The sequence below is a fragment of the Urocampus carinirostris genome, chromosome 6 (assembly GCF_059441175.1).
Source record: "Urocampus carinirostris isolate Australia breed hairy pipefish chromosome 6, RoL_Ucar_1.0, whole genome shotgun sequence".
In the NCBI taxonomy this organism is placed as follows: domain Eukaryota; kingdom Metazoa; phylum Chordata; class Actinopteri; order Syngnathiformes; family Syngnathidae; genus Urocampus; species Urocampus carinirostris.
In genome coordinates, this window is record NC_142354.1 from 40,099,419 (window position 1) to 40,171,507 (window position 72,089).

A 72,089-nucleotide genomic window follows, 5' to 3' on the forward strand; every position below is an offset into this window, starting at 1 on the left:
CATGTTTCTTTATGGCGTAGCTTAGCAAGCTTGCTATTCAGTCATCTTTTTCGGCCAATTGCAGGGTTTGTTTTGGCCCTCTAGCGTATCCGAGGCTCCGAATAACTTCAGCCAATAGCGATCGATTTAACGGATGATTGACACATCTTTTTCGGCCAATTGCAGGGTTTGTTTTGGCCCTCTAGCCAATCCGAGGCTCCGAATACCTTTAGCCAATAGCGATCGATTCAAATGATGATTGACACATTGGTTAGCCAATGAAACGCCAGTATATAAATCCCAGCATACACCGCGGACTACTCCACGTTCGGGGGAAAATCGAGTCGGCGGGCGGCTGTTGCGTAAGTTGCGAGACCTTGCGAATTTAATATTGAGCCATATATAAGGCGCACTGTATTATAAGGCGCATGGTCAGCTTTTGAAAAAAATTAAGACTTTTAGGTGCGCCTTATAGTGCGGAAAATACGGTATTTTTCTGTTTTGCTCTCCACCAGCCCCCTTGGACTGTGCATTGGAGATTACTCTAGGCCAGTCCTGAATATCTTGTGATGTGAGAATACCAATGCAGTTTTTGTCTTCATCCTAAAGGATAGGGGAAAAATGTTTTTGTTCCAAAATTTTGAGTATCATGAGCCCATAAAAATAATTGTAATGTTCATCAATCCATAACATTACAGCTATTACCATGTTGGAAATATTGTCACTCTAACAGTTTGAGTATAGGGAATCGGTAAAACTATCAACAGCATTATAGGTGTGGGGTGCCGGAATAAGGGATTTGACATTCATTTATTTCAATAAATCGTAATTTGTTATGGAAATGACCTAAAGACTCAATTCTTCTTTTGACATACTGAGAAATGTATGGCGGGCCATATTAAATCATTCAACTGGCTGGATCTGGCCTGCTGCCTGTATGTTTGACATCCCTGCTCTTAACACAAACAAATGCAGATAGGATAATAAAAACATACTCACAACCTGAAGGCCACCCATCTCCTCCATTGTTACCTTCTTTACTTCTTCGAGTTTAACGGCGGTTGGCTTACATCACATTGTGGAAGTTACAAATGCCTTTGTGCTCCCTATACACCAGGGGTCGGGAACCTTTTTGACTCAAAGAGCCATAAAAGCAAAATATATTAATTTTATTTTAGGAAAGAGCCACACCCTATACTATGAGAACTTTTTTTACTAAATTGCTAAACCCGCGCCCCAGACAAAAGCTTACTCTTAGGCACATTTATTTTTGATGATTTGATAAGAATTATGAAAAGAGAATAATGCCAGAGCCCGTGTCCCAAAATCAGCAAACATACCACTTTAAACGCCCCTTTCTTGCAATTACTCAAGGTCGGTTAAACTAATTTTGACCCTTTTTTCATACATATTGGTTTCAAAACCAGATGCAAGCAGTTATTTTGTAAAAACGTCACAACATTCTGTGAACAGGGAGCCTGATGTGCTTACCTTTGGCGCAGACGGCGTGGGGCGAGAGATGGGAGGGAGTGCTTGCACTTTTTGCATAGCTCCACCCATCCCTCCCACTCACCCAATCAAATAACTTTAAGTTCTCTTCCGGTGTTTTGGCGTATTTACAGTTTGTTCTGTGGATTTCATTATAAGGTATCTGAACACTGAACACAGATTATGTAGTGACATGATCTGAAATGATCTGCATTTATATAGTGAGCTTTTATATATTTTTTTGTGATACCTTGACTGTAAATTGTAGTGATAAACGTGGCCTATATATTCTGCGAAGTACTGCTTTGGCCTTGCGTGTATCCAATCAGGGTTAATCGCTCATATTTTTGAACGAGATGGAGAAAGTTTGCATGCAATCAAATTTGTCTCTGAACCTCAGGTACTCATAGAAAGAGCCATATATGGCTCGCGAGCCATAGGTTCCCGACCCTGCTATACACGGTAGAAGTAGCATTAGCTAAACAAGTAAAAGCACACAAAAATAATCTGATGTCTTTGATAAAGATGATCACTTTTTTACTCAAATAACAATGTAAACTATTACGTGACGTTACGTAACCTGAAAGGCATAAAAGGCAAATTGGGTTACCTAAAAGGCATGAAACTTGTCAATTAACCATTAATATGACACCACAAGAGGATTTTAGAATGGCATTACAAGTCATGAATTAAGCTAAAATGAAGACTTTTACAAATAATAACTACCGTATTTTCCGCACTATAAGGCGCACCTAAAAGCCTTTATTTTTTTCAAAAGCTGACCATGCGCCTTATAATACAGTGCGCCTTATTTATGGATCAATATTAATTCGCAAAGTCTTGCAACTAGATTTTCCCCCGAACGCCAAGTAGTCCGCGGTGTATGCTGGGATTTATTTACCGGCGTTTCATTGGCTAACCAATGTGTCAATCATCATTTGAATCGATCACTATTGGCTAAAGTTAGTCGGAGGTCAAGAGGCGGATCCTTTTTATCATTTACAGGCTGGCATTGGCTTGAACTGTAAAACAAAGCCTGCAATTGGCCGAAAAAGATGAGTCAATCATCAGTTGAATCGATCACTATTGGCTAAAGTTATTCGGAGGTCAAGAGGCAGATCCTTTTTATCATTTACAGGCTGGCATTGGCTTAAACGGCAAAACAAAGCCTGCAATTGGCCGAAAAAGATGAATGTGTATAGCACGTGGCTGACGGCATACAGAAAGCATTTTTTACTATACTGTATTTGTAAATATTTTATTCTCCTGGATTTACTACACTCACGGATACAAGAGGACCACGGCTGCACATTATTATGAACACAACGACTTCGGTGAGCTACTCCGGCTATATATCTAGTTTCAGACTGAACTCGATGTTTCTGTGAAAAGCGGTGCAGATAATGGATGGAATGGAGTGTCTATTTTTAAATTAAACTCAATTCCAAGTGTTTATTGTCATATGCACAGTAAAGTTGCGAGCGAAAAAGCAAATAGAAACTAAGGAATGGTTGGCATTTCTTGAATCCCAAGACTTTAACCTTCCGAATGATGGAACGATGCATTTAAGAGGCATCGTACAGACACTGCATCCGCACGTGTTCTCGACACGTATTTGCGTCTTTGCAGCTTTGGGAATATTAAGGGGGTAATAAGTTGGACTGAACTATCTGACTGTTTTGTCCACGTTCCCATTGTAGCGCCTTATAATCCGGTGCGTCTTATGTATGTCAAAAATAGGACCAAAAACTATTTTTTCGGGGTGAGCCCTATAACCCGGTGCGCCTTATAGTGCGGAAAATACGGTAGTTGAACAAACGTCACCAACCCAGCCCTCGGCAAACTGATTCTATGCCCCAGCGATTTCCAGGCTCGAAACTGCTCACAAATGTAAAAACCTCTGGCCAGTACAAGATAATGGCACACATGATACTCTACCAGTGGCAATTTGCACAATGTCTGCTAACTGTTTCTCTCCTTTATTCAAATGGGTCCACCACAATAACAACCTAAATGTTCGCATCGTATCCGTCTGTTTTTGTGAGAGTATCTTTATAATATGGGTCACCTTGTCTTCTCCTGATGGCTTCAAAAGTATCAGACACTGGATGAAATTTTCCGGCAAGTGGTGTGAATATATTTCTTTGCCATCAAAGATTGCCGTCCCAGAGGGGTCATGTGGTCTGTGGGGACTCCGTGTTCATTTTATCTCCGAAAAGGGTCCCGGGGGCTCGCATGCTCAAAAATCTATGGGTCCCAACAGAGATCTATGGGTCCCCAAAATTTAGTGTGCTCCATGCCCTTACAAACTGTCATATTTTCCCTATATTAATTAAAAGGGATCACCACAAACCTGTCTTTTTTTCATTTTTTCCTTTTATACTTCCTTTTTTTCTTAACTTCTTTATACAACATAATCATTCGTAATATAATGCATCAAAGCAAGTGAGCCGTTTGAGAGCCGGCTCTCGTTAATGAGTTGAGCCGAAAAAGCCGGTTTTCTAAAAAGAAACGGACTTTCACTACACAACTCGAACTGGAGATCGGCGTGCAGACGAAAACTCGAACCGCGAGACCAAAACAACAATGGCGGATCTTCCTCACGAAAAGTTTTAAGTGCGGTAAATCTTTGTTAAAAAATGATAATGAAGATTTCGTTTCAAAAAAGTTGCGTCCCGGGGACGCACGGTGATTTGACACGATGCGTCCCCAGCAAAAAGAATGCGTCTAGGACGCAGGTACGCGGGCAAACGAGAACACTGGGGACTATGTATTGGCTGGGGAATGATGATTGACAAAGGGCGTGAGCAGGAACACTACTGTATAATCACTGGTCAACATCTGGGGGACACAGACTAAAAAAGAAGAAAAAAGAAAAAATATGAGTACATGTTTTTATGGCACATTATTGTAAAACCCTGCCATTTGAACAGAGACGTGTTGACACTTTCTGTCTTGTTTGACCTAAAATGTATGACTTCCCCCAACAGGCGGTGCGCCCATGAGGTCGTCTATACTGGTCCTGTTGCTTTTCTTCAGTGCCCAGGCCGTGGCCTCCATCGGGATGGACTCTGACGATCGGCGGCGGGTCTCGAGCTCCACTTCTGCCAGGGTTGACCCAAAACTCTTCAGCAGGCGGCGCAGGTTTTCCCCCAGGGTGCTGTTCAGCACCGGGCCCCCTGACGTCGACCCCACAGGGCCCCACGGTGGGCGTAGGAGCCGACGACGGGCAGGCCAGCCCCAGCACCGGGGCGTTTACTCCGTATGCGAGAGCATCAGTGTATGGGTAGGCAACAAGACCAAAGCTACGGACATTTCGGGCAACGAAGTGACGGTGCTGCCGGACGTCAACATCAACAACGTAAACAAAAAGCAGTACTTTTTCGAGACCACCTGTCACAACTCGCACGGGGGAAACTCGGGTTGCTTAGGCATCGACGTCCGCCACTGGAACTCGCAGTGCACCAACTCGCACACTTTTGTGCGAGCCTTGACGTCTTTTAAGAACTTGGTGGCGTGGAGGCTCATACGCATCAATGTGGCCTGTGTGTGCGTGCTCAGTCGCAAGTCGTGGCGGCAGTGACCCCCAAAAAACACTTCTGCACAAAGTAAATTATTAGTATCAAAGTACAGGGATTGCATAAACTGCATAATGCCAAGGCTAGGTCAAGTGCTCAGTTGACTCTATGAAGAAAAACATGATCAACAAAGAAGAAAAAAATATTTGGTGCCACAAAAACTCTGTCAAAGTATGACTCATGTCAAAACAACTGTGTTCGATTGTCCATTAATTTTAGTACAACTCAATTTGCGGTACATTTCAGTGATGTGTGGTAAGGTTCACGTCTGGTAAGGCAGTCAAACTCACAAATAAATTAACCTACATCGCATTCATCATTTGATTGGCAGAGCAATAAAGCAATAGCTAAACTATCGTATGGAAAAAAAGCTTTCATTGAATTACCCTCATCTCATCTCATCTCATTAGCTGCACCGCTTATCCTCAGTAGGGTCGCGGGGGTGCTGGAGCCCAACCCAGCAATCATCAGGCAGTGGGCAGGGGACACCCTGAACTGGTTGCCAGCCAATCGCAGGGCACACAGGGACAGACAACTCGCTCGCTCATTCACACCTAGGGACAATTTGGACCGGCCAATCCACCTAAAATGCATGTCTTTGGAATGTGGGAGGAAACCGGAGTGCCCGGAGGAAACCCACTCACGCACGGGGAGAACATACAAACTCCGCACAGTAAGTCCGGTAGCTGGATTTGAACCCACACAGGAGGTTTCCAAGAACTTAAAACATTACCGCACACGCGCTAACCACTGCGCCGCCGTGCTGCCCATTGAATTACCCTAACGTATAAATTACGTTTACGAGCAGCTCTTCTTGCATAAAAACATCAATAGATATGTAATTTTCCATTACGAAAAAAAAGTCCATTGTATTAGAACCAATCGAATTACTGAATGGCTTTACTTGAGCTTGCCAATACGATCACCTCATCTCTCATTAGCCGTACCGCTTATCCTCAGTAGGGTCGCGGGGGGCTGGAGCCCATCCCAGCAATCATCAGGCAGTGGGCAGGGGACACCCTGAACTGGTTGCCAGCCAATCGCAGGGCACACAGGGACAGACAACTCATTCGCTCATTCACACCTAGGGACAATTTGGACCGGCCAATTCACATACGATCACTTATTGTATTATTTGGTGCTGAGGTGCGCACCAAATGAGAATCCTTGGTCTCAATATCGCCCTCCTCCATGAGGGAGGAGAATTGCAAGCCTCACTTTGCAGATGCCCAGCACAGTTATAAATCAGATACTGATTGGATTCATAATATTCATAATATATTGCGAAAATGACGCAGTTTTAAAATAGAAAATCCTGAAGTTGTGAAGGTAAATGCTAAATAACATTAACACTGAATAAATATAACCATCCATCCATCCATCCATCCATTGTCTTCCGCTTATCCGAGGTCGGTCGCGGGGGCAGCAGCGTTAAAAGGGAAGCCCAGACGCCCTTATCCCCAGCCACCTCCTCCAGCTCATCCGACGGGACCCCGAGGCGTTCCCAAGCCAGCCGAGAGACATAGTCTCTCCAACGTGTCCTGGGCCGCCCCCGGGGCCTCCTGCCGGAGGGACATGCCCAGAACACCTCCCGAGGGAGGCGTCCAGGAGTCATCCTTATTAGATGTCCGAGCCACCTCAACTGGCTCCTCTCAACGCGGAGGAGCAGTGGCTCTACACCGAGTCCCTCCCGGATGACTGAGCTTCTCACCTTATCTCTAAGGGAGAACCCAGCCACCCTGCAGAGGAAACTCATTTCGGCCACTTGTATCCGGGATCGAGTTCTTTCGGTCATGACCCAAAGTTCATGACCATAGGTGAGGGTAGGAACGTAGATCGACCGGTAGATCGAGAGCTTTGCCTTTCGGCTCAGCTCCCTCTTCACCACCACGGACCGGTACAGGGTCCGAATGACGGCAGACGCTGCACCGACCCGTCTGTCGATCTCCCGTTCCATCCTACCCTCACTCGTGAACAAGACCCCAAGATACTTGCACTCCTCCACTTGGGGCAAGACCTCCTCCCCGACCCGGAGGGAGCATACCACCCTTTTCCGACTGAGAACCAATATATTTTCAATTGTATATTTCCATGATGACAACCTGCCTACCCTGACTGCACATCAGTGATACACTTAAAAATCAGTTGTGTGGATTGATCCAAAACTAGTATTATTTTGGACTCTTGGTTGGTTTGCTCAAGAAAATACCAAACCTTTTTTTTTAGTAAGAACTCCTAAAGCTATTTAAAAGTTAGAAAAGGCAAGGTTTGTACAAAATACATACAAAAACATTGTTGTGAATAAACTTTTGACTAAATACTGTCAACCCCCTAAAATATGGTGCTTTTATTCAAAGGTATAGTGTGTTATATGACCACCAGTGCTAAAAAGCACAAGGACGAATACCAACTAGAGAGTGCCAAAGATACCGAACCATTTGTTGCCCAGCCTTTCACAAACCGTTGGGTTTTGGGTTTTGAGTACCCCTAGCAGCACGATGGCGGAAAATAATGTAATCTTTCTCCATGATATGACAAATAAGTGCAAATCCCTCTGCCCAGGAGTAGAGCACTTCTATATGATAGATGATGTTTTTTTTAACCAGTATGAGGCTCTAAAAAAATCACACTGTCCCTTTAAAAAAAACTTAATAATGCAAAAACTAATTATAATTTATTTTAAAAGTTCCTTTAGAAGAGTGTGAACATGTTTATGAAAGAACTCCTCAAAATTGTGCCATTTAAAAAAAAACGCAAAACGTTATTATTGTTTAAATTTGGTTGTCTGGTTCTCATAAATGTCTTCCAGGTGCCACAAAATTGTAAGAACATATCTATCTATCTATCTATCTATCTATCTATCTATCTATCTATCTATCTATCTATCTATCTATCTATCTATCTATCTATCTATCTATCTATCTATCTATCTATCTATCTATCTATCTATCTATCTATCTATCCATCCATCCATCCATCCATCCATCCATCCATCCATCCATCCATCCATCCATCCATCCATCTATCTATCTATCTATCTATCTATCTATCTATCTATCTATCTATCTATCTATCTATCTATCTATCTATCTATCTATCTATCTATCTATCTATCTATCTATCTATCTATCTATCTATCTATCTATCTATCTATCTATCTATCTATCTATCTACCCTGGTCATATCCCTCCAGAGGAGTGACCGACAGCAAGACAAACACATACAAAAACAAAGAAAATAAAAAAGGTAAAAAGTAGCAAAAACACATACAAAATTTTCTGGACCATGGCCAACCCAAATGCCCGAACACCCAAACAAGTTAAGCACCTCGGCACCTAAGTTGGTCATGCTTTCGTCCCTCAAGATGAAACGGGACACAAGAAAGCGGCCATGTCACTCGGGTCAGGGTGACACAACACACTCTTTTGTTCAAAAGCAGGGCCCGACAGCTTTCACCGGTTTACCCCTGCCGCATCATACAGGTGCCCTGCCCATTCCTCAGAACGTGTCTAAACATCCCACTATCCTTTTACAACACCTTTCCACTCATTCCTATCACCAACAAGAGCTCTAGCTTCCACTATATTTAGACCTCTTTCCTGCAGTGCGCTCATAACACCATCTATCCACGTCAATCGCAGCCTTCCTCTTGGTCTCCTTCCATTGACTTCTGCTTTGTAGATCCTCTTCAACATTCGCTCCTCATCCATCCTCTCCATGTGTCCAAACCAACCGAGTACTCTCTTATCCACTGCTACTCCAGTTCTGTCTCTCACGATTTCATTTCTCAGTCTATCCAATCTTGTCACTCCTAACATACTCCTCAAACACTTCATCTCAAAAACATTTCACTCCAAGTCTCTGCACCATACAACACAGTCGGCACAATCAGACTCCCATACCGTCCACTTTTAACATCCATACTCTTACTCTTGTTGCTCATCACTCTCCTCAGCGCACCCAAAACCTTGTTTCCTTTGTGCAATACCTCGCACTCCGTTCCACCAACTGCAGCCACATCGCAACCCAAGTACCTAAAGCTTTCAACTTCTTGCAGCACCTGTCCATGCAACCTTAATTCTAACGCCATAAGAAAATATGAATTTAGAAAAATATATGGACAAAGACTCTCTGGAACTTTAGCTACATTCCTTGGCTAAATACACTTTGCTCTTTCTAAACAAAACTTAACAGAATTTAGTCACTTCATGCACTACAACAATCAAAATTTGAAACGAGCCATAACAGAATAAAAAAATACCAAATCTGGAACTGCAAAAAAAAAACAAGAATAAAAGCCATACATAAAACTTTATTGTATCAAAAAGAAGACATTCGTACATTAGTTAGTCATTTAAAATTCATTTTATACATTACACTGCCCTGACAAACGTTAATAATTTTTGTTTTGCCCTCAACAAGAACCAGATTTCATGCTACCGTATTTTCCGCACTATAAGGCGCACCGGGTTATAGGGCGCACCCCGAAAAAATAGTTTTTGGTCCTATTTTTGACATACATAAGACGCACCGGATTATAGGGCGCTACAATGGGAACGTCGACAAAACAGTCAGATAGTTCAGTCCAACTTATTACCCCCTTAACATTCCGAAAGCTTGCAAAGACGCAAATACGTGTCGAGAACACGTGCGGATGCGGTGTCCGTACGATGTCACTCAAATGCATCTTTCCATCATTCGGAAGGTTAAAGTCTTGGGATTCAAGAAATGCCAACCATTCCTTAGTTTCTATTTTCTTTTTCGCTCGCAACTTTACTGTATATATGACAATGAACACTTGGAATTGAGTTTAATTTAAAAATAGACACTCCATTCCATCCATTATCTGCACCGCTTATCACAGAAACATCGAGTTCAGTCTGAAACAAGATACAGGAATAATATATATAGCCAGAGTAGCTCACCGAAGTTGTTGTGTTCCTAATAATGTGCAGCCGTGGTCCTCTTATATCCGTGAGTTTAGTAAATCCAGGAGAATAAAATATTTACAAATACAAAATAGTAAAAAAATGCTTTCTGTATGCCGTCAGCCACGTGCTATACGCATTCAGCTTTTTCGGCCAATTGCAGGCTTTGTTTTGCCGTTCAAGCCAATGCCAGCCTGTAAATGATAAAAAGGATCCTCCTCTTGACCTCCGAATAACTTTAGCCAACAGTGATCCATTCAAATGATGATTGACACATTGGTTAGCCAATGAAACTCCGGTAAATAAATCCCAGCATACACCGCGGACTACTTGGCGTTCGGGGGAAAATCTAGTCGGCGACTGCAAGTTAGTTGCAAGACTTTGCGAATTAATATTGATCCATAAATAAGGCGCACTGTATTATATAGCGCATGGTCAGCTTTTGAAAAAAATAAAGGCTTATAGGTACGCCTTATAGTGCGGAAAATACGGGTGCCATACAACCCTGAACACCACACCACAATTATACTGAAATGTACTGTTTTTGTTTATTTTTTTTGTTATTTGTTGTTCCTGGTCGAATATCATTTCCTTCTATTTTTTTAATCGAGTAGCCAAAAAATACACACTTTAAAACGAATTACTACTGCTGCGAAAAATATCAAATATTGTTGGAAGCCTGGTTTTAAAAGCTGAATTTGAATTCAATAATTTTATTCAGCAGTCGTGAGGTCAATTTCTATAGTTGCAAGTTTTGACATTCCTGCCCGCTATCCTCCGAAAAAAGTGACGTTGGCGTCTGATATCCAAGTATTTCAAATATGATTAAACCTGCTAGTAACAAGTTCACAGCATAAACCTGTATTAAAAAATGGCACGCAATATTTGAAAAGCTTAGAGTGGAGATTAAAATGCGGCTAAGAGAACATAACTTTCCTCCAAACAGCCTGTTTAAACTTGTCAGAGGCAGCTAAGCAGACAGCGCAGCCCTCAACACCACCAGGGTTGGGTAGGGTTACTTTAACTGGATTACTTTCAATTAATTTTGGATTACTCCGATACCAAATATGCTCATAAAAGACAAAAGAAACTAAATATGAATAAAATGATGACTCACAACACGTGGTAAGCTTTCTCTCCTGGCTTTGATCTCTTTGGCAAAACTAACATAAAATGCGACAGAAACAAAATGAAAATAAATCCAAACAGCTTGCCAACATCATTTTTGCCGTTCCATGTATTCCGTTACTCCCCAAGCCTGCACAAAATTTTGTAATTTTATTCATATTTAGTTTCTTTTGTCTTTTATTAGCATATTTGGTATTGGAGTAATCCAAAAGTAATTGAAAGTAATCCAGTTAAAGTAACCCTACCCAACCCTGAACACCACACCACAACTATACTGAGATGTACTGATTTTGTTTATTTTTTTGTTTGTTTGTTGTTCCCGGTCTGATATGTTGAAAATATTGTTCATTATTTATTAAATATGTTCATTATATCTTGTGCGTTTGAATTCATTTTTATTGTGCGTTGGGAAGACAAAAAATGTTGGCTTCTATTAACTGCAATGTTCACATTTTTCTGTACTTCAGGAGCATTGGGAACAGTTTTCCCTAGAAATCACAGATTTTGGATGTCGTTTATAATAAATCGTCCATTATTGTTATAGATATTACTGTGAGAAGTAGAAGTGGGATTAAGTGGTTTGAGTAACTGTAGTTTAGAACGAATATGACAAATCTCATCTCATCTCATCTCATTAGCTGCACCGCTTATCCTCAGTAGGGTCGCGGGGGTGCTGGAGCCCATTCCAGCAATCATCGGGCAGTGGGCAGGGGACACTCCAAACTGGTTGCCAGCCAATTGCAGGGCACACAGGGACAGACAACTGGCTCGCTCATTCACACCTAGGGACAATTTGGATCGGCCAATCCACCTGAAATGCATGTCTTTGGAATGTGGAAGGGGACTGGAGTGCCCGGAGGAAACCCACGCAAGCACGGGGAGAACATACAAAGTCCGGTAGCTGGATTTGAACCCACACAGGAGGTTCCCAAGACCTTAGAACTGTGCCGCACACGCGCTAACCACTGCGCCGCCGTGCTGCCCCAATATGACAAACCGTCTTTTAGTATTGTTATTGGGAGTCATAGGGTGGTTGTAGTCGTGGTAGCACACCTGTCAACCTCCACGGCTCCATGCCCCTACAAACTGTCGTATTTTACCGTATAAAATACAAAATAATCGGACACCTTTTTTTTTTCAGAATGATGCATGATGGGAAATCCCCAGGCGGCAGACGCATGCGCACAGTAGCATCAAACTGCTCGCTTCTTTTGCAACGAAAAATCCCGAGATAGAGGCTTCCGCGGCGAACTCGTTCGACTTGATTGATTTGCCATTTCGTGATAGTTGGTGTTTACCGGATGGTACCCATAATTGACAAATTTGCACGTCTTAAAATGCATGATAAACTTACTTTGTACGGCAAAAACGTACAGGTTGACAGGTATGTGGTAGTAGTAGTAGGAGTAGTATAAGCAGAAGTAGTCGTAGTCGTAGTAGTCAGTAGCAGTAGGAGTAGTAGTAGTCGAAGTGGCAGCAGTAGTCGTAGCAGTGGTCGTAGCAGGAGTAGGAGTCGTAGTCGTAGTCGCAGCCGTAACCGTGGTTGTAGTCGTAGTCGTAGCAGCAGCAGGAGTACCAGTCGTAGCCGTAGTCGTAGTATAACAACCCTCAATCATGCACGACACAATGAAATGATCTGGATTTTATATAGCGCTTTTCAAGTCAATGAAGACTTCCCAAAGCGCTAACAATGTGCTTCACATTCACCCATTCACACACACTCACACACCAATAGCGGCCGCGCAGCCATGCAAGGCGCCAACCTGCTTATTGGGGGCATTAGGGGTTCAGTGTCTTACCCAATGACACTTCGACATGTAACACGGAGGAGCCGGGATTCGACCTGCGATCTCTTGATCCCAAGACGAGCGCTCTACCTCCTGAGCTAATGCCGCCCACAAGGGTTCACAGTCACTCGGTTTATTGCCTGCATTCGGTAAACAAAACAATACAAAAGTCAGGGCGTCTGTGCACCACTGCAATCATCTTCAGCACGATGTTATTGAGCTGAAAGTACGGCAAGCCTAGAAGACCATAAAGTGCCAAACGAAAAAGACACACGCCCATGGCTTAACAAATGTATGCGGTGCCAGAATTTAAACAGTAATGCAACAAAAACACAGCTCAAAACAATCACATTTCAACTCTGTTACACCAGCAGCAGCACTATCAACGCCTCACATTCGGAGCACACGCCCAAAAAGTCACACTTAATATGAGACGAAAATCAAACCTCCTCCGAATGGTAGGTGGAAGCTCCTGGGGCTGGTATCCCGAAGACCTACGCACACTATACCTCGCGCTAGTCCGTAGCATAGCAGAATATGCCGCCCCAGCCTGGACACCATGGTTGGCACAGTCAGGCTTAGATAAACTGGAAGCTGCCCAATTACATGCCGTCAGGGCAATCACAAGACAACTATACTCGACCCCTGCAGACATCGTCCGATATGAAGCCAAAGTACCCCCAATAAAATACCGTTTCGACCAACTTAGCACGCTCATGGCAGAGAAATGGCAAGCCCTGCCTGACTCAGACCCCAGACGACACCTACTGGAAACTAAAGTACACCAGAGACTACAACGTGGAGATTGGCGATCAAAAGTCATCTCCGAACTGCAACGCCTACAAATCTCACCGATGCTAAACACCACTAGACGAGCCCCGCCTTGGCTACAGTTCCAACCACTAGAGGTCCGTTTCACCAACACCCAGAAATCGGATCCACTGGAACAGCAACTTACGAAAGCCAACCAAGCCTTTAAAGACTTACCCACATCAGACTTAATCATCTACACTGATGGTTCAGCTGTGGAGGGCTATAAAAATGGTGGAGCAGGAATAGTGGTATATACTGCAGAGAATGAACTCATCAGACGATGGCACTCACCGACTGGTAAATGGGCTAGCTCGTTCCAAGCCGAGAGGACGGCCCTGCATGCAGCCATAAAATGGCTGACCGAACTTACAGATCGCCCCTGGACGTCTGCTACCGTCGCCAGTGACTCGCGCTCACTACTACTCGAGGCATTAGGCAACCCGCATTCGACAGATGCAGACATCTACGATCTACAGCATCTAATTGCGACCCTCTCCCAGAGGAAAAGAATACAGCTATTGTGGATCCCAGGACATTGCGGACTGCCTGGCAATGAACAAGCCGATGCAGAGGCCTCCCTAGGCTCCAGCCTCCCACAACCGAACCACCCGCTGGACCAACACACTACGAGGGCTCTCATAACACGTAGCTACATACCTACTGCTCCCAGCCATCCTCGCCTCAGCTCATTCCTGAATGTGCTACAAAACCGAGGAACAGAGGAACAATCCCTGCCCAAAGCTGAACGCACAGACCTCATCCGCTTTCGGAGCGGCCACCATCCGCTGCTCCGACGCTGGCAATTCCTCCTCCGCAAGTCGGCCACCGACATCTGTCGACTTTGTGGGGAGAGTGAGGAATCGGCCGAACACCTATGGGTCGATTGCCCCGCCTTCATCGCGGACCGTCAACGATGGGCAGTTGGATCCGAATTCGCGGAACTCGTAGCACGACCGAAGCGTTCCATGTCGTTCCTAAAGATCATCTTTAGACGACTTGAAGCGATCTAGCAGCAGCAGCAGCACTAGGAGTAGTCGTGGTAGTAGCAGTAGCAGTAGCAGTAGCAATAGCAATAGTAGTCATAGTCGTAGTCGTAGTCGTAGTCGTAGCAGTAGCAGTAGCGGTAGCGGTAGCGGTAGCAGTAGCGGTAGCAGTAGGGGTAGCAGTAGTAGCAGTAATAGTAGTAGTAATAGTAATAGGAGTAGGAGTAGGAGTAAGAGTAAGAGTAAGAGTAAGAGTAAGAGTAAGAGTAAGAGTAAGAGTAAGAGTAAGAGTAAGAGTAAGAGTAAGAGTAAGAGTAAGAGTAAGAGTAAGAGTAAGAGTAAGAGTAAGAGTAGGAGTAGGAGTAGTAGCATACCTGTCAACCTCCACGGCTCCATGGCCTTACAAACTCTCGTATTTTCCCTTACAAAATACAAAAAAATCTTACATCATATTTTTTTTTCAAACCTGTTTATTTATGTAGTTTAACATGTTATATTGTACACGTGTTTTCGTTATATCATTCTGTACATATTCATAGTAATAAAATTTTAAAAAATGAAAAAATAAAGAAAATTAGGAACAATTGTTATCAGCGTAATTAAAATATCCATTGATAACACTTTAAATTAAGATATTTTTTGGAGGAAAACAAATAGTTGGCATTTTTATTTTGTAAACCAAACCACAATATCAGCCGTTGATGCTTGTATTTTAAATTGCAAACGGACTATTTAACAGGGACAGAAAAGTATTAAAGCCTTGTGAAGTGATCGGCAACTGTTGGAAGTATGTTGTGCTCTGCGATGAAATGGCAAAACATCACTTCTGCAGCTGTTGAGGAGTCTTCTGGCGTAGCGCCTAATTTCGAATCCCCTGCAAAATCATCCCCCTCGCGTGAACGCGCATTCTGCTGCGCTTCCGACAATAGCTTTATTGTTTTAATAAGCTTATTATATGGAATACGATCGCTATTGTCGGAAGTGCAGCAGAATGCGCATTCACGCGAGGGGGGAGGATTTTGCAGGGGAATCGAAATTAGGCACTACAGCAAAAAAAAAAGTAATCGGGTAATAATGACAATTTTGTGTCAAAAAAGTTGTGTCCCGGGACGCACTTTGATTTGACACTATGCGTCCCCAGCAAAAATGATGCGTCTAGGACGCAGGGACGCGGGCAAACGAGAACACTGCTAATGTGCGCCATCATCTAGAACTTGCTAGATCGGTCAAGATTTTGGGGGCAGGGAACTTCCAAAAGGATATTATTTTAATTATTTTAAGTATAATTAATGTTACTGATTGGCAGCACAGCGGCGCAGTGGTTAGCGCGTGTGCGGCACAGTTCTGAGGTTGTGGGAACCTCCTGCGTGGGTTCAAATCCAGCTCCCGGCCTTACTGTGCGGAGTTTGTATGTTCTCCCCGTGCTTGCGTGGGTTTCCACCGGGCACTCCAGGACATGCATTTCGGGTGAATTGGCCGGTCCAAATTGTCCCTAGGTGTGACTGAGCGAGTGAGTTGTCTGTCCCTGTGTGCCCTGAGATTGGCCGTTCAGGGTGTCCCCTGCCCACTGCACGATGATTGCTGGGATGGGCTCCAGCACAACCGCGATCCTACTGAGGATAAGCGGTGCAGCCGATGAGATGAGATGAGATGAATGTTACTGATTTCTTTGCATTGCCGATTCCCTTCCAACATCCATTGCAGCCTGGTCAATCTGGAGGGGGGATTACCTCATGAGCAGTCTGTGCAGCCCCTTGAGACCTTTTTTTTTTGTGATCACGGGTTGTATAAATATTTATAACTTGACTTTACTACAGAAGAGCAGCTAGAAAAAGACGTTTCAGTATTGTAAATGATCAAAGTAGTCAAGGTTACATATAAGCAGGCTCTGCAGCCGATGTCTGCTAAAAGGTTAGAAAACACTTGGTCAAACCAACCAAAAACAAGTACACAGAATGATTACACATAGAACAACGATGAAAACGCAATGAATAGGGGATCGTGAATTACAGAATGTCACAAAACTCGGCATTTTGGAAGTGAAGAAGATGGAACGAAAGTAATCTGACATCACAGTAAGGGTTGTGAGTGCTCTTATGGGGATACCACATGTGCTGTCCCTTCTCAAGGTCTCTTCATTTTCCTCATGTTGGGGTTTTTGAGTTTTTCCTTGCCCTCATGCTGGTTCCAGATCAGGGGATGGTGTAATAAAAGTCTGAAATTTTAGTCTGTGCGATAACCTGAGCAGCCCTTTGAGACTCTTTGTGATTAAGGGCTATACAGATAAAAATGACTTGACTTGACTTATGTACTCCTTACAAATCTTTGAAACATCACCGATTTGAACCCTTTGAACTCTTGGAACTTTTTGTGCCATCACCTCAAACACAGGCATGACAATCCCTGGCCAGATTATCGTTTTAGTTGTAATTGAAATGGCTACCTCCTAGCTCTATTTTCAATAATGTGACATCGCCACCTATGCAGTTAAATTGTGTCATTTGCGTGGGTTTCCTCCAGGCACTCCGGTCTCCTCCCACATTCCAAAGACATGTATTTCAGGTGGATCGGCTGGTCCAAATTGTCCCTACGTGTGAATGAGCGAGCGAGTTGTCTGTCCCTGTGTGCCCTGCGATTGGCTGGAAACCAGTTCAGGGTGTCCCCTGCCCAATGCCTGATTATTGCTGGGATGGCCTCCAGCACCCCCGTGACCCTACTGAGGATAAGCGGTGCAGCTAATACAACATACAATCATAAAACTATTGGAAATCGTCTGTTTTGTCTTCCGTGTGTTCGTTTTATTCCTGGTTGAAAGGCCGAGACAATGAGCAGGTCCTTCGAAGGTTTTATTTACAGAATATTCCGGCCACACATAAGATACAAACGATGTCTGTAGCCAACCATAGGTCCACAGACAAAAAGAGCTTAACATGGCCTTACACTAACAAGAGTAAGATGCCTGAGCCGAAACGAAACAGAAAATATAGAATTCCGCACCAAATAAAACCGAAATTACTTGTTCAGTAAGGTTTTTCCCAATCCGGTCGTATCAACTATTGATATAATAGCGCTCAAAGCCACCTTTGGCATCAAAATAAGACAAAACTGAAATGATGAAAATCTTGATATTCTCATTAATGAACGGAAACCAGTAAAAGTTCTGAGTTCTCTTATATACTGTATTCCCTAGACCCCTTTGATACCTCACTGCTTTGAACTCTTAGAACTCTTCGAACATTGAATGAATAAATGAAAGTTACGTATTTATGACTACATAAACGACGCAGGTATAAATGACTGAAATAATAAGGAAGTTATAAATAAACAAGGTTGGGTAGGGTTAATTTAACTTGATTACTTTCAATTACTTTTGGATTACTCCAATACCAAATATGCTAATAAAAGACAAAATAAATTAAATATGAATACAATTATTAAATTTTCTGCAGGCTTGGGGAGTAACGGAATACATGGAACGGCAAAAAAGATATTGGCAAGCTGTTTGGATTTATTTTCATTTTGTTTCTGTCGCATTTGATGTTAGTTTTGCCGGAGATCAAAGAGATCAAAGCCAGGAGAGAAAGCTTACCACGTGTTGTGAGTCATCATTTTATTCATATGTAGTTTATTTTGTCTTTTATTAGCATATTTAGGATTGGAGTCATCCAAAAGTAATTGAAAGTAATCAGGTTAAAGTAACCCTACCCAACCCTGTAAATAAATAAATAAGGAGGTCGCTGGTTCGCGCCTCGGCCGAGTCATACCTAATTGGTAAAATGGCGGCGCCCTCTGTTGGCTGCGGCTGCATCGGCTCGCTACGGGTCAGGTGTATCGACATTTCGTTCTGTGTACATTGTTACAAAGAATGACAATACAAAGGAAATTATTATTATTATTATTATAATACAATCATAACTTAATGCAGTTGCACAATACAATATTAGAAAAACTCACTCACTTTGCTCACACACTCATAAAACACTAAATATTCCATTTGAATCCCCCCTCCCAGCATGCACTTTCTTCATGGTGGAGGAACTATTGATTAAATATATGAAAAATAAATCAACACAGCAAACAAACTTATGTTTAATAATTACATGTATTCATTTGTCTCTTCATCTTCTTCGCTTTTTTTTCCAAGCGAAGAAACAAACATATTTTGCGCAGTTAAAACGAACATAAATACAATTTACAGTACACAGTTTAATAGTACACTTAATTAATATCAACCATGCAAGAAAATGGTTGAAAATTGAAATTGACAACTGAAACGTGTTTTAATATCACTGCATCTTGGTACTTTGTGTATAAAATGTAGGCTTTATTATACTGCCCCCTAGTAGCTGACATTAATAATGCAGCACAATGCTCACAAAAACATTTGCAAAACCTGCTTAATTCAGCAAATCCAGTTACAGTATAACATAATAAAACTGTAAAATTGTGTAACTTGCAATTAGGGTGGGGTAGGTTTACTTTAACTTGATTACTTTCAATTACTTTTGGATTACTCCAATACCAAATATGATAATAAAAGACAAACAATAAAATAAATATGAATAAAATGATGACTCGCAACACGTGGTAAGCTTTCTCTCCTGGCTTTAATCTCTTCGATCTCCGGCAAAACTATCATAAAATGCGACAGAAACAAAATGAAAATAAATCCAAACAGCTTGCCAACATCATTTTTGCCATTCCATGTATTCCGTTACTCCCCAAGCCTGCACAAAATGTAATAATTGTATTCATATTTAGTTTATTTTGTCTTTTATTAGCACATTTGGTATTGGAGTAATCCAAAAGTAATTGAAAGTAATCGAGTGAAAGTAACCCTACCCAACCGTGTTATAGACAGATAGATAGATAGATAGATAGATAGATAGATAGATAGATAGATAGATAGATAGATAGATAGATAGATAGATAGATAGATAGATAGATAGATAGATAGATAGATAGATAGATAGATAGATAGATAGATAGATAGATAGATAGATAGATAGATGGATGGATGGATGGATGGATGGATGGATGGATGGATGGATGGATGGATGGATGGATAGATAGATAGATAGATAGATAGATAGATAGATAGATAGATAGATAGATAGATAGATAGATAGATAGATAGATAGATAGATAGATAGATAGATAGATAGATAGATAGATAGATAGATAGATAGATAGATAGATAGATAGATAGATAGATAGATAGACAGTTAACTGTGTGATGAAAGGGAGATGGGCGGGGGCAGGTTCCATCTCGCGCACGCGCATGTTTTCGAATGTCGTCGTAGCGCGCACGCACGCGCTCCCCTCTTCCAGTCTGGTCCTGGGTGGTCGCAACTGTCGTGCAACACGAAGGAAATTCGGGGCGCGTGCATTCTTTGCAGGCACAGTTTTGTTATTGATTTCTATCAAAACGACGGGCATCAGACGGCAGCCATGAGCAAGGTGCAAGGAGCGATGAAATGCGTAATATATCTCCTTTTCGTCTTCAACTTCATCTTTTGGGTGAGTCCATTTCAACCATTATTGAAAGGATGGCTCTCGGAAATATTTCACTGGAAATCAGCGTGTGATGCATTCTACGAGTGGATGTGCTACATCGTCACGGGAACGCTTTATTTCGCAATTCCCAAAAACAGCAAGCGGTGCACTATGTTGTTGTTTACAGTCAACAATGTACATGATTTTGTTGATGCTGCATAGAAGAAACACAGGCCACCTCCACAGCCATTCTCCATTACACACAATTATGTGCTCATTAGGTATTCTGTTTACCAGGGTTGGGTAGGGTTGCTTTAACTGGATTACTTTCAATTACTTTTGGATGACTCCAATACCAAATATGCTAATAAAAGACAAAATAAACTAAATATGAATAAAATGACTGAATTTTGTGCAGGCTTGGGGAGTAACGGAATACATGGAACGGCAAAAATGATGTTGGCAAGCTCTTTGGATTTATTTTTATTTCGTTTCTGTCGCATTTTATGTTAGTTTTGCCGGAGATCAAAGAGATCAAAGCCAGGAGAGAAAGCTTACCACGTGTTGTGAGTCATCATTTTATTCATATTTAGTTTCTTTTGTCTTTTATTAGCATATTTGGTATTGGAGTCATCCAAAAGTAATTGAAAGTAATCCAGTTAAAGTAACCCTACCCAACCCTGCTGTTTACTTACAAGCCAGATATACATTATGGTCTATAATAATAACATAAAACAACGTTTTAGAATATAAATAGCAATACGAATGATACAAACAATAGCATTTTGAATGCATTTAAAGAAAGAAAGATAATTTATCACAGTGTTTCCCAACCTTTTTGGAGCCAAGGAACACTTTTTTTTTCTAGAAAAAAATCTCGAGGCACATGTGAATCAAAAATGCTTTAAAATAAATTCCCATCAACTCTAACAATCTTCCCAATCCCTGCTGAAGAAAAATTAACCCCAGATCATGATGCTTACACCGCCATGTTTGACAGTAGGGGTGATGTTTTGGAAGAGTGGCTAGGAGAAACCATTTAAGAAAGCCTTGGTCATCACGGAAGTGTATTAGGGGTCGTTCTCAGGCTGGAACATTGCCATGCGACCCAGTTTCTAGATAGAACAAACAATCTGTCGGGGGCCGGACTAGTAGATTAAAGCGATAGAAAAAGAGATAAAGAAATAAGACAAATAGGGAGGGAAAAGAAGAGAGGGCGGGACAAAGAAAGAAAAAGAGAGAGAGGGAGACAGCGTGAGAAACAAAAGATAAAGAGTCGTGAGAGAGGGGGAAAAGCAAGGGAGGGGAAGAAAGAAATTCAAAGAGAAATAGAAAGACAGAAGGAGAGAAAAGAGAAAAGAAAGCGCAAAGGGTATGAAGAGAGAAAGAGAAAAGGGAGAAAAGGAAAAAGGAAGTTAGAGCAAAAGAGGTTAAAAGACACAGAGAGAGATAGAAAAAGACAAAGAGCAACAAAGGAAGAGAAAAAGAGAGACAAAGAGAGTGAAAGAGACAGAGACAGAGTAGGATTAAAGGGACGGAAAAGAAAGAGAGAGAGCGAAACAAATAAAAGTACAGAGTCTTTGTGAGAGGCACCTGGCTTTGGCAACATCAAGTTGACATATTTCAACCTGCAGCTTGTTTTTCTCTTGCGCTTCTCTGAGTGTTGTCTCGCAGGCCGGATTCAATCCCTTAGCGGGCCTGATCTGGCCTGCGGGCTGCCTGTTTGACACCTGTGTTCTAGAGGAAGAGGATCATTCCACGATCCAGTATTTCACAGTACATGCTTGAAGTTGTGTATCCCTCAATGAAATGCAACTCTCCAATTCTAGTTGCACTTATTCAGCCCCAAACCATGACATTCCCAACCCCATGCTTGACCTTACGCCCTATGCGAATAAAGTATCTATCTATCTATCTATCTATCTATCTATCTATCTATCTATCTATCTATCTATCTATCTATCTATCTATCTATCTATCTATCTATCTATCTATCTATCTATCTATCTATCTATCTATCTATCTATCTATCTATCTATCTATCTATCTATCTATCTATCTATCTATCTATCTATCTATCTATCTACCTATCTATCTATCTATACAAACATGGTTGTACTGCTCACCTGGTTGCCGCCACACATGCGTCACACCATCTGAGCCAAACAAATTCATCTTTGTCTCATCAGACCACAGGAAATCTTTCTTTTCATGTGGTCAACGTGATGTTTCTTCAGCAATGTTATATCAAACATTATAATGAAATCTCTGCAGAAATGTGAGGGGTGGACTCACTTTTGTGACATACTGTATTAAACCGAGACTTTATTGACACACGTATAGAGTAAAAGCAGAGAGACTTTTCAACCAATCAGAATGCAAAACATAATGCATGATACAAATCACCAAGACTGTGAAAAGGGAACTGTAGTATAGCGAGCGTTCACTGTACATATGTTTGTGCTAAATAATATTATCTTTGTTTCACTCAAGGCTAACACATCAACCTTCCTTTTAGTCATCATCTTTCCGATCTCCTCTTATTTCCACTCAGTCGCTTTACTTCCACATCCTCTCACATTTAGTGACCCTATAACTAGGGTTTGAAGACCTTTCGGTCTCCCGACCGCATTACTTGCCTTGCTGTCTCTTAGGGAGTAGAGATAGTTCGGAGGGGATCCGCAGTGCCCTCGCTCCCTCCACCTTAGTCGCCTCTTATGACAGGCAGCAAACCACGGTGAGAGAATTCTCAGACCTCCCAGAGGGAGAGGGCCCCTCACCACAAGACCAAAATAAGCATTCTCACCGTCAGGGAATCAAACCCGGGTCTTCCGCCCAACTGGCAGAGATCCTGATCCACTACACTAACAAGTGATAGGTGCTTAACTTGTTTGGGTGTTTGGGCATTTGGGTTGGCCATGGTCCAAATTTTTTGTTTTTTGCTACTTTTTCCTTTTTTCTTTTCTTTGTTTTTGTGTATGTGTTTGTCTTGCTGTTGGTTACCTCTCTCAAGGGATAGGACCGGGGTAGATAAATTGAAATAATTTCATTTAAGTCTTATATAGTGATTAAATTGTACCTTTCATTCACAACATTTTGAGGTCTCCAATTTGTTACTGCTGCATGAGCAATCTTGAAGTTAATGCTGCATTTGACCGCTAGATGGCAGCATGTCACTGAATATAGTTTCATGTAATCGACCAGCACTACCGCTGAGATCCACCGGTAGATTGTGATCAACGCAATGAACACCTCTGCTGTAGATGATGCTTAACTCTACACACAATCTCTCTTATAATTTATTTATGTATTTTTAAGCAAAATATGTCTAGGCAAGGTGTGAGATCATATATTATTCTCATATTGCACATTGAGTGACCTTGGGCTATGAGCTTGCGGCAACAAGATAGGCCAAATATGATATCTAGCTTGTTTTTTTAGGTCATTCGGACTCCTGGAGGAATGCTCGGATAAGAAAACCTGTTAGAGGAAGAAGTATATACGGCAATTCTATGGGTTTGCTTTTTTTTTTGGGGGGGGGGTCTACATTTTTAGACTGAGACTGATACACATATCAATATTTGTGTGTCATTAGAAAATGAAAGAAAATCTTCTCTTTGCAAAACAGACATGGTGAGCAGCTAAGCATTACCAGAAACCAGCAATAAGCGCGAATCTGGCTGGAAATTAACCGAAAGACACAGCAAAAGTGGCGCTAACGCCAGGCTAGCCGGCCAAACAACACACGGGCAGTAAAAAAGCGTCAACCTTGAGCAGACAAAACAAAAAAAGCTCTCAGCAGCCGCACAAAATACCAACAGGAACACACGCGAAACACAATTGCCTACCCCCAAGCAGGAATTAACGGTATGCAATCGATGTTCACTACAATTGCCATATGTTTCTGAGCTGCCTCTTCAGGTTGTGTTAATGGGATTTGCCATTTTCAAAGTGTTGAGTTCCTTCAATGACGTCACAGCTCTACAGCAAACAAGTCAGATCAGAAAACTTTGAGAACACAATGCTCGAGCATGGAATATCTTGCAACATATTTTGCATAATTGCTGGAAAAAAAATCTGTTCTGGAATACCTTGAAAGTGGTGTGTTGTATTGTAGAATCCTATCTGCTTATCCATTTTTCATGACTTCTCAATGGATGAGCAAAAAGTTAATTTCCAATCAAAAGGTGCTTAGAAAGGAATTGCCAAATATCAAAGCAAAAAGTTATTAGATTTAGATGTTTATAAGTCTACTAATAATTCTGAAAATGTTATCCAGTAAACACAAGAATGAGCACTGAATAAAAACAATTTGTATGGTATTTATATTTTTATTTACATGTGGACCACCATGTGATGAGAATTGTTTTAAAATGCAATACAGTGGAACCTCAATTCTCGACCATAATCCGTTCCAGAACTCTGTTCGAAAACCGATTTGTTCGATCACCGAAATCATTTTTCCCATTAAAAATAATGTAAATCGTTTTAATCCGTTCCAACACCCTGAATGTTTACCTTGAATGTTTAACGTTAACATAAAGCTAACCCGGGCTAATCGTACGTCCGCGTTATCGTATTTTTCCGTACGAAAGATTACGCTAACATGAACGTGTAAAAATAAAAAAATCAGGTCGTTTACAAGTCATTTAGCACCCGGGTCTCCACAACAAGTGGTGAGCGGTTCATTGGAAAGGGGGCTCCGTTCCAACACCCTGAATTTTGGGCTCAGTTCCAACACCCTGTATGTTTACCTTGAATCTTAAAGCTAACCCAGGCTAATCGTATGTTCGCGTTATCGTAATCTTCCGTACGAAAGATTACCCTAACATGAACGTGTAAAAATTTAAAAAAAGTATAAACAAAAGAATTATGAATAGGATTTCTTACCTTTGTGGTGGTCAGCAGAAGGCGCAGGTGGAGTAGTTGTACACACTACTTTTTTTTTTACCTGTAGCAACTATGCTGCTTGCAATGACTTTTTTCGGAGGGCTAAAACACTTGGTACACCTATATTAAAAGCGAAAGCAAAACGCGATCACAGTTGGTCACGAAAAGAGCGATCTACACCCGTACGCCGCTCAACATCGCATCCTAGCGTACGCACTCAGGCATTACCGGCGTTCGAACTCCGATTTTTTTGACCGAACAGCGAAGCAAGAATTTCTCGAAATTTTTGGTCGGACTCCGATTTGTTCGAACTGAGAGGCGTTCGAAAACCGAGGTTCCACTGTATATTCCTTAGGGTTGTGTATGACACTGTGATTCCGTTTTCGGGTCGGCGTCTGCAAGATCTAACATGCCAATAAAAGAGAGCATCATTATCTTTCTGAAGGCGTTACGGCTCTTGTATTGGCTCTCAATGGCGCCAGTGATGGACTGGACGCCATTGTAGTCCGAATCAGGCGCTGCCAATCACCCAACGTCGCTGCATTCAACCCGCACTTGTGTCATCAAAGGAGACAGCGGGCCTCTGTCAGGAAAAGGCTCAGGCGGCAGCCAAAAGAGGACGTGCACTCATTTGGCTATTTTGGGGGGAAGGGGGTTACATCACCCCTCTGACAATACCTCTCTACCCTGCACGGCTGTGAGATTGCCACTGTTATGTGGTCCAAGTGCACCGTGGGAAATTTTAAACCAGTGGTGCCTTGATTTACAGTAACATGTAGAGACATATGTTGGTCTGGAGAAAGGTTCCCTGTAATTTTCCTTACGGGTCTGAGCGTTCACATAAAGTCGATGAGCAACGCTTGAAACAACAGTGAGCAACGGCAATCCCAAGTGTGGCAACTAAGTCATTATCAAACATGTCCAAAACTTGACATTTTGCTGAGTTTCCGGCAATGCAAAAATGATTTTCACTTTTGAATGAATTGACTAATGTATTATTGCAAAGGTTGTACGGCCTACAAACGTCATTTTTTACAACAATTTTTTCACAAGATTTCCATTTCTTTTTTTTCCTGGTATCTTTTGTCGCATAATACTAACATTTTTGGAGGCTTTTTTAGTCGGTTGCACGATACAGAACTGTGTTTAATCACATTTTTTTAGTGGAAGTACACCAAGATTGACTTGGTATAATTGGAAATTATTTGAATGCAACACAAACTTTTTCTTCTTTTTCCCTTTTTTTTCTGTCTTTTTTAATTCCTTTAAGAAATTGTGTTTATTCTTTCCTAGCTGTTACTTTTTTCTTTTTGTTCTCTATTTACTTTTTTTCCTTTGTTTCTTTCTTTTTTTCTGGCTTTTTCCTGAATTGTTCCTTCTTTTTTCTCTTTCTTTTGTTTCTTTTTTTTCTCAGCTTTTCATTGCTTTTTCATTTTGGTATTTTTTTCTTTTTTGTTCTATTCCCGCCTTCCTTTAAGTCATTTTGTGCACAATTTTACATAATATTTGGTCTTGTAGGGATGAAAGAAGCAAAAACAACCCGAAGAGCCGTTTAGGACTCGAAAGAGCCAGTTACTTTTAGTGAGCCGAGCCGAAGAAGCCGGTTCTGGAAAAACTCTACTGACTTTACTCAACTTCGTTCTACTTCGACCTTGACTTCAAAATACCGCATTTAGAACACACCGTCGGGGGAACCCGTGTATTTTTACCTTCATGCACTGTAACTTTGACTTGATTCGCTTCTTAATTAGCAATTTTGAGCCCTGATTTTTGTTCGCTGGCTAGATTTTCTTGTGCGCTGAGAATGTGCGGGCAGTGCGCGATTGCTAAAGATTCCTTTACTTTGAGGGCGAATTCTAGATTTGAAATGTGGCAATATACAGCTTGAAACCTCCCTGCTGCTTTTATTGAGCAGTTTGGGATGACTTTTATCATTCTTTATCAACCATTTTCTTGACAGACAAATTAAGAATAAATAAAAATAAATGAACAAATAACTACAGACTGACTGCTGTCACTGACTTGTACCACGGACAGACTGAAAAGATCTTTCCTTCCTCATGCCATGAGGCTCTTTAACTCCACCCGGCGGAGTTGAGGCCCACATTAAACCACACCCCCTACATTGCATATTACCGTACTTTTATTGCAGTGTGTATTTCATGTAGAACTATTTAAATACTCTATACAACACGCTACAGTGGGTATTAGCACGTCACATTGGGTATTTGTATATTGTATTCTTTTTGCTTTATTATTGTGTTGTTCTCAGCGAAGGGATGCTGCTGGAAATGTGAATTTCCCTGCGGGGATGAATAAAGTATCTATCTATCTATCTATCTATCTATCTATCTATCTATCTATCTATCTATCTATCTATCTATCTATCTATCTATCTATCTATCTATCTATCTATCTGTCTGTCTGTCTGTCTGTCTGTCTGTCTGTCTGTCTGTCTGTCTGTCTGTCTGTCTGTCTGTCTATCTATCTATCTATCTATCTATCTATCTACATAATCTAAAAGATGTAGCCTTTCTACAGTCTTCAAGAAAATACTCATAGGACTAGTAATTGGTGACAAGGAGCAAATACTGTATCCTATGAGAACTTCCTACCTAATGTCCTTTCACTACGATTTCATTGCACTATTGAAAGAATAGTGTCTGTTTCACTTACAACTTAGGCCAGTCTTCAAATACTTTGTATATATTTTTGACTATATCCTGTATCCTGGCTAAACCCTATTTATTTGATTATCCTGGAATGACAAATCCTGTTGTAAAAAAACCTAACTAACTAACTAATTTGCTATCAGTGACAATTAGGACAATTCTAATTTTAAACACATTATTTCATGTTAAACACGCATAAGTGAACAAGCTATGAGCCAGTGTTTTGACCGAAAGTCAGTATGCCGTCTACGTCAGGATGCATTTTTAATGCTGTCTGTGACTGTTCCACTCCCTCAGTTATCCGGCTTTCTGGTTCTGGCCCTTGGACTTTGGCTTCGGTTGGATCCAGACACAGTGGAGCTGCTGACAGGCAAAGATGCCCCTGAATCCTTTTTTATCGGTATGTACAAACGCTTCATCCTGTGAATGGAAACAATGCATTTTTTTCCATCCTGCATCATGTTACAAAATAATATGGATTTAAAACAATTGCTTGGTGGTGCCAAACAGATCTTTCATGTCTTACAAAATGTGTTTTGCTGTTTGCCATGATGCAAGAAAATCCTTCATATACCAAGTTGTCACTTTCATGAATTATGAAAACATTGAGCAAGAGTTAACACAGGGCCTGAAAAATCCAACCCGACCCGGCGTGCAGGTATAAAAGCCCCTCGCTCACCCAATTGCAAAATCTCGTTGGGAGTCATGAGGGGACCAAACCCCCCAATTTCAACCCCTAATGCCGAGCGCCAAGCACAGAGGCAATGGGTACCAATGTTGTTAGTCTTAGGTAGGTTGGTAGATAGATAGATAGATAGATAGATAGATAGATAGATAGATAGATAGATAGATAGATAGATAGATAGATAGATAGACAGACAGACAGACAGACAGACAGACAGACAGACAGACAGACAGACAGACAGACAGACAGACAGACAGACAGACAGACAGACAGACAGACAGACAGACAGACAGACAGACAGACAGATAGATAGACGGATAGATAGATAGATAGATGGATAGATAGATAGATAGATAGATAGATAGATAGATAGATAGATAGATAGATAGATAGATAGATAGATAGATAGATAGATAGATAGATAGATAGATAGATAGATAGATAGATAGATAGATAGATAGATAGATAGATAGATAGATAGATAGATAGATACTTTATTCATCCCCGTAGGGAAATTCACACTTCCAGCAGTCTACCCCGTTGGTTATTAACAGATGAACATGATGCCCTAGGGGTGCTTGTAGCGGAGTGGATGACGTCACGCCAGTTCAAAAGTTCGACATCCCTGCAGCAGATGGAAAACTTTTCTTTGTGAAAATCCAGGGATCCACCACCTCGTGTTAGCAAGTCCGCCTCCTCTCCGATTCCCCCCGGCTTTCGTGTCTCTGTGTAGCGGCGTTGAAGCCGGATTGCTCCGGGTAGCTCCGGGTGGCTACACGTTAGCGTCCGGAATGCTAAACGTGAGCCACGTTTCCGCAAAACACAGCAACTGCATCCCTGTGCGCTTCGATGTTTTCCACCAGCACTCGATGATCTTATTTGGTCGTGAGTTCGCATTTACCATGATTACGGATGGTACCGAAGACTTATAACGCCGCTAGTCGCTTCGCTAGCTCCGGCTCTTCTTCCACGATAGGCCCCTTCATCACGCCGGCACGAGAATTCTTCAGGGCAAGGAGTTGAAATTCCTTGAATACACGCATTTTTTGTGCGCTAAAACCCATGTCCATAGGATAGAAGTAATCCATAGTGTAGTTGTCAAAACGGGAAGAAAAAACACCGAAGATAGGAGCAGACAATAAAACAATAGGGAAGCTGCTGGAAAAGGCAGCCGCTCGTGGCCGCAGGTGTGACCCGGCCGAGGCTCGAACGAGCAACCTCCCAGTCGTTGGGCGGGCGCCATACCCCCAAGTCCACCGAGCTGGAAGAGCATATGAGCATACTCATTATATTATGAATTTTAAATTGCACAACGATGGGTGAGGCCCAGCCTCACCTGCCATATCACTCATTTATGTCATGATCACACTTCCTTCCCATAACGCTCATTGATTAGCTAGCATATAATAGCTAATGAAGATAGCTGCTTGACGGATATACAGTATATGGAGAGAAAAAGAGCAAACAACGTAGTGCCTTATAATGCTGGACATTCCCTTCCGCTCCTGTAAAGGTTTTCAAATTGGAATCTACCTTTCTTGTGGAAAGCAGCACAATGGCTGCAAATGCCCTCAAGACTACAGAGGCTGAAATATATAGCTAGCAGAAATAAGCCTTTTTACTTTTCTCTAGCTGCTGTTAGGAATTAAACTATTAAAATGTACCGTTTACCAAATTATTCGAATTAGTTGTCTGACTCCATTAACCAAACATACCCTTCATTAACCCAACGATGCATGCTCTCTTTTCTTTTTCGGAAAAATATGGACAAGAGACCGGTATTTCCACACAGGGGCAGATTTATTTTCTTAAAGTATATAACTAAGTGAATTCCATCGAATTAGCCGAATTATTGTCGAATTAGTCTAATTAGTCTTCGTCCAGCCTCCCTCTCGATTGTCCCTTGCGATCGATCTTCTGAAGTTCTTCGGCCCATGTCTTTTCTCCCAAGCCGGCGTGTCGGCCACCCCCATGGACGGGCCAGGAACGCCCATGTGGGCTCCACCTTGTCACCACCTCGTCTGGACCAGTGCGTCACGAAGGCCCCTCTTGCACAGGGAAGTGCTGATTATTGAAGTTCTGATTAGCAAATCAGAGCCTGGCCTTCTCGGTCAGCGTCCTGTTATCAACAGAACTAAACAAAACATTCGCATTTGGAACGGCGCAACCTGTCATTGACCTTAAGCCTTCTCTGTGAAAAATCTTCATTGCATTCAATAAATATAACTTGTATGAAATTGTATATAATCCCTTATAGTCAATATAAATATAAAATCCTTCACTGCACACTATTCAGAAATCTATTCATAGTTGGTTTGGGTGCTTGAAATCCTTGGAATTGTTTGAATTTTAATGTTGTGTTTTAGAGGGTTAAAAAAGCGCTACAATTTTGGGCGAATTGCTTGTAAATGCTTGAAATTGTTGCCATGTTTTTCCAACAAGTCTGCTTTAAAATGACGCTGACATTGCTCTCTGGTGGCTCAAATTTGCCATTGCATTCCTTAATGTAGCACTGGTGTAATAAAAGACAAAGGAAACTAAATATAAATAAAATTAGTAAATTTTGTGCAGGCTTGGGGAGTAACGGAATACATGGAATGGCAAAAATGATGTTGGCAAGCTGTTTGGATTTATTTTCATTTAGTTTCTGTCGCATTTGATGTTAGTTTTGCCGGAGATCAAAGAGATCAAAGCCAGAAGAGAAAGCTTACCACGTGTTGTGAGTCATCATTTTATTCATATTTAGAGCTGCAAAATACATCATCCACATCAGATTTGTTCTTTAAATGGTAAAGGGAAATTGGGTTTAAAGTCCTTAAAAAGTGCTTGTATTTGTCCACGAAATGGTGTATGAACCCTGTCTTTCATAATATTCTGTCGGCCAGCTTGAATTTTCTACTTTATAATGATGGTAGTCTGCTAGCTTTCTTTCTCCTCAGCTCTTTTTGTTTAACAAAATCAACAGCTTGCTGATCTCCCTTGAGGCTTCATTAAATATGTGTGTAGAGCTCTGATTATCTGGAGGGGGACTCCAACACTCGAAGGGGTGACGACATCTCTGCAGGGATGCTAGAGATGCTAAGCTAAGCTAACGGGTGGCTCACCACAGAGCAGGACTTGCATGCACAATAGCGCTATACATTTTTGTTGTGGTGAAAAGAAGAACTGCAGATGAAATAGTGTCTTATTTGTGTAGTTGTAAAAATATATATATTACTAAATAGCTAGATAGCTAACTAGCTAGATAGATAGATAGCTAGCTAGATAGATAGCTAGCTAGATAGATAGATAGATAGCTAGCTAGATAGATAGATAGATAGCTAGATAGATAGATAGATAGATAGATAGATAGATAGATAGATAGATAGATAGATAGATAGATAGATAGATAGATAGATAGATAGATAGATAGATAGATAGATAGATAGATACTTTATTCATCCCCATAGGGGAATTCACACTTCCAGCAGTATCCTTGTGTTGAAAAATAAAATAATAAAATAAAAGATATAGAATACAAAAATACCCAATATAACGTGTTGAAATAGAGTATTTAAATAGTGCTACGGAAAATACACACTGTAATAAAAATAGGGTGATATTCAAATGTGGGGGTGGCGTTTAATGTGGGCTTTTACTCCCCTGGGTGGAGTTAAAGAGCCTCATGGCATGAGGAAGAAATGATCGGCTCAGTCTGTCCGTGGAACAAGACTGTGACTGCAGTTTGTCGCTGAAGCTGCTCTTCCAGCATTTGACCGGAAGCATGTGGACGCCTGTATGGACCAGCTGGCAGAGACGGGAAGCTGCGTCGTGGCCGTCTCAGACTTTCTGGAATAGTTTACAGGCTGGGGGCGTCGCTGCTGTCATGCACTTTCCGGACAAATTTTCAACATGTTACCTAGTGTTTACTATGTTTGTGTACTGGAATGCTAAATGTAATTCACCCTGGTCATCCTGGGAGGGGGATACCACTTGCGAGGTCCCTTCTCAAGGTTTCTCTTTTTCCTCATGCTGAGGTTTTGAGTTGTTCCTTGCCTGCATGTTGGTTTAAGATCAGGTAATTGTCATTGTAATCCTGTGTAGGTGTCATTGAAATCCTGTGTAGTCCTTTGAGACATTTTTGTGATTAAGGGCTATATAAATACATTTGACTTGACTTGACTTGACTGTCAGAACCAGAACAGATACAGGACCCAATCGCGTGATGTTCTCACACAAGCTTTTTATTTTATGGGAAATGGGGAGTCATGCACGTGAGGAAGCCGGTCTGGCGTGGAAGGACAGGACGCCAGAGACCGACGAGATCAATAACGAATTAGGGTAACGAAAATAAACAGGAGTAACTAGACGGGAACCTAAACTGGAGAAACTAACCAACAGGACAAGAATAGACGGAAAACCAAACTGGAACCTGAAATTAAACGGTACAAAAATAAACAGGAACAATACCAGACTGCAGATATCACAGGAAAACAGGACAGAACCCACGTCTTCGTTGACAGGCTGACACTGAAGCAAGAGAGCGCTGAGCTTTATATACACCGAAAGTCAATCTCTAAACGAGCCGCTGCTGGCACAACACGGGCGGGGCCAATTGGGCACAATGGCAACAGTGACACACATGGGCAAGGCCAATTGGGCACCACGGCAACCGTGACACACACACACGGGTGCGGCCAAGTAGGCGCCATGGCAACTATGACACACACGGGCGCGGCCAAGTAAGCGCCATGGCAACCATGACACACACGGGCAGGGCCAATTGGGCACTACAGCAACCATGACACACACGGGCGTGGCCAAGTGGGCGCCATGGCAACCATGACACACACGGGCAGGGCCAATTGGGCATTACGGCAACCATGACACACACGGGCGCGGCCTATTGGGCACCACGGCAACCATGACACACACGGGCGCGGCCAAGTGGGCGCCATGGCAACCGAGACACACACACGGGCACGGCCTATTGGGCGCCATGGCAACCATGACACAGACAGACAGACAGACAGACAGACAGACAGACAAACAGACAGTATTCTTTTGTTTATTTTCTTTCGCCGAATCGTTCGCTTCAACACACGTGTTTTTCTTGCCTCCGCGATCTTCCGAAGAATTTCTCCGCCGTTTTTTCGTGCCGGAATTCTTGCCGTTGTCAGCACTTTCTGCATTTTTCCAACGACTAGTCCTCTCGAGGTGCTTTTTTATGTCACACGTGTTCTCATTGTTTGTAAGGCACATGTGATGCCTGTATTCAAATTACGTGCTCAGACTTTCTCCCTAAAAGAAAAAGTTAACCTTGAACTGTATCTGAATTTTTCAATGCTTTTTCTTGATTTCAATCTCGTGTATGTGCAGCCGTATACATTCTACTGGGCGCCGGAAGTTTAATGATGGTCATTGGCTTCCTTGGATGTTTTGGGGCCGTGCGGGAATCTCAATGTCTTCTCGCCTCGGTAAGTCAGAGTTGACTCATTTTACATATCTGCTGAAGTTTATAATGAAAATTTACAGTATGAGAAATGCAGTTTCTATGTAAACTACAAAGAAAAACAATCAATGTTCATTTTTCTATTCTAGATGTTTAAACACAAAGGTTAGTTCATAACATTTACAGGAAGAGTGCCATCTAGAGCAGCGGTGGGCAATGTTCCCTGTAATTTTCCTTACGGGTCTGAGCGTTCACACAAAGTCGGTGAGCACCGCTTGAAACAGCAGTGAGCAACGGCAATCCCAAGTGTGGCAACTGAGTCATGATCAAAACTTGACATCAAGTTACATTTTGCTGAGTTTCCGGGCGATGCAAAATTATTTTTCTCTTTTGAATGAATTGACTCATGTACTACTGCAAAGGTATAATAATACTAACATTTTTGGGGGCTTATTTAGTCGTTTGCATGATACATAACTGTATTTAATCACATTTTGTAGTGGAAGTACAATGTTGGCAACAAGATTGACTTGATATAATTGGAAATTTATTTTATTTATACCTGTTTTTTCTGCCTTTTTTAAATTCCCTTTAAGAAAAATATCATTGTGTTTATTTTTTCCTAACTGTTACTTTTTTCTTGCTTTTTTGTTCTCTATTACCCTTTTTCCTATAATTGTTTCTTCCTTTTTTTCTGGCTTTTTATCTGAATTTTTCCTGCTCTTTTTCTCCCCTTTTGTCTCTTCTCAGCTTTTCACTACTTTTTCATTTTGGTATTTTTTTTATTTTTTGTTCTATTTCCCCCCCTCCCTTTGTCATTTTGTGCATTATTTTAACATATTTTTTGGTCATGTAGGGATTAAAGAAGCAAAAACAACCTGAAGAGCCGTTTGGGACCCGAAAGAGCCGTCCCTTTTTAAGTGAGCCGAGCCGAAGAAGCCGGTTCCCTGACAAACTGTACTAACTCTACTCAACTTGGTTCTCCTTCGACTCGACTTCAAAATATCGCAATTAGGACACAAAGTCAGGGGAACCCGTGTATTTTTACCTTCATGCACTGTAACTTTGACTTGAGTTGCTTCTTTTGGGTCCTAAACGGCTCTTCGGGTTGTTTTTCCTTCTTTAATCCCAACAAGACCAAATATTATGCAAAATTAAGCACAAAATGACTTGAAGGAAGGGGGGAATAGAACAAAAAAGAAAAAAACACCAAAATGAAAAAGTAGTGAAAAGCTGAGAAAAAAAGAAAAGAAAGAAATGTAGGAAAAAAGTAAATAGAGAACAAAAAGAAAAAAGTAACAGCTCGGAAAAAATAAACACAACGAGATTTTTTTTTAAAGGAATTTTTAAAAAGAAGAAAAAAAAACACAGAAAAAATAATAAAAAGTTTGTGTTGCATTCAAATAATTTCCAAATATATCAAGTAAACCTTGTTACTAACATTGTACTTCCACTAAAAAATGTGATTAAGTACAGTTCTGTATCTTACAACCGACTCAATAAGCCCCCAAAAATGTTAATATTATGGGACAAAATTTATCAAGAAATAAAAAGAAATGGATATCTTGTGAAAGAATTGTAAGAACAAACGACGTTTGTAGGCCGTACAACCTTTGCAATAGTACATGAGTCAATTCAACTAAAAGAGAAAAATAATTTTGCATTGCCGGAAACTCAGCAAAATGTAACTTGATGTCAAGTTTTGGACATGTTTGATAATTAATTATCTTGCCACACTTGGGATTATGGTTGCTCACTGTTGTTTCAAGCGCTGTTCACAGACTTTGTGTGAATGCTCAGACCCGTGGAAAATTACAGGGAACATTGGTCACTACTTTGCTGTTTGCATTTCGTATAAGTGATGACAGTGTCAAGGAACAACTTTCAATTTAATTTGGGGCTAAAATTTTTTCATTTGTATATCTCATCTCATCTCATTAGCTGCACCGCTTATCCTCAGTAGGGTCGCGGGGGTGCTGGAGCCCATCCCAGCAACATTCGGGCAGTGGGCAGGGGACACCCTGAACTGGTTGCCAGCCAATCGCAGGACACATAGGGACAGACAACTTGCTCGCTCATTTGCTCCTAGGGACAATTTGGACCGGCCAATCCACCTGAAATGCATGTTTTTGGAATATGGGAGGAAACCCACGCAAGCACGGGGAGAACATACAAACTCCGCACAGGAAGTCCGGTAGCTGGATTTGAACCCACACAGGAGGTTCCCAAGACCTTAGAACTGTGCCGCACACGCGCTAACCACTGCGCCGCCGTGCTTCCCTCATTTGTATATATTTTTTCTAAATTATGAAAAAAAATCTGCAACCTTTCTTAAATACCTTATTCAACATTTGGCAGCTCTGGTAAGTTTTTCACAAACCAACGTACAGTTGGTTTATTTTTAGAGTTTGAAGTATAATCAGGGCGTATTTAACTGAAAAGTACCACACATAATAACTGTTGGTTAGCGCGTCCTCGGCACAGTTCTGAGGTCATGGGATCGAATCCTCCAGTGTGGAGTTTGCATGTTCTCCCCGTGCTTGCGTGGGTTTCCTTCAGGCACTCCGGTTTCCTCCCTTAGTCCGAAAACATGCATGACAGGTTGATTGCCGGTCTAAATTGTCCCTAGGTGTGAATGAGCGAGTGAGTTGTCTGTCCCTGTGTGCTCTGCGACTGGCTGGCAACCAGTTCAGGGTGTCCCCTGCCCACTGCCCGATGATTGCTGGGATGGGCTCCAGCACCCCCTGCAACCCTACTGAGGAAAAGCGGTGCAAATAATGGATGGATGCCTGCCTAGTGGTGATACGAAGGAGAAGGACGATTTGAGATGAGTTAGCGGACCAGGGTTTGACCTGAAGCATGTGAACGCCTGCATGGACCAGCTGGCAGAGATGGGAAGCTGCGTCGTGGCCGTCATAGACTTTCTGGACTAGTTTACAGGCTGGGGGCGTCGCTGCTGTCATGCACTTTCCGGACAAATTTTCAACATGTTACCTAGTGTTTACTATGTTTGTGTATAGTAATGGTAATTGTGATTCACCCTGGTCATCCTGGAATGGGGATACCACTTGTGAGGTCCTTTCTCAAGGTTTCTCTTTTTCCTCATGCTGAAGTTTTGAGTTGTTCCTTGCCCGCATGTTGGTTTAAGATCAGGTAATTGTGTCATTGTAATCCTGTGCAATCCTTTGAGACATTTTCGTGATTAAGAGCTATGTAATTACAGTTGACGTGACTTGATTTGACTTGATGTTTTCTCATGTTCCCCACCCAATTTTGTCTCTTTTGCAGTTTTTCGCCTGCCTGTTGATTATTTTTGCTGCAGAGATTTCAGCCGGTGTGTTTGGCTTCATCAACAAGGAACAGGTAACCAAAGATAAAGTGGAAAATATAGGATGTAAATCCAGTTTTGATCACTGAAATATTGTGAAACTGTGAAACACTTGAAATGCGGGAAAACATTCATCTACAGGAAATATGTGGGGTTCATCAACGATATCATAAGATATAGTCTACTATCAGGATTGTGTAGGGTTACTTTAACTGGATTACTTTCAATTACTTTTGGATTACTCCAATACCAAATATGCGAATAAAAGACAAAAGAAACTAAATCTGAATAAAATGATGACTCCCAACACATGGTAAGCTTTCTCTCCTGGCTTTGATCTCTTTGATCTCCGGCAAAACGAACATAAAATGCCACAGAAACAAAAATAAATCCAAACAGCTTGCCAACATCATTTTTGCCGTTCCATGTGTTCCGTTACTCCCCAAGCCTGCACAAAATGTAGTCATTTTATTCATATTTAGTTTATTTTGTCTTTTATTAGCATATTTAGTATTGGAGTTATCCAAAAGTAATTGAAAGTAATCAAGTTAAAGTAACCCTACTCAACCCTGTCTACTATTATAGCTAACTTAGACTACTGCTTTTCAACTAGTGTGTCAGAACCAGGACAAATGGTAGACCCAATCGAGTAACGTTTCACACAAAAGATTATTGGTATATCGAGGAAAAACAAACGTCAGCGATCCGGTGCTCGCTGGACGAGGGAAGCAAGCCGTGTTTGCAATGCGGAAGTGGATCTTCTGGAGCGGGAGATCGTAGTGTGGTCAAATAGGAAAAAACGTGTCGATAGCCGGAGCGGGGATCAGAGCGCAGTCGGTAGTCTAAAACCGGTCGTTAGCCGGGACGGGAGATCAAAACGTGGTCGGTAGTCAAAAAACGGTCGTAGCCGGAGACAAACTGGGAATCAGGAACAGACGAGTGGAATACGGGTGACAAAACGGGACCAACGGGAATCAGAGTCAAGTGCTTGCCTTGTGTAAACAGAGGTTCGCTGACGGACTGACAAAGGGCGAGTGAAAGCACTGAGCTTAAACAGGAGGGGGTACCAATCAGGTAACCAGCAGCAGCTGGCGCCAAACGAGCAGAACACAAACTTTTTCTTCTTTTTTCCGTGTTTTTTTTTCTAGTTTTTTTTTTTAATTCCTTTAAAAAAAATCTCATTGTGTTTATTTTTTCCGAGCTGTTACTTTTTTTTGTTCTCTATTTACTTTTCTCCTACATTTCTTTCTTTTCTTTTTTTCTGGCTTTTTTTTCTAAATGTTTCCTTCTTTTTTTCTTTTCCTTTTGTTTCTTTTTTTCTCAGCTTTTCACTACTTTTTCATTTTGGTATTTTTTTCTCTTTTGTTCTATTCCCCCATTCCCTTAAATCATTTTGTGCATAATTTTACATAATATTTGGTCATGTTGGGATTAAAGAAGCAAAAACAACCTGAAGAGGAGTTTAGGACCCGAAAGAACCGGTTCCTTTTAGTGAGCCGAGCCGAAGAAGCCGGTTCCCGACAAACTCTACTAACTTTACTCAACTTCGTTCTACTTCGACTCGACTTAAAAATAACGCATTCAGGACACAACGTCAGGGGAACCCGTGTATTTTTACCTACATGCACTGTAACTTTGACTTAAGTCGCTTCTTAATGAGTAATTTTGAGCCCTGATTTTTGTGAGCTGGCTAGATTTTCTTGTGCGCTGAGAATGTGCGAGCGGTGCGCAATTGCGCACGCGCGCAGCTTAGAGAGAACACTGGGGGTGAGCCTTATATTTCGGAAAATACGGTAGGCAAGGGAGTTAAACATGCAGTTTAAGAATGTCACCTTTTGAATTGAAAAAATATTAAATGTATACATCTCACCATATTTTCAAGTGTATTATCTATTCTACTTTACCTATATTTTAAATTGATCCTATATATATTTCACCAGATGGTCGAGGAGGTGCAAAAATTCTACAGCAGTTCCATCGGTGATGCGTCCAATTCCAACGCAACTGCCATTACACACATTTACCACAAAATTGTAAGTCCGTTTTTTAAAATATTATATGCAATATATTCATATTCAAGTGAAAACAACGTTTTTATGAAGCTCAACTGCTGTGGAGGGACGACTTCGACGGCGACATCTGAGCTGTGCGCTGACGTCACGGAGGAAACCAAGGTAGGTGAATATGTGTGTCCAGTAGATGGCGCTCTCGGATTATCAATTTCTAGAATACGAGAGGTGCTTTTCAAAAGGTCTTATAAATGGTGAGTGGGTCAAGTGAGATGATGCCAATTACCTGACGGGTGCAAACCAGGGTTGGGTAGGGTTACTTTAACTGGATTACTTTCAATTACTTTTGGATTACTCCAATGCCAAATATGCTAATAAAAGACAAAAGAAGCTAAATATGAATAAAATTACAAAATTTTGTGCAGGCTTGGGGAGTAACGGAATACACGGAACGGCAAAAATGATGTTGGCAAGCTGTTTGGATTTATTTCCATTTTATTTCTGTGGCATTTTATGTCAGTTTTGCCGGAGATCAAAGCCAGGAGAGAAAGCTTACCACGTGTTGTGAGTCATCATTTTATTCATATTTAGTTTCTTTTGTCTTTTATTAGCATATTTGGTAGTGGAGTAATCCAAAAGTAATTGAAAGTAATCCAGTTAAAGTAACCCTACCCAACCCTGGTGCAAACAATGTATCTCAAATGAACACTAGGTTTTCTTTAGTTTCTTTGTTTTAGGGTTTTTGTTACTTAGATTTAAAATGTTCCCTTTGTTATTTTTAATTAAACACTTCATATTTTGTAGAGTAGTTTTACATGGCGTAATCCTAGACACCGTTTTTTTCTTTTGGTAGCTAAAAGAAAGAAACTTAGTTTAATCCCTATCTGGTAAAACAGTAGCGATTTCATTGATTCAGACCTCTCCTCTAAAGATGCATGGAAGGCCGTTTCATTAAAGGGATAGTGTGAAGCGCATCGTAGTGGTAAAAAAAACATTCATTAAAGGACGACCAATATTGGTCTGAATCACACCTGCGAGAAGGTTTTTTCCTTCTGTATACTTAACTCTACTATGCTATTACTATGTTATTACCGTGTTATTAACAGATTGTTTAATTAAAGGTTAAAATAGGCTCAGTCAATGACTAAAACATCACGCCAGTTAGAAATCAAATTTCTTAGAAAACCACAATGACCTGTGATACATTTTCAGAACCAGTCCACGGGCTACTTAGGTGGTCTTAGAGGGCTACAGTACAGTAATATATTGGAGACCCCTGCTTTGGTGTAACATACACCAAGGAATCATGTTTTTTTTTTTTTTACTGTACTTCTTTTTGAAGAAAGTGTTGTTTATAGTACATAGATAGTTTGTATGTTCTCCCCTTGCTTGTGTGGGTTTCTCCCCGGCACTCTGGTTTCCTCCCACATTCCGAAAACATGCATGTCAGGTTGATTGCCGGTCCAAATTGTCCCTAGTGAGAATGAGCAAGCGAATTGTCTGTCCCTGTGTGCCCTGCGACTGGCTGGCCACCAGTTCAGGGTGTCCCCTGATGGCTGGGATGTGCTCCAGCACTCCCGCGACCCTACTGAGGACAAGCAGTGCAGATAATCGTTTCATGTATAAATAGACTTTGGGCCGTAGGTGTAGAGGGTGAAAAGCAGGGCGCTCAGTACACATCCTTGGGGGTAGCCAGTGCTCAGTGTTAGGATGGGAGGGACGTGGTTGCAGATTTTTACGGACTGTGGGCGGTTTGAAAGGAAGTCCATTATCCAGTGGCAGATGGAGGAAGAGAGTCCTAGGTAAGAGAGTTTCTCCACCAGGATCTCCGGGATAATGGTATTGAAGGCTGAGCTGAAGTCCAGAAAGAGCATTCTGACGTAGCTCCCCCAGTGGTCCAGGTGTCTCAGTGCGTTGTGAAGTGCTGTGGATATGGCGTCGTCAGTGGAGCGGTTTGCCCGTAGGCAAACTGGTGGGGGTCCAGTGTGGGTGGCAGGGAGTCCTTGATGTGCTGGGACACCAACCTCTCAAAGCACTTCATGACCACAGGTGTAAATGCGACAGGCCTGTAGTCGTTGAGGCTTTCCACTGCTGACTTCTTGGGGATGAGAAGGATGGTGGAGGTTTTGACGCAGGGTGGGACGGTAGCCTTTGACAGGGACTGGTTGAAGATGGTGGTGAAGACCCCCAGCCAGATCACGAAAACGTTTTGGTTTTCTTATGTAGTCTTGAAATCTGCCAGTGATCTGCAGGCTGGATTATCCAAAACAAATGTCCATTTTCCATTTCAGGATTGCCTGACTGCAATTACAGATTTCTTCAATGAGAAGCTGCATCTCATCGGTTACGTCGGAATCGGCATCGGAGGAGTCATGGTGCGTGTTTCGCGGATTGTTAAGTCTGTGAACGCAGCACCGGTTCTTTAAATGTCTTTTGTGTTTTCAGATCCTGGGGATGATCTTGAGCATGGTGCTGTGTTGCGCCATCCGGAACAGCAGGGAGGTCATATAGCAGAGGATGGCATCACGTACTTGGACCGATCTCGCCTCTTCTCATTTCACTTTTGCATTTAACACACCCGCTTTGCCTGTGGCACGCTTCTGTGACATTCCCGCTGTAAATACGGAGGCGTCCTACATACTTGTGTGCCTCGTTGTTTTCGTCTTTTTTACAGAACGTACGTTCTAAATCTGCTAACTGGACAGAATTTGTGCTACAAAGTCTAAATTGCACGTACCACATTTTCCAGACTATAAAGCGCACCTAAAAAAAACAATTTGACCATTCATTTGAAAGTGCTCCTGGTAACACAGTTCACTTTATATACCGTGGAATAACAGTGGATAAGGTTGGTAATGCACACAGTAATTAAAGGTACAGTGGAACCTCAGTTCTCGACCATAATGAGTTCCAGAACCCTGTTCGAAAACCGATTTGTTCGATCACCGAAATCATTTTTTCCCATTAAAAATAATGTAAATCGTTTTAATCCGTTCCAACACCCTGAATGTTTACCTTGAATGTTTAACATAAACTTAAAACTAACCCAGGCTAATCGTACGTTTGCGTTATCGTAATCTTCCGTAGGAAAGATAACGCTAACATGAACGTGTAAAAATTAAAAAATAGGTCGTTTACAAGTCATTTAGCACCCGGGTCTCCACAACAAGTGGTGAGCGGTTCATTGGAAAGGGGGCTGTGTTCCAACACCCTGAATGTTTACCTTGAATGTTTAACATAAATTTAAAGCTAACCCAGGCTAATCATACGTTCGCGTTATCGTAATCTTCCGTACGAAAGATTACGCTAACATGAACGTGTAAAAATAAAAAAAAGGATAAAGAATTATGAATAGGATTTCTTACCTTTGTGGTGGTCAGCAGAAGGCGCAGGCAAGATCAGACACTCGCACACCTTCAAATTTTGCAATTATTTCTTTCTCAAATGCAATAGTTGTATGCACTACTTTTCTATTTTCACCTGTAGCAACTTTGCTGCTTGCACTGACTTTCTTTGGAAAGGGGCTAAAACACCCGTACGCCGCTCAGCATCGCACCCAAGCGTACGCACTCACGCATTACCGGCGTTCGAACTCCGATTTTTTTGACCAGCAAAGCAAGAATTTCTCGAAATTTTGGGTCGGACTTCGATTTGTTCGAACTGAGAGGCGTTCGAAAACCGAGGTTCCACTGTATGTGTTACCATACAAGGTTTTACGGGATTTGCACCGTGATTGTGCAATGATTGATCAATCAAAAAACTTCGTTGACCAAAATGGCAAAACATTGAATGTATAGTATAAATGTCACTTTTTACTAATGACAAAATTGGAGGGCTTCCTTTCAGTGCTAGTACATATATAGAAATATATGATAAAAGACTATTTTTGGGGTTGCAGAAAATACAGTAATTTAAATATCAGGACAGGTGTCGTGGTTGTTTTTTCAGGACTGGGTTCCATTTTAAGCTTGCATGTCCCATGTTTGCTTGTTTTATGAAAATACTATGCATGTTGTATTTTGAAATTGTGCATAAAAGAGAATGTCAAGTTTTATGAGCAGCAGTTGGCTGGCAACTTAAGAAAAATTACTTGGACTCCTATTTATGTCTGTATTTATTCACCAACCAATCTTTGTACTTTGTAAACAAACTCAAGTTTATAAGCTTATTAAAGAAAGTTTAGCAAGTACGACTATAAATGAACTGCGCATTATTTTGGGTGTGCCAATACAAACTAGAAAGCATCTTTAGGTGGCATTGTTGCAATGTAATTTGTTTGGGATTGTTCGAATAAAAAAGTGGAAAGAGATTGCATTCTTTTAATCGGAGTGTAATAATACACAGTACAAAAAGTAGCATTGTACAGTGGAATCTTTTTTCATTGAAAAGGCATCAATCACTGTAGGATGAAATTTCAGGTAAATTCATATGCAAATTGAATGGACTATGTGGACAAAACACATATAAAAACGGACACTCACAATGGAAGGGATTCACAGTGTTATGTGAGAGTTGTTGAGACTTAAAAACTGCAGAGCCCTTCAATGGAATCACTCACAGCAACGACATACCATAGAAAACAGAAAAGCTTTGAAAATAAAACCCGTGTATTTTTAGCTCCTCGCGCCCTCATGGAGGTGAAAAAAAAAGGAGCTACCGGAAAGAAGGACCATCGCCACTTTGCACTCGGCCGACGATCGTGAAATTGCGAGTCGATGCAGAAGCGAAGGTTAAGCCACCGAAAGTGGTTCAAGTGCAACACATCTCCTATTCTTCTTGGCAAGGGTGTAAACTGATAGAATGTAGCTGCCATTCCCGGCCATCCTTTCTGCTGAGAGGTCGCTTGCACACGTTTACAGGAACTTTTCACGGCGACAGTACACGGAGAGGAGAGTTGTCCAGGATGTACTCGCCCAAGCCCACAAAGTACATGACCTGGGCGATGCCAAAGAGTGGCGCAATGACCAAGGCCCGGCAACCGGCGCCTTTCAGGAAGGCTGCGGGTCCCTCTTTCTGAAGAATTTTACTGTGGACAAAAAGAAAAAGGCTCGGGGTCATTCGATAAACACATCTGAACAGAAATGTATTTGACTTGAGACCTGCATGGGCATGTTCAATACTTTGGTAGCAAGCTTTTGTCATTAGATTTTTGAAAGTGGATGAGCATTCATGTTTAAACTAGTGGAGGTAGTAGTAATGAACAGCTCACAAATCAACATACAACCTAAAAGACATGCAGGAATGTCTTTTGAGACATTTTGTGATTGAGGCTATATACACCGTAAATTCCGGACTATAAGCCGCTACTTTTTTCCCAAACGTTCAACCCTGCGGCTTATTCAGTGATGCGGCCAATTCATGTAATTTTTCTAACAGCCGCCAGCGGCGCTCGAGTACAAAAGGTAAGATTTAAACCGGTGGAATATATGTGCCGGGGAGGACTGCAACAACATACCCTCATCATGCAAATTGCAAAAAGAAAGGCACATGACGCAGCTTTCAAGCTAAAAGCAATTGAGCAGTCCGATAAAGGAGGAAACAGAGCTACTTCACGTAAATTTTACTATGCGAGCGTGTTTTTGAATAGACGTCTATATGACAAGGTCTCTTTCCTCTACTGGGGAACACGGCTTTGAAGACATCGTTATAGGGAGGAAAATGAGGACGGTGTACCGTGATTTCTACAAGCACGGTATGTTTTTTTTTTTAACAGGGCCGTCTACTATGTTTTTTTTTTTTAACAGGGCCGTCTATGTTGCGAGCGTGTTGCTAGTAGCGTTTTGCTACCCTTCACAGGCACGGTTATAAATTATCATTTTATTATTAAAGCTTTGAAAACTCTCGGTGTACGGTCTTTCTTTGTAAATATGTGTAACCATGTATAATATGTATTTGCAACTGTATATTTTTGTAATGTATTTATTTTAGAGACTTATTCTGATATGTTTTGTACGGGCGAATAAAAAAAGGGACGTAAACCACGGGGGCTGACGGGAAGTGGAGTAAACGTGAGACGTGTTTGTGGAGGTGGCGGACAATAGTGGATATATATTTTTCCCACCCTTACCTTTGGAAATATACATTTTTTTCCTTTGGATTATTTTCAACGGGACCCGGACTCTGCAGGTCTGCATTAAACCTTAAGTAGCGGTATCATTTTCTGTTCATTTCGCCAACTGTGGTTTTTGGATTGTGTACTATATATTCAGTTACAATCGCGGGACACAAAGTCGGGTTTGGGTTATTTTGTGATTGTGTTACATGTTTTAATGTGGGTGCATGCGGCTTATGTACAGATGCGGCTTGTGTAGGTACAAAAGCGGTTATCCTCTTAAAATGTGGTGAGTGCGGCTTATGATCAGGTGCGCTCTTTAGTCCGGAATTTACTGTAAATAAATGTGACATACACCCCTTTTTGCATTTTTTGGTTTATTTTTGAAAAGAGGAGTGACTGTATACTTGCGCATGGTTCAAACCCTTTCCTCACTACAGCTTAGAAAAGTGATTGTAATATAAGGATGAACTCTTGTCATAACTAGGATCGTTCTATGCATGCTGATTCAATACTGCTAGAATAAATTCTACACGTGTATCATGACAATCAAGGCATATCAGTGCCTCTCAATTGTCTACTATCTAGGATCATTAAGCCTGTGTTGTTACCTGACACAGTCGACCACTCCATTGTAAGCCTCTTCAGCAGAGCCTTTGTTCAGCGATTGCAGTCTTGTCTTCACAACTAGAAAGCAACACCATACGGACATTAAGAGAGAATCACTTATGCCATTGTGGATAATTTATTAAATATCAAGTTGCCTTACCATCACAAGGGTTGACAGCCACTGCAGCAATGGAACCAGCGAGGCACCCAGAGAGGAAGGCCCAATAGAAAGGTGATGACTCATTGGCGCTTGTCTTGCCTAGTTTATTCAGGTTGGCAAACAGTGGAAAGTAGACCACTGAGAAAGGGACATCCCTAAAAAACAATGCAAGTCAGTTAAAGACACTTTGAAAACTACTGGAAAGAAAACAAACACGTTTTGCTTTCATGGCTCTTTGAGTCAATAAGGTTCCAGACCCCCGCTTTAGGGCTTAAAGCCAGAATTACAATTTAGCAGTATACCTCAGGGACTAGGAATCGCAAGCCTAGGAGTTAGCATAGACCAATAAAAAGCCAGGGCTATTAGTTCAGTTTTTAATATTGGACACATGCAAATAAGATTTCATGGAATGCCAGTTCCTAATTTTGACTATTACATGATTGTCGCTATCGGCCAATCATGATGCTTTTCTTTAATTACCACAACCTTTGGGGCTGGTCTGCTTTTGTGACCTTGAAGAGTTAATAAAAAGAGATTATCTTAGAGTGAATAGAAATTCCTTCTGAAAGCTTCTCCCCCCCGTCCTTGAAAGTTCAGATCTATTGAGGTCTTCCTTCCTTATTTTCAATACCTATTAGAGTTTAAAAGAGCTTTACAGATTTTGGAACTTGTTTACTTGCTGCCGCCATCTTTTGGCTTATGTCATGATTGCAGCCTATGTCAGCTTGTTCATGATGCACGTGCAAGTCTGTGCGCTTCTTTGACACGCTCTTAAGGTAAATCTAGCATTTATCGTGTAAATTATAACCTTATCTTCTTTGATCCTTTATCTTCTTTGTTTTCTTTTAACCTCACTGTTAAATGTGAAACTGGAGTGCCAGGCCCAATTTCGTTGTCACAATATGTTCAACCATATTTGTAACAATGACAATAAAGGTATATTCTATTCTAACTTTCTTGTGGTTTGGATTGTTCCGTGACTACTTGAAGACAGCTTCACAAGTCACAAAGATTATGGCACTCTACAGCACTCTCCCTACAGCTCATTAGTCCTCCATAATGTATTCCACCCGAAACATCTTTGATAAAAGTAAGATAAAAGCAGAGCGGCGTGGTGGAAAACAAAGGACAAGGGCTTCTTCTCAGTTGGGTATTGTTGACACAAAATACATATTTTAACCTTTGACTTTAAGGACACCTTAAGACCACACACCCCAACTAGCATTTTTTATAGGAGAAAAGTATGATTATTATACCTCATGAGCGTGGCTCCCAAGCCTTTGTACAGCCCCTGGATTCCCTGTGTGCGCAGGAGCTCCTTAGCAATTTGCGTTGCAGATACGGCTCGCGGAGTCGCCATTGCGTTCACGGCTCCTGAGTTAAAAGAGCGGCTGAGCACTGGGCTGGTGGCCACGAGCTTGGATGGAGATGCCATGACTGGCTTATGTTGCTGGGCAGCTAGACAAAAAACAAGCAAACATCAGTGACAGAACACTGCCGTTCATAAGTGCCTAAATTGCCACCGTGAGACAACCAGTCTTGCCTGAGGAACGAGTCCTTACCCAGCCTGCCGGCGTCCTGCAGCTGAATCTTGAGCATCTCCATTGGCGTGGTAACAATAACTTGACACATGCCAGCACCACAACCAGCCAACATTTCTTTGAACACGGTCAGGCCTTGACTGGAAAGACAAGGAATCAAAAGTCAGACTCCTTCTCGAGCCAATTAGATTATGTGATAAGCAGGGACATAATGAAAGAAACTTCACCCATTTTTGGTAAAGTAGTGTCGGAAATAGTCATTGGCGGCCAGCTTAATGGCCTTCTCTGGCGTCACTAAAGTCAAATTGACAGCAGCTCCTAAAGGACAAACAAGGTGACTATTAGATGTCAATTCATCTTATTGGTCTCTTTAAACATGCTTAAAAAAAAAAAAATACTCCCCACCATTATCATTAACAAAACTAAGATTTTAAAAGTCCTAGATGATGATGATGATAATTAAACACAAAGATAAGCTTGAGTCTTAAAAGCAGAGTAGAAGAATTATCAAAGGAAACAATGAAGTGAGAGTAAACAACACAAATACCATGACAAAAGAAAAAAGAGAAATATGCAAACAAAAAGGTCACATTTACACTGCGGAGCATGATGTCCAATTTCAGCTGAGTTGTTAAAACTTGTTTGTATGTACTTATCCCTATAACCAAAATAAAAGTGCCTTGGAGTGTGAATTACCACACGTGATGTAACAAACGGTCACAAAAAATACGACATATGCGGAAGTAAAGGGCTCATTACTTTCATCTCAAATAATCAGTTTAGCAGGGTGGTATGAACTAAAACTATTTTGGAGGAATGGGGCACGCCTTGATCTCATTTCAAGAGAAATCTACTTAAAGTTGCAGTATGTCTTCAATGCACTGGTGGACTTACAAATTTCAAATGTCTGCATCATGATTCAAATATAACATGTTTTGCAAAAAAATAACATCAGTGGCATTCAAGGCAACTCCCTTTGGGCACATGTTTAGGTATGGCATTATTGTTTTGTACAAATAAAAATAATAAAGCAAAAGTAGTCTTTGAAAAGTACATCTACACCTACAGAACGAAGGAAGAAGTTAAATTACTTCGAAAACCCCTTATTGACTCACGGTCAAAATGAACCAGAAGGCTTTGAATCGGTAGAACATTAAATCCAAACATGAGGTACTGAATTCCACTCCTATCAAAAAGTAATAGATGAGCACTTATAGTCCAGATTTACAAATATATGCGTTTATGAACAATACATAGGTCCGATATAAAATGTGCTGTTCACAATGTTTCAAATTTGGACCTAAACAGAACTGCAGTGCAAACATGACTTGAGGAAAGAAAAGGAGCAAATAATGAGCTCATAACGCAAGAAGAGCATGTTAGTAAAAACAACATATAGACAATGGCACGTGACCAGACTTTGGATGAACTTGAAAATGGACCCGTGAGAGTCATTTTCAAGCTAAAGGAAAAAACATAAAAGCAGTAAGAAAGTGAAGGAGCAGCAGGTGGTTACTGACAAGAGACTTGATGACACAAAATGACATGGAAAAATGGCAAAAACAACATAATATGTGCCTGTAGTTTGGAATAGAGCAATATGTGGTAAGAACCATAAATGGTTTGCCTCCAGCGTGGCTGCCCCTTATCGGCTAGCCTTCAATATCCCAGGGGGACCAACGTCTGTAATATGAAAAACACAGATGCAAACAAACAGCATTCCTCACACAAGCAGATACCCACATAACAAGGGTCCCAATTTTCTGTCAAAAACACTACATATGTCCATTTTGATTTTCTATCACATCTATCAATCATCTTTTCATTTGGGGTTTCTCATGTTTACAGCATTGCTATTACAATCATCATGACAATGCTTGGTTGTCTCTAAAATAAATACCTCATTAATAGGTATCCCCATCAGTACTAACAAATGTAATCTTTATACACTAAAGCAGTGGAACCTCCGAAGTCAAAGACAACATTACTATAGAATGAAGTCATCTGAATGTTTCAAGCTTAATCGGTATGTGTGTCAAACAGTATCCCGCATTTCAAACCTAGTAATATTACTGTCATGATATACGTGAACACATTGAATACGGTCATGATCTGCAGTATGAAGTGACGTTTCGATAGCTAAATCCTCCTCATTAATAATTTTAGGGACATGTGGTGGGTTAGCTGTATCTATGTTTTGTTTGGTGACCACTCAATAGCTCATGCTGGTGTAGGTCTCAAACTAATTCTCTACGAAAGACAATATGGGCATTGGGAGATGTGTCTTTTTTTAAACCAGCTTTGAGGAGGTGTGAGATTTCACATTTGATCCTTACAGTATATTTAAAAAGTTAACAACGCAAATTCCTGGTTTATAATCATCTATAAAAGTGACCGACCCTTTAACTAACCTATAAAATGGCGAATGCCTAAAAAGGTGCACCCAAAGTAAAACTGAAGCTGTACTTGCACCATTTAGAGTATCAGGATATATATGGTCTCTTTTTAAAGACAACACTTTCAGGGATGTCTCCTCTACAAAAGAAATCCATTTTGTTACTACCGTCACTAAAATATGGAAGTTTGAATACACACACAAAAACATTTTTTTGTGTACGCCTATTTTTGTCTCATCATCAAAAAAGGAAATTTAATGTAGCAGGGTGGTAGGACTGTATATATATATATATTAAAAAAAAAATAACAGCCCGAAGACTGGCTGAACTCCACCTCAAATATACTACAAAAAAAGAGCACAAGTTTTCCTAATGAGAGGTCCCAGGCAAACCAAATTTGCCATTTGGTTGACCCTTTGGAAAAGGGCTGTTATTCTGGAAAGCTTGAACATAAAAAAAAATGCTATCAGGCTCTAATAAAACATTTGTATGTTAGCCATTGACTTAAATGGTCACGGTGCCTGCAAATATTATTTTATCCGATAATGTTTGGTATAATCAAATCCGTGGAAACTCATGTGTTCTTACCATATTTAACATGCCCAGGAAAGCTTCAAAGTTGTTCTGTACATATTGAACTTGACTACGATGCCACAGGCCAACCAGTGGGCCCAAGAAATGGGAAGTTTAAATATACAATGATCCCTATGCTAAATAATTCAACATTCCAAGGTTATGAAAACTTCGGAGGTTCCACTTTATAATAATATGACTCAATATTACTAATATTAAAACAGCAAATCTGAATCTTACCCTGACTTATAGAAAATACTTATACTAGTGATTTTAATCAATAAAAATAGAATTTTACCTCTGTACATGCCAAAGTAGCCCTCAGATCGCACTGTTTTCACAAGGCAGTCCATCCTAAAATAATATAAAAAACAAACATGCATTGAAACAATATTGTATACGCACAGAAACGATTACGAAAGGCACTTTCAGTGACATTAATTGTTGGAAAATGGTTTCAAAAAATTGATTCAAGTGGCACAACTTACATATCTGATTATATTTAATTTGTAACTTTTGTGTTTAACGCATCAGTATGCCTCTGAGTTTTTCCATTTTCCTATAATAAATAAGTAATAAAACTGTGAAATTCTTTCTGATGAATGGCAATTTTCATGTATGATACAGAATTTCAATATTGGTTATTTTGGCTGCAATATAAAATATTAGATAGATTTCATAGGGAAAAATTGTTTGGCTATTGCTTGGAATTAGATTTGTTTCCAACGTGCGACAGACCGTAGAGAAAGACAAATACATTCTGTTATTTGTTAATCATTATTTTTTTATCTGACACCACGACAATTGCACCAAACATGAACTGGAGAATTGAGGCGGTGCAATTTAATTGAGGTCAGTGTGGTGGGCGGGCAGGATTCCTGCCTGAGTCATGAAACTATTGTCAGATACAAGGTTGGGTAACCCAGCTAAAGACCATGACACAAAATCTTAGGGCCGTGAGGGACATGGAATTTCAGGAATTGCATTCTTTCACAAAGCCAGTTGCGCAAAGGGGGGTTAGCCCTCACGCCCTACAAAAACAGGGCCGGGTGCACAATTCCCTCGGAATGCATTTTGTGTAAGCCCAAACACGATTACTCACATGCTCTTGTAAACCTGCTGCCCTTTTCTTTGGTTCTGTAACCTCGTTTTGGCCAAGTCAATTGGAAAGACGCAAGTGACACCAACAATGCCGGCGATGCCGCCATTGATGAGCTTGGCTGGGAGGCTGCAAGAGAGACCGAAATGAATTTCCAGGAAAGCAAATGCATAATTCAATGCTACCATATTTGTTGTACACAATTCTTTTTTAAACTAAATAAAAACAAAAATAAATCATATGGAAGGCTACCTGATATGCTGCTGAGACATGATGATTTCGAATTAAAGATGAACAGTTCAGCTGGATCAGAATCAAGTATTGCAGATTACTAGATCATGTGAAAAAAAGAAAGGAGTTAGGCGATTAACACTCTCAGACAACAACACTGGGGTAGTTAATGCAGCGAATAGAGGATAACGGCTTATACACATTTAGCTCGGGATCATGTGACGTCACAGACTATACAACCGGTGGGCGTGCTTTACATTCCGGAAAACCAAATAAGGGCATGAGTGGAATCACAAAGAAACCAAAAAAAAAACATAAAGGAGGGTTATAATTTACCGCCTGGCCATAAATATTTACATACATCAACACGCATATCTGTCTTTAGTTCAATGGGGGGACTTAAACATAAAACATTTGATATATTTTCGATAATATCGACTTCTACGCGAATACTGGCGTAAAAACTAGCCATTAACTTGTGGTTTGTCCAGCTAATATAGAAACCATAACTACAAAGTTAGACCGTAGCACACGCTCAACACGATAAACAAATTACTCACCTATTATATTCTTTGCGAAGTTTGATTAATTTCTCTGATAATCGACGCTTTTAAATTTTATAGAGGTCTGTCGCACCGACCGATTCCACTGGAAAAATTCTTCAGAATGAATGGAAATTTCCATTGACTCTGACATATAGCACTCAGAATAAGCCCGCCCCTAAGTAGAATCCAACCAATCAACATCTCCATGGTTTGCGAGGTCAACGTTAATTGGCTGCTTTTAAAGACGCTATTATTGGACCAAAGAGCAGCATTTTAAACCGTTCGCCAATGAAAATAAGAGATTGAAGGGGATGGGCGTAAACTGAAAATGCCTAAGAAAAATTCGAGTGAATTCTCGAACATTACAATAATTGCGTTTGTCAACTATGAGGAACTAAACGCGATTGCAAAGTAATTATTACAATTGTGAGTTCTGATGTTCATACCATCCATTCCATTCAACAGTCATCTGAAGCAGTGTTTCTTAACATTAATTGAGCCATGGCATGCATTTTTTAAGTAATCCAAGGCACCAGTTACATTTAAGAAAGCCTAAAGAGACAGTGTGCAATATATAATGCTTCCTGGTGCTACAAAAATGTTTATTCAGTAAAAAAATGATTCGAAAATCAGGCAAAATACATCAAATTACTGTAGTCAAATAGATACCTGCTACCACCAGGGTTGGGTAGGGTCACTTTAACTGGATTACTTTCAATTACTTTTGGATTACTCCAATACCAAATATGCTAATAAAAGACAAAAGAAACTAAATATGAACACGTGGTAAGCTTTCTCTCCTGGCTTTGATCTACGGCAAAACTAACATAAAATGCGACAGAAACAAAATGAAAATAAATCCAAACAGCTTGCCAACACCATTTTTGCCGTTCCATGTATTCCGTTACTCACCAAGCCTGCACAAAATTTAGTCATTGTATTCATATTTAGTTTCTTTAGTCTTTTATTAGCATATTTGGTATTGGAGTAATCCAAAAGTAATTGAAAGTAATCAAGTTAAAGTAACCCTACCCAACCCTGGCAATATATAATGCTTCCTGGTGCTACAGAAACGTTTATTCAGTAAAAAAAAATGATTTGAAAACCAGGCAAAATACATCAAATTAATGTAGTCAAATAGAAACCTGCTACCACTTACTATTATGAATGAATGTTATAGTTAATCAGACCATTGGAAAAAAGAAAATATATTGAACATTGACAAGCTTCTTTTTTTGTAAAGATACAATTGATTAACTTCCTGGGGCAAACTAGACATAGTCATACACTGGTTTAAAAAATATTGATCTAAATGTAAAAAAAGTGCATTTTTATACCGCCACAAATGAAATGTAGTCCAATAGAAATTCGCTTGTTGTTTGGCATAGTGTCAAAATTAGTTGTTTGCTTGAAAAATGTGGAGCAGCAAGTTTTACTTTTTGCTTGCCAGAGGGGGGGAAGTGCTTATTTTGTTTGCATTGGAAAGTGTTTAATTTACTGAATAGCATAATGGTCTACAAGCAAAGTAGTTCAAATGTGTAGAAACCTTACGAGAGGATTAAACAATGTTTATGTTATTTGACTGAATATATGCTGCGAAAATGTGGAGAAAGTTTTTACTGACAATTGGGCACTCCCCATTCGGTGAAAGGGCCTATTTTGTTCGCATATGAATTTATTCAATCGACAGAATAATGAAATCGTATATTATTAAAGTAGTTTAAAGTGTATACAAACCCTCACATGAGGTAGAAAATAGTCATAATATCTGACTGAATTTGAGCTGTCCTATAAACCCAATACTGACCAAACTGCATGTTGTTGTTATTATTTTCCCCACCACGAGTGGGTGAATGGTGCACCAGAGATCTGACACAGTTGTGTAGAGCTTCCACCCACAATGCTTCACAAAACCTCAGCCAAGAATATAATTTAGGCCAAGGTCAAGATACTGTACAGCCAGTAAGGAACGTTTTTTTTCTCCCTGCCTATACGATCTTGACCATGTGTGTCATCAGCTTTAGGAACATGACACGTGTCCGAAGTGTTCCGAGAAAAGCGAGGATCACAAAGACAACAAGCAGGACATCACATGATGAACGCAACGATGTCGTCCATTCACGTGAGGCCCGCATCAGGCATTCTCCTACTCTTTGAGCGGCTTTGCTATTAATACACTGACTACAGCTGTCCCCCTGGGTGTTAGCCGCTACACAGAGGTGACAGAGCAAGTAAGAGTCAAATCATATAACTGGGAAACATGCAGTATCTTGTTGTAACTTGTGGTTTCTGAATGGCTATGGTGTTTGATGCACTAAAACTTTGATTGAAAAATACCTCTTATCTAACTGTGAGGTGCACGGTTATATTTGTATTTGTTTTCAAACAAATGTATCAGTATCTTCAGGGTTCAAGGATCCTGTTATCCCTTGGTCGTAGAGGCACCACTTCCTGGATTGTGGCTTGGGCAAGTAAAGCCTGGTGGCTTTTAGCCTATCCTTTTTAGGGGGTGGGGTGGGAATGGAGTAAGTCTTTGCAAGGTGTGTCCAGATTTTTTAATAGACTTGGCCCAAACAGGGCACTGACTTTTGGTCGGGAGGCACAAAGTGTGACGATTAGGAAAATGGATGTCTACACATAGGTTTTGGCTATACCCATTTTTTCTGCAAAACCCATATCTTCAGTTACCCACACTGCAAGAAAAACTAGACCAACTAGTTGCAAAACACAGGAGCAGCAATTGTAGCAGAAAAGGTCAATATTTAATCAGGAAAAAAAAACAAATAAAAGCCAGTATAAATGCTACAAGAATCACAACAGTTTTTATCTCTTAACTAGATCAATTGAAATTTTGTCACATTTTGCCTTTGTGAAGGTACTGGATCTGAGTCGGATCAGGAGGCTTCTCCTGCAACTAGTATCCATGGAAACCAGTACTATCTGTAACATGTGGGAGAGCAAAGCCCTACAAGAAAAAAAAAACGTCCTGGGGAGGGATGGGCGCCGCCAGTGATTTCTAAGAGGTATCCAAGGTCCCAGCTTGGTGGCCTTTGGGGTAGGGCGCCCGCTTCGAGACTGGGAGGTCTCTGGTTCGAGCCTTGGTCATACCTAAGACTTACAACATTGGTACCCATTGCCTCCCCGCTTGGCGCTCTGCATTAGGGGTTGGAATTGGTGGGTTTGGTCTTCTAATGACTCCCAATGTGTTGCAACACATCAGGTGGGTTGAGCAAGGGGGCTGGGAATCCCCTCCTCTGTATCAATCTCCTAGAAAAAGTAAAACATGTGAATATGTTCTTGACTCTAGCCACTTTCCACTATATATATATACTGTAAAAAGTTGGTACATTTAGAAGGACAAAATATACAGATTCACACCAGTATCTGCATCAACTGTTATGTTAATCCCACTGTTGATAGGAAATCACTTTAAAAGTGTGTCATACGGTCTGTTACGAAGGTGTCCTGACCATAGCAGTATCCTAGTGTTCAACTGTGATAGAGCTATACCTAATCAGTATTGGTCCTTTTTAAAAAATAATGTTTTATATGCACATCTAATATAAAATACATGAAAATCAAGATTTCCACCTTTGGCAATTTATTAAAATTAAATGGGAATTGAATGTGTGTCTCTGTGTGTCCTGCGATTGGATGGCACCCATTCCAGGGTGTCCCCTGCCCACGGCCTGATTTGAGAAAGGATGGCTCCAGCACTCCCGAGATGCTAGTGAGGATAAGCTTTTTGGAAAATAGATAAATGGTTAAATTTTGCGTTTTATATTCTTCAAGAATCAGATGTAAGCGTTTTACCTTGCTGCAGCAAAAAAAAAGAAATCAGCTTTCAATATTGGTAATCACTACGTGAGTGTTAAAATATCTGCAAATAGGAAAATAAGTAGTATTTATTCGTTTTATTTTTGGATGTCTAGTAGTATACAAATAAATTGAAATAAAATTATAGTTTGAAACATTCAAATTTGAGTGTTTGGGTCAAAAACAGGCATTTGGTTAGCTGGAGTAAATACATTTAAGGTAGTAACTAGATACTTTTTTTTGTAAATGTGGGACATTTTTTATTTTTCTAAATGCTTAAATGATGAATACCCCACTACTGAGAGGAATGCAGGGGTACTGGGAAGCTTGCAAATATGATCTCATAATTGAAAACCAGTCACAATCTGTGGGAGTGAGAGCAGACGTGCAGATAAAGGCATTGAAAAAATCTTCAAAGCTAACAACATTCATGTTCTGACAAGTTTTGGGGATTTTGGGTTGAGAATTGTGCAGTGATGCGTTGTAGATACAAGCTCACTCACTGCAAAACATAATTAAACATTTTGATATATTATTTTAGTAAGGAATTTTCTTTTCTCCTTTTGTGAGATTAAAGTTATGCCAAGACTTATGGAAAGAAACCCAAGGAACCTGTTTTTTGGCCTTCGGGCAACAAATCAGTCACCTGACAGCCCATACAATTTTACGAAGAGTAAAATTTACGATCAAGTGGGAAATTTTTATCATTTTTCAACTTAGTGGAGTACATTGAGGTCCCTGCAGAAATTATGCTCCCTTATGTTTTCAGCCAAAATTTGGAACGCCCTCTCATGCTTTGTTGACCCATCAAGCTGTCTTAGCAAGTTTTCAGATTCAGATATACTTTATTGTCATTCTAGTACACGTGTATACAGAAAAAAATGTCAATACATCTGACCCGCACAGTTTCCTTGAATGTACAGATATAAATCAAATTTTGTATTGAGTTGGAGTATTGAATAATATACTAAATAATTATAGCTATGTATAGTAGTATACAGTAGTGCAAAGAGTGCAAGAGGAGCAGCTAACCAGATGTGCAAAATGGGCAGTCAGGTAAACAAGTTACTATACAATAACAACACTGGAGTATGATAGTGCAGAGGAGAACAGATGTGCAAAGGAGTGGCTAGGTATAAGAGAACTGCATCAAGGTTTAAAGTAGGTAGCTCTTCACATTACCACATACTGATTCTAATTTATTTTGTGATGATTTTTCCTGCATTGATGACGCCATTTTATTTTTGGGAACAATCATTGCCCTGACCTTGAATATGAAATAAATCATGGTCAGTCTACTTTTTTTCCTACAAACCTTTGATTTGATCGAGTTGAGCTGAGTAGAAGGAAGGTATCGGCACCTGGTATTAAGTGCCATTACCAGTCATTTTTTTAGTCATTTTGAATAAGGGAAAAACATTTAAAATGAGCAATTTTATCTGCAAGTGATTGTTGCCTGAAAACACCAATAAACAGTACTTTTTTATAGTACTTGTACTATTATTTTCTTGCTGGACTTCTCTTTTTGTTTTATTAATCATTTTATTTTTGGTTCAATCAATGGTTCAATTACCAGGGTTGGGTAGGGTTACTTTAACTGTATTATTTTCAATTACTTTTGGATTACTCCAATACCAAATATGCTAATAAAAGACAAAATAAATTAAATATGAATAAAATTACAAAATTTTGTGCAGGCTTGGGGAGTAACGAAATACATGGAACGGCAAAAATTATGTTGGCAAGCTGTTTGGATTTATTTTCATTTTGTCTTTGTCGCATTTGATGTTAGTTTAGCCGGAGATCAAAGAGATCAAAGCCAGGAGAGAAAGGTTACCACGTGTTGTGAGTCATTCTATTCATATTTAGTTTATTTTGTCTTTTATTAGCATATTTGTTGTTGTAGTAATCCAAAAGTAATTGAAAGTAATCAAGTTAAAGTAACCCTACCCAACCCTGTCATTTACATAATCTAATAATAATGATAATTCAATTTTATTAACACATTTTTTGCAGCAATACACTCACCAATGTTTTTGAAGCTGAGATGTACAATTTGTTAAAGAAGGGCAACCAGTTTGATAATCATTCTAGGGTCTGCAACTAACAATCATTTTCATAATAGATAAATAGGTCAATTATTTTTTCGATTCCATTTTTTATTTCCTCCTCTTTATTCAAATATTGAAGTTTTGGACAAATAAAAAATTACAGTGGTACCTTTGTTTACAAATTTTATTCGTATTGAACTTTTTGCCTCTCATTTCTTGAAAATCTGATCCAATGACGTCTGCTTTTGACAATCCGTCAGAAATGTGTAAGGAAGACGTAGCGATCGCCAGACTTGACAACACTTTTTCCGGTTGATTCCTTTCTACAGTTTCCTAGACTTCGTGGAATTTTGCTAAAATGTCTTTAATTTGGGCTGATGAATGATGGCTGCTTCTTGCTGGAAACCCTCCTTGTCTATGAATTCTAAACTGTGACGGTGACAAGACGGTGTTGGAAGCCCGATGCGCACTGGTTGCCAGGCAGATTTGAAGCGATTGCCAATTTTTTCACGTTCGGGAAACTCTGGGAGCAGTTCGTAACGTAATGTTTTTTTGACTTCTTGCGTCTTAACTCTGAAAAGACCGAAATATTAGTTATTGGTCCATCTAAATGCCGCGACTTATTCTCTAAAACTGCTGTGAACATTGACAAATGTCACATCACACAGAGTGACTCACTTAAAAATTTAGGTGTCACATTTGACCCCGATCTGTCCTTTCAAACACACGTGAAGACAATTACTAGAACCGCTTTCTTTCATCTTCGTAACATTGCTAAAATTCGTCCTATACTGTCTCAGTCAGATGCGGAGATTATAATTCACGCGTTTGTTACCTCCCGTCTCGATACTGTAATGCACTACTCTCCGGTCTTCTTTCTCAAGAGTCTTCAGCTGGTACAAAATGCCGCAGCGAGGCTTTTAACTAGGACAAAAAAGTCCGATCACATCACCCCGATTTTGGCTAACCTGCATTGGCTCCCTGTTAGCCTAAGATGTGATTTCAAGGTTCTCTTATTATTATACAAAATCATACTTGGACTTTCCCCCTCATATCTTTCAGATCTGATCACCCCCTATGTCCCGGCCCGAAGCCTTCGTTCTGAGAGCGTTGGTCTTCTGGTGATCCCGAGAGCCAAGAAGTGTTCCGCTGGTTCGAGAGCGTTCTCCATCCGGGCACCGGTGTTGTGGAATGCTCTTCCCCCTGAGATCCGATCTGCAACCTCAGTGGAAATGTTTAAATCTAAGCTTAACACACACTTCTACTCTATAGCATATGAATAACCTAAACTGCTCATGTGTAATAACCTGTGAAGCCCTTTGAGACTCTTTGTGATTAAGGCCTTATACAAATAAAAATGACTTGACTTGACTTTGGAACTAGAAGCAAGATTCTCCCGTTCAGGTAATTTGTAACCTGAAACTTTTATATGTAGAGACATTTGTAAGTAGTGGTACTTTTGTAGCGCACAAAACAACAGAATATTCAATAATATACAACAATAAAAAAAAAATCCAAATGTCTGCATAGTAACTTGACAATAAACAAATATACTGTACTAATAAATGTATGCTATACACCTGCAAATAAGTAACATACTATTTTTCTTCCACCGTATCCAAAGTGTCACGACCCAGAATGTAATCTCGGACCCAATTGCGTTCCTTTTAAAGGAATCTTTATTGGATTGAGCTGACAGAGCTTGCTTTGGAAGCCGATGGTTGTCGGCCGCTAGCAGCGTTGGACGGAATGGCAGTTCCGTGACAGATAGGCAGAATCGATACGACTTAGCGGGCGGGTGGATGGCCAGGGCAGGAGAGCAGGTCGTAAACGGACAGAAACAGGTCAAAACAGAAGGCAGGCAGGAATCAAGAAACACAAGTACGGTCTGACACTTTCCTATGGGCGCTGACAGTTTAAGAGAAGAGTGCCAGCCAATCAGAGAGCGCGCTCCTGCGCGCCAAAAGATTGCCCTAGGTGTCTTCATTTTGGCAATCATGACACAAAGATCATATTATAATTTGACTTATACAAAAACAAAAATTGAAAGATACATTTCATTATATGTGTACCACATTTTTTATACACGAAAAAATATATCAAATATGTAATCCCACTTTCGAACTGTTGTCAACATATTTGTTTTTTGTAGAGGTTAAATATTTGACTATGATAAACATTCACCATATGAAAATGATGTATAACATGCTTACGAATCTCCCTTGTGTTTAGTTAAATATGTAATTATTATATTTTTTCCTTTTACTTTATTTAATTTAGTTATTTTTAGATTGTGTTGTCTTTACTTCTGCAACACTTTCTCTTTCCTTAAAAATTAATACATTTGTTTCATAAAACAACCTCTACAAAATGGTGACTTCCATGCGGACTTTGTTTGCAATGTTAAAAAAAAAATCAATAAAATAAAGATGTAAGATACCTTTTTAATATGCGATCTTTGCGCCTTCTGCCAGACAAAAGTGGTACTAAAACTCTGCATCACTGCATAATTGTGTGCAATCGAGGATATAATTGGGTGCAAACGCTTTTAGTGAGATATTTTTATCGATTAGTTGTTGCAGACTTAATGCATTCTAAAATGACAACGTATTGTGTTCTTACTATGTGGTTTGAAAGTAATACCAGGTTGTAATAATTAGAACATGAGTTTAAAAGTATCAGTCACTAAATAATATTTTTAGTGGGTTAGAAATAAAATTTCCTGGAAAATCACAACGACCAATAACTGGTGAGCTATTTTCAGAACCTGTCCGCGGGGTACTCAGGTGTTCCTACGGGCGACCTGGTGCATGATAGTCAGGGTTGGGTAGGGTTACTTTAACTTGATTACTTTCAATTACTTTTGGATTACTCCAATACCAAATATGCTAATAAAAGACAAAAGAAACTAAATATGGATAAAATGATGACTCACAACAACACGTGGTAAGATTTCTCTCCTGGCTTTGATCTTTTTGATCTCCGGCAAAACTAAAATCAAATGCGACAGAAACAAAATGAAAATAAATCCAAACAGCTTGCCAACATCATTTTTGCCATTCCATGTATTCCGTTACTCCCTAAGCCTGCACAAAATGGAGTCATTTTATTGATATTTAGTTTCTTTTGTCTTTTATTAGCATATTTGGTATTGGAGTCATCCAAAAGTAATTTAAAGTAATCAAGTGAAAGTAACCCTACCCAACCTTGATGGTGGTAGATACTCTAACCCCCTGCCTTGGTGACATTGGGATATATATGTGAAGTAACACAATATTTTGACAGGAGCATTCAACCCTCAACTCATAAAAACGAATTTTACGTTTGCGTGCCTCGCAGTCGAAGCAAATATAGCCTCCGAGGTGACCTAGTGGAGAATTCCACAGGCCGAGTGGAAAACAGTGGGCAAAACCGGATGCGATTAAATCAAGTGTGGATTAGTAGGCTACGTATTTAGCGGTTTTAATCAAGTTCACATAAGCCACTTGAGAGTCAGACAAACACATTTGTAAGATGATTAGTGACTCAAAAACACGAGGCTCTCCGGTTGCATTATGTAAACTCATCGCCCACAGGCCAAATTGGGCGTGCCACACCATTTTATAGGACCCAAGAGAGCTTAAAATGTTTGAGAGTATAAAAATAAGGAGGCCCATTGAACAAAAATGACATTTTCCACCGTGTCTTGTTTTAACAAAATCTGCAAAGTGACAGCTTAGCAGTATTGAATACCAGTATTGTATTCCAATCCCAACAGAATTAAGAAATAAATTATGTTCTGTCAATGCTGAAGTCTGGCTCATCTCTGAAAAGCTTTGCACCAAAAATAGACAGCGACCAGATAATGATGGTGCTATATCTGGGTCAGATCAGGGGGTCCCTACTGCTAGTGGTTACCGTGGAAACTGATATTATCCTACCCCAAAAAGTAGGCTAGAGAGGGATAGGCACCGCCAGGCAATACTTGCCCAAGATGCGCCATGGGAAGTAGTGCCCCAACGACCCTGCCAGTTAAGGGATCCGTGAACTGTAAAAATATGTCCAACATATTTTAGAAAAAAATGTTTGTTGTAGATAGATACCTTTATATGTTCTCAGGTCAAGTTCATATTTAGAAATGCTCATATCTTTATTGCCGATACGAAATAACTGAAAAAACAATTAATTTATGGTTCCAGTCCTACCTCGAGGACAGGAAGTATTTTGTTCAGATCGAAGACTATGTGTCAGACCAATTGGCAGTGACCTGTGGGGTCCCCCAGGGGTCCATCCTGGGACCCCTCTTGTTCAATCTTTACATGCTGCCCCTGGGCCAGTTAATACGCAGTAATAACGTGTCCTACCATAACTATGCAGAAGACACTCAGATTAACATCTCGCTGACAGCAGGTGAACATGGGCCCGTGAACTCATAACAGATCACTGTGTGGATGCAAAACAACTCTCTCCAACTAAACTCAGACAAGACTGAAGTCATTGTCTTTGGCCCACAAAAATCACTGGAATCACTTAGTTTAAAAGCTAAAAATCAGGTTAGAAATCTCGGGGTAATAATGGACTCGGATCTAAACTTTAACAGCCACATTAAATCCATAACATCAACAGCCTTTTACCATCTCAAAAACATGGCCAGAATCAAAGGTTTACTGTCTAAACCAGACTTAGAGAAACTTATTCATGCATTTATCTCCAGCAGGTTAGACTTCTGTAGCAGCCTTCTGACTGGACTTTCTAAAGGAGCTGTAAGACAGCCGCAGAACATCCAGAGAATTTTTGGAAATTCATGTAACTTGTACTTTCTGTTGAATGTCAAGTCAAGTCAAGTCATTTTTATTTGTATAGCCCTTAATCACAATTAGTCTCTAAGGGCTTCACAAGTTATTACATATAAGAAGTTTAGGTTATTCGTATGCTATAGAGTAGAAGTGAGTTTTAAGCTTAGATTTGAACATTTCCACCGAGGTTGCAGATCGGATCTCAGGGGGAAGAGCATTCCACAACACCGGTGCCCGGTGTGTCAGGAAAAGTATTTTCTCCAAGGCATCTTGTATCTAGAATTTCTCTTAGCTCGAGTAGCTCATATGTTGAGGTTTTATAACATATTACACATGCGTAGTGACCAGTGTTCCCTCTAAACTGCGCGCGTGCGCAATTGCGCACTGCTCGCACATTCTCAGCGCACAAGAAAATCTAGCCAGCTCACAAAAATCAGGGCTCGAAATTGCTAATTAAGAAGCGACTTAAGTCAAAGTTACAGTGCATGAACGTAAAAATACAGGGGTTCCCCTGACGTTGTGTCCTAAATGCAGTATTTTGAAGTCGAGTCGAAGGAGAACGAAGTTGAGTAAAGTTAGTAGAGAACCGGCTTCTTCGGCTCAGCTCACTAAAAGGAACCGGCTCTATCGAGTCCTATTAACGGCTCTTCAGGTTGTTTTTACTTCTTTCATCCCAACATGACCAAATATTATGTAAAATTATGCACAACATGACTTAAAGGAAGGGGGATTAGAAAAAAAAAGAAAAAAATACCAAAATGAAAAATTAGTGAAAAGCTGAGAAAAAAAAGAAACAAAGGAAGAGAAAAAAAGAAAAAAAAATGTATAAAAAAGGCCCGAAAAAAAAGAAAAGAAAGAAATTTAGGAAAAAAGTAAATAGAGAACAAAAAGAAAAAAGTAACACCTCGGAATTAAAAAAAAAGTAAAAAAAAACGGAAAAAAGAAGAAAAAGTTTGTGTTGCGTTCAAATTATTTCCAATTCTATCAAGTGAATCTTGTTGCCAACATTGTACTTCCACTAAAAAATGTGATTAAGTACAGTTCTGTATCTTACAACCGACTCAATAAGCCCCCAAAAATGTTAATATTATGCGACAAAATATATCAGGAAATAAAAAGAAATGGATATCTTGCGAAAGAATTGTAAGAACAAACGACGTTTGTAGGCCGTACAACCTTTGAGTCAATTCATTCAAAAGAGAAAAATAATTTCGCATTGCCGGAAACTCAGCAAAATGTAACTTCATGTCAAGTTTTGGACATGTTTGATAATTAATTATCTTGCCACACTTGGGATTATGGTTGCTCACTGTAGTTTCAAGCGTTGCTCACCGACTTTGTGTGAACGCTAAGACCCGTGGAAAATTACAGGGAACATTGATAGTAACACTTTTTCCAATGCAACTGTACTGTGAGTGACTTAAATAATGAGTACATTCAGAGATGCTTTACATGAAGGAGTGGTTACATTTATTTTACGTATCAATTAAATTTAGTGAGATTTACATCAGGCGCTTTGAGGACAGCCATTAGGCCGTGTTCCTCGGCGAAAATGAGTTTGACACCCCAGATATAAAGGCAAACAAGATCGTGGTAAACTCAGGAGAGCATGTAGTCATCAGGGAAGGCGTAGGGGAACATGTGTCGGATGGGTTTGGAGCACACGGCGCCTCCGCCGTTCGCTCTGTGGGCGCATTCGTCATTGTCGGTGCGGCAGGCTCCGCAGTGGCAGTTGAGAGCAACAGGGTAGGTAAAAACGGCACTGGCAGCTGTCGGACATCCAGGCAGCCGGGTGGTGCGATATTCCAACTTGTCGTAGGTGCAGCCGGACTGGACCAGGAAGCGCGTGCCGAATATGTCCCGAATGTTGCTGTCCTGCTCACCGTACACAAGTAGTTCAATGTTAGTATTCAAAACAGTCCCATACCCAGTGCACCGCTCGCACATTCTCAGCGCACAAGAAAATCTAGCCAGCGCACAAAAATGAGGGCTCAAAATTGCTGATTAAGAAGCGAATTAAGTCAAAGTTACAGTGCATGAAGGTAAAAATACACGGGTTCCCCTGACGTTGTGTTCTAAATGCGGTATTTTGAAGTCGAGTCGAAGTAAAACGAAGTTGAGTAAGGTTAGTAGAGTTTTGTTGAGAACCGGCTTCTTCGGCTCGGCTCACTAAAAGGAACCGGCTCTTTCGGGTCCTCAAAGGCTCTTCAGGTTGTTTTTGCTTCTTTAATCCCAACATGACCAAATATTATGTAAAATTATGCACAAAATGACTTATAGGAAGGGGGAATAGAACAAAAAAGAAAAAAATACCAAAATGAAAAGGTAGTGAAAATCTTAGAAAAAAAAACCCAAAGGAAGAGAAAAATAAGGAAAAATTTAGAAAAAAGCCAGAAAAAAAGAATAGAAAGAAATGTAGGAAAAAAGTAAATACAGAACAAAAAGAAAAAAGTAACAGCTCGGAAAAAATAAACGCAATAAGATTTTTTTTAAAGGAATTAAAAAAAAAGTGGAAAAAAACCCACGAAAAAAAGAAGAAGAAATTTGTGTTGCATTCAAATAATTTCCAATTATATCAAATGAATTGATTTAGTTGCCACACTTGGGGTTGCTGTTGCTCACTGTTGTTTTAAGCGTTGATCACCGACTTTGTGTGAAAAGCTCAGACCCGTGGAAAATTAGAGGGAACATTGCTTTGGATTATCAATTTGGAACTATTTTCAATAATTTTATCTTGTACAGACGCTGCCCAACGAACGAGATAGGCTTGCGGACGATCGTTCGTAAGTTGAATTTGTCCGTAAGTTGCTTCAGTGCCATATTTTGTATATTTAGGTTTGTATAAGTATGTTTAGGGCTTGTATAAATCACCTGTATTGTTTTGTACTAAAAAAATAAACATTTCATAGAATAATATGCTCTACAAAGATAAATAAATTTGAGTTTATCTTACTTTTGTAAGATGCGCTTTAAGAGGTCCTGCTCCGTGGTAAAAGTGCCTTGCTATATCAGGTATGTCAAAGGTGCAAAATGCGGGCTTAAAGATTTCATCCGGCTTGCCATAGTTTTCAGAGAGTTTCAAACAATGTTCCCTGTAATTTTCCTTACGGGTCTGAGCGTTCACACAAAGTCGGTGAGCAACGCTTGAAACAACAGTGAGCAACCATAATCCCAAGTGTGGCAACTAAATCATTATCAAACATGTCCAAAACATGACATCACGTTACATTTTGCTGAGTTTCCGGCAATGCAAAATTATTTTTGCAAGATACAGAACTGTTCTTAATCACATTTTTTAGTGGAAGTACAATGTTGGCAACAAGATTCACTTGATATAATTGGAGATTATTTGAATGCAACACAAACGTTTTCTTCTTTTTCCGTGTTTTTATCTACCGGTACTTTTTTAAAAATTCCTTTTTAATTGTGTTTATTTTTTCCTGGCTGTTACTTTTTTCTTTTTGTTCTCTATTTACTTTTTTTCCTTTCTTTCTTTCTTTTCTTTTTTTTCAGGCTTTTTTCTAAATTTTTCCTTGTTTTTTTCTTTTCCTTTTGTTTCTTTTTTTCTCAGCTTTTCACTCCTTTTTCATTTTGGTATTTTTTTCTTTTTTTGTTCTATTCCACGCTCCCTTTAAGTCATTTTGTGCATAATTTTACATAGTATTTTGTCATGTTGGAATTAAAGAAGCAAAAACAACCTGAACAGCCGTTTAGGACCCGAAAGAGCCGGTTCCTTTTAGTGAGCCGAGCCGAAGAAGCCGGTTCTCAAAAAACTCTACTGACTTTACTCAACTTCGTTCTACTTCGACCTTGACTTCAAAATACCGCATTTAGAACACAACGTCAGGGGAACCCTTGTATTTTTACCTTCATGCACTTGACTTAATTCGCTTCTTAACTAGCAATTTTGAGCCCTCATTTTGTGAGCTGGCTAGATTTTCTTGTGCGCTGGCTCGATTTTCCTGTGCGCTGAGAATGTGCGGGCAGTGCGCGATTGCACACGCGCGCAGCTTAGAGGGAACATTGGTGTCAAATAAATAAGCAAATCACTGTCATTTCTATCAAAAGTTAGGATTTTTGTTTACATGAATGCAAACCAAATGCTCTCTCTGTCACTAGAGGGCAGTTTACACACAAACTAGTTAGTAGAAGCCGGATTTCTTCTTCGGGGTAGATACCACACGCCGGTAGAAGCGGACGGAGACACTACAGTCATTTCCTGCAAAAAGGTGCACACAATACAAAATCCAACGTACAACAATGTCCGGATATTTTTCGACAACACGAAAAAAATGTTCGTATCTACCATTTGAGTGGTCGTAAGTAGGGGAGCGTCTGTACTTGTACGTTGAGAAACTGCTTTTATTCGACTTAACATGAGCCTCACCTAAAGGGAAGTGACTTAATTCAGGGATCAGAATGGAGATTTTCATTTTCAGCTGAAATAGCCAGGGTCCAGGGGCCGTAGGCCCCGGCCAGGTCCAGGGCGGAGCCCCCCTGAAGCCAACAGCATTTATCTTATTTGCTATGTGAAAATTGCACTAGAATGAATTAAATCCAACAAAACAGAAACCATGTATTATATATATATATATATATATATATATATATATATATATATATATATATATATATATATATATATATATATATATATATATATATATATATATATATATATATATATATATAAATTTAAAAAATAATAATATATTGACATTAAAAGCATTTGTAATATTGAACATGATCATGATGATACAAAATAATTTATTTTAATCATGTTTATAACAAATTTTAAATTTCGTTTATCCTGTTCTAAATATTGTATAAACACAAAAGATAAAATAATTTCATAAATAAAAAGATTTATAAATACCTCAGATTGGGATTTTCTGTCACACAGGGGAACCAGTGGTTGACTGCTGCTAGTATTTGAAGTGGAAGGATTTGGAACGGACAATAATGTTGAACCGGTGGTGTTACTGTTAGTTTCACTGCCGATTTTAAATGCGGATCCGAGTGCATAATTTGATCGCCGGCAAGCTATTTTTGCTTTGTGCTTGTTCATTTTAGCATGATCGAACCGTGCCACACAACCTCGCGTACCATAATTGATCAGATCGACACAGTATAGACACTTTGCTTTCCCTGGAACATCACACTTTGCGATGAACAGGCTCAAAGTTTCTGTAACTTCCTCGATCTTTGCGCCGATTTTAACGTTTACTGTGACAGTCTTCTCCAGCCATAACCACTTAAATTTATTCTTGATTCCTTTATCTATCTCGGAGACAAAAGCCTCGTCTTCTTTTCTTAGTATTTTCATATTTACTTTTTCAAACACTCATTTCACCGTTTGAAAAGACCGGAAAAAGCGCCATGTTTGAGAAAGCCAATGCTCTGAACAAAAGCTCCGCTGATTGGTTATCAGCGAACCTATCGACCAATGGTCTAAATGCTAACTTGGGGTGATGAAACAGTCACGTATCATACCTCACCCCCCCAAAATATTTTCTCATCGAATTTAGACGATTTACGGGAATGACCTTTGGAAATCTGCGGATCCGCGGAAAATTCTGATCCCTGTTAATTGTCAGCCATTTTGCTGCTAAATGTACCCAATGAATCAAAAAGCTTACAAAACGTTTGGCAAAAAATGAGAAGTAAAATAATGCAGTTTGGTCATGTTGCCTCTTTGTAGTTTGTATTCTTCCTTGTGCTTTGTAGCACTCTTTTTCAGTTGCACCACACAACACAGCAACATCTAATTTTCGAATTATACACAGTGTACCTTTAATGGTCAATTCGCTTTATTGCTATATATTTGTTTGATATACAAAAACGTTCTGTCTCCAATGAAAATGAAATCCACAAAAAAAAACAAAAAAGAAAAAAATACCGAAATGAAAAAGTAGTGAAAAGCTGAGAAAAACAAAACAAAAGGAAGAGAAAAAAAGAAGGAAAAATTTAGAAAAAAAAGCCAGAAAAAAAGAAAAGAAAGAAATGTAGGAAAAAAGTAAATAGAGAACAAAAAGAAAAAAGTAACAAAAAAGTAAAAAAAAACACCAAAAAAAAAAGAAGAAAAAGTTTGTGTTGCATTCAAATAATTTCCAATTATATCAAGTGAATCTTGTTGCCAACATTGTACTTCCACTAAAAAATGTGATTAAGTACAGTTCTGTATCTTACAACCGACTAAAAGGAAGTGACTTAATTGTCAGTCATTGTCGAATTATACACAGTGTCCCTTTAATGGTCAATTAGCTATATTAGTAATGATATACAAAACGTTCTGTCTCCAATAAAATAAAATCCATATGTCATATTCTCTGCTGTATCTGCGTTTGCCCAAGGTCAACTTTACTGGTCTTTTTCTGTGGTGTGAAATAACGCCATAATAATGGCATTATTGCCATCTACTGGTAAAGAGTGTAATGGATTATCGTTTTTTTTTTTTTCTTTTCTTAGCATTATTTTGCTATGACCAAAGCCCGCGACCAATTCACCACTTGAGAAACACTGTACTAGATTACAGTAGTACGCTTAAATCTCTGTGACACATTGTAGTGAATTCATTGAACTAGGTATCCATCCATCCATTATCTGCACCGCTTATCCTCAGTAGGGTCGCGGGGTTGGTGGAGCCCATCCCAGCTATCTTCAGCCAGTGGGCAGGGGACACCCTGAACCGGTTGCCAGCAGAGACAGAAAACTCACTCGCTCATTCACACTTAGGGACAAGTTGGACCGGCCAATTAACCTGAAATGCATGTTTTCGGAATGTGGGAGGAAACCGGAGTGCCCGGAGGAAACCCACGCAGGCACGGGGAGAACATTCAAACTCCACACAGGGAGGCTGCGGTAGCTGGACTTAAACACTGAACCTCCGCACCGTAATTATTATTAGTTATTGTGATTAAAGGCTGAACAAATAAACGTGATGTGACTGGAAATGAAAATGATATGATCATTTGTTAAGGATCACTCATGCCTATGTGTAAGAAATCAGGTGGACCGTGATTAGCTATTACCAAAACACTGGCTGATTGTGACAACATGTCATTTTCAAAAGTAAACAGGCCATCTTCGGAAATGGTTTCAAAAAGGCGGATATTGTTTCTTAACTAATGCTCTTAAATCTACCATACACAGGGTAGGATATCCAGATCATACTAATATTTTATTTATGCAGTCCAAATTATGAAAATGAGATGATTTAGTAACATTTTTCACTGCACAACCGCTATTTAAGGTCAACAAAAACATAGCGCCAGAAAACATCCATAAATTATTCATTCGGAAAGAGGGAAATTATAACTTAAGGGGCTGGAGTGAATTCATAATTCCAAAGGTGAGAACCACCAGGAAAAGTATGTGTGTGTCTGTGTGTGGAGTCAAACTTTGGAACGGATTGCAAGACGAGATCAAACGGTGTCCAACTATTCACTTGTTCGAATCTAAATACGAAAAAACATTCCTGGCGGAGTACAGAGATGAAGAAAATGGGGTATGAGGGATACGAGAGATTGGGAATAGTGCGTCTAGTTAACTGTGGGTTATTGTTGCTATTCTTCTATCAAAAATGTTATTATTAATATCATATATTTGTTGTTATATCATTGGTGTATTTGGTGGGGAAGATGAAGGGGTAGGGAATATAAGCATATGCTTCTTACTACCCCTTTTCGAACATATTATGTCAAATCATTTTGTTGTTGAGTTATTGTTTTTGTTCTGTTTTTGTTTTAATGTTCGAATAAAGTTTTCATTCATTGATTCAAATCTCAATAAAAAGGCCAAGTTGTATTAAGTGGCGTTTGTATCAATAATTGTTATTGGGTCCTTTGGGTTTGTTTCTGCTATTTCATAAATTTCCTGCTCCTCTTGCACTCTTTGCACTACTGTAAAATACTATACATAGCCATAATTATTTAGTATATTATTAGTACTCAATACTCCAACTCAATACAACATTTTATTTATATCTGTACATTATATCTGCGGGTCAAATGTATCGACATTTCGTTCTGTATACACGTGTACTAGAATGACAATAAAGTAGATCTGAATCTGAATCTGAATTTTCTGTGTTATTGATGCATCTCATGCAAACTGTTTTTGCAGACTTTTTTAAGATTTCTACCCTCATGAAACTCTTAACTGTAGCTTTTAGGCTCATGTTACTCGATTTGCACAACCAGAAAAACAGGAAGCTGTTTGGCCTTTTTCACTTTTCGACTTTTTTTTCTTTTTTGTATGTGGGAGTGTTCACATTTTTTAAAAAGTGTTAATGATGTTGTGTGTCATACAATGAGTAAGGAAGACTTAATAGTCAAGTCCTGTTTATTTGTGACGCCCTTAATCACAAGAAGTCTCATAGGGCTGCACAGACCACAGACTATTGCAGACCACAGACTATTATGACACATCCCCTACATAAGGGCAAGGAAAAACTCAAAAACCTCAACATAAGGAAAATGAAGAAATCTTGAGAAGGGATAGTCTCAAAGGGCTGCACAGACCACAGATTATTGCAAACCACAGACTATTATGACACCATTCCCTGATCTAAAACCTACATAAGGGCAAGGAAAAACTCAAAAACCTCAACATGAGGAAAATGAAGAAATCTTGAGAAGGGATAGTCTCAAAGGGCTGCACAGACCACAGATTATTGCAAACCACAGACTATTATCACACCATTCCCTGATCTAAAACCTACATAAGGGAAAGGAAAAACTCAAAAACCTCAACATGAGGAAAATGAAGAAACCATGAGAAGGGATAGTCTCAAAGGGCTGCACAGACAACAGATTATTGCAAACCACAGACTATTATGACACCATCCCCTGATCTAAAACCTACACGAGGGCAAGGAAAAACTCAAAAACCTCAACATGAGGAAAATGAAGAAACCTTGAGAAAGGACCGCGGGCAACACGTTCGAGACTCCTGCACTTCAACATATGACATCTAGTGGTCAAATATCACAATTCAGAGTTAGTACATCTTTTTCATGGCCTAATTCAAGCACCTTTTAGAGCCA

The 72,089-nt window shown here is 40.1% G+C and overlaps 4 protein-coding genes across 6 annotated transcripts in view; 2 read left to right on the forward strand and 2 right to left on the reverse strand.

Annotated features, from left to right (window-relative positions):
• Positions 1-5,050, forward strand: part of ngfb (nerve growth factor b (beta polypeptide)) — a 10,863-nt gene extending 5,813 nt beyond the window's left edge. The window contains exon 2 of the mRNA XM_088337268.1: positions 4,458-5,050. Within this exon, the coding sequence (XP_088193394.1) occupies positions 4,469-5,050 (582 nt within the window). The 5' untranslated portion in view covers positions 4,458-4,468. The remainder of the gene's footprint in view (positions 1-4,457) is intronic.
• Positions 5,051-19,968: 14,918 nt separating this feature from the next.
• tspan2a (tetraspanin 2a) lies at positions 19,969-43,504 on the forward strand. The gene is made up of 8 exons (XM_088339000.1): positions 19,969-20,204; positions 28,040-28,142; positions 33,786-33,883; positions 37,147-37,221; positions 39,127-39,219; positions 39,289-39,360; positions 41,487-41,570; positions 41,641-43,504. Exons 1-8 carry the CDS (start codon positions 20,136-20,138, stop codon positions 41,704-41,706), a joined length of 660 nt encoding a protein of 219 aa, XP_088195126.1. The 5' UTR covers positions 19,969-20,135; the 3' UTR covers positions 41,707-43,504.
• On the reverse strand, positions 43,501-54,367 carry slc25a55a (solute carrier family 25 member 55a). Of its 2 annotated transcripts, none has more exons than XM_088338998.1 (10): positions 54,209-54,367; positions 51,878-51,956; positions 51,629-51,754; positions 50,825-50,880; positions 47,785-47,875; positions 47,579-47,697; positions 47,273-47,474; positions 46,017-46,171; positions 45,859-45,934; positions 43,501-44,221 (listed from the first exon to the last, which is right to left on the reverse strand). In XM_088338998.1, exons 2-10 carry the CDS (start codon positions 51,895-51,897, stop codon positions 44,062-44,064), a joined length of 1,005 nt encoding a protein of 334 aa, XP_088195124.1. In that variant the 5' UTR covers positions 51,898-51,956; positions 54,209-54,367; the 3' UTR covers positions 43,501-44,061. The 2 variants fall into 2 exon arrangements, with proteins under 2 accessions (XP_088195124.1, XP_088195123.1); XM_088338997.1 differs by lacking the exon at positions 54,209-54,367 and adding an exon at positions 52,417-52,568.
• Positions 54,368-64,487: 10,120 nt separating this feature from the next.
• The window catches only part of tshba (thyroid stimulating hormone subunit beta a), a 9,552-nt gene continuing 1,950 nt past the window's right edge, over positions 64,488-72,089 (reverse strand). For both annotated transcript variants that reach the window (XM_088337271.1, XM_088337270.1), the window contains one exon: positions 64,488-64,918. In XM_088337271.1, coding sequence (XP_088193397.1) covers positions 64,643-64,918 — 276 coding nt within the window. In that variant the 3' untranslated portion in view covers positions 64,488-64,642. The remainder of the gene's footprint in view (positions 64,919-72,089) is intronic.

What these genes read in the sequence shown, in the direction of transcription:
- tspan2a (XM_088339000.1), top strand. Translation starts at nt 20,136, where the DNA reads ATGAGCAAGGTGCAAGGAGCGATGAAATGCGTAATATATCTCCTTTTC. An exon ending in GCTTCATCAACAAGGAACAG is followed by an intron (nt 37,222 to 39,126) that starts GTAACCAAAGAT and finishes ATATTTCACCAG; the next exon opens with ATGGTCGAGGAGGTGCAAAA. An exon ending in ACGTCACGGAGGAAACCAAG is followed by an intron (nt 39,361 to 41,486) that starts GTAGGTGAATAT and finishes TTTCCATTTCAG; the next exon opens with GATTGCCTGACTGCAATTAC.
- slc25a55a (XM_088338998.1), bottom strand. Translation starts at nt 51,897, where the DNA reads ATGTCTCAGCAGCATATCAG. An exon ending in CAGCAGGTTTACAAGAGCAT is followed by an intron (nt 50,881 to 51,628) that starts GTGAGTAATCGT and finishes ATATTATTTTAG; the next exon opens with GATGGACTGCCTTGTGAAAA. An exon ending in TTGGGAGCCACGCTCATGAG is followed by an intron (nt 46,172 to 47,272) that starts GTATAATAATCA and finishes ATTGTTTTTTAG; the next exon opens with GGATGTCCCTTTCTCAGTGG.